This window comes from Quercus robur, chromosome 2, assembly GCF_932294415.1.
Source record: "Quercus robur chromosome 2, dhQueRobu3.1, whole genome shotgun sequence".
Taxonomy (NCBI): Eukaryota; Viridiplantae; Streptophyta; class Magnoliopsida; order Fagales; family Fagaceae; genus Quercus; species Quercus robur.
The window spans coordinates 37,425,483-37,497,571 of NC_065535.1; the positions used below are offsets into that span (position 1 = coordinate 37,425,483).

General features: G+C 35.7%; 3 protein-coding genes across 13 annotated transcripts; 2 read left to right on the forward strand and 1 right to left on the reverse strand.

Annotated features, from left to right (window-relative positions):
• Positions 1-4,864: 4,864 nt before the first annotated feature.
• On the reverse strand, positions 4,865-11,784 carry LOC126713585 (protein PIGMENT DEFECTIVE 338, chloroplastic). Its single transcript, XM_050413358.1, has 8 exons — positions 10,745-11,784; positions 10,379-10,453; positions 10,220-10,291; positions 8,549-8,629; positions 8,316-8,413; positions 7,190-7,315; positions 5,523-5,571; positions 4,865-5,417 (listed from the first exon to the last, which is right to left on the reverse strand). The coding sequence occupies exons 1-8, from the start codon at positions 11,663-11,665 to the stop codon at positions 5,241-5,243; spliced, it is 1,599 nt and encodes a 532-aa protein (XP_050269315.1). The 5' UTR covers positions 11,666-11,784; the 3' UTR covers positions 4,865-5,240.
• A 7,076-nt stretch (positions 11,785-18,860) lies between these two features.
• LOC126713586 (type IV inositol polyphosphate 5-phosphatase 3) lies at positions 18,861-43,398 on the forward strand. Of its 11 annotated transcripts, none has more exons than XM_050413363.1 (13): positions 18,861-19,123; positions 27,587-27,736; positions 28,732-28,766; positions 28,889-29,087; positions 29,359-29,430; positions 30,478-30,553; positions 30,667-30,771; positions 31,088-31,940; positions 34,211-34,395; positions 38,288-38,396; positions 39,882-40,024; positions 41,931-42,165; positions 43,037-43,398. In XM_050413363.1, the coding sequence occupies exons 3-13, from the start codon at positions 28,734-28,736 to the stop codon at positions 43,055-43,057; spliced, it is 2,031 nt and encodes a 676-aa protein (XP_050269320.1). In that variant the 5' UTR covers positions 18,861-19,123; positions 27,587-27,736; positions 28,732-28,733; the 3' UTR covers positions 43,058-43,398. The 11 variants fall into 11 exon arrangements, with proteins under 11 accessions (XP_050269320.1, XP_050269319.1, XP_050269325.1 ...); XM_050413362.1 differs by having other exon boundaries at positions 27,596-27,757; XM_050413368.1 differs by having other exon boundaries at positions 27,596-27,757; positions 28,931-29,087.
• A 20,461-nt stretch (positions 43,399-63,859) lies between these two features.
• LOC126698530 (uncharacterized) lies at positions 63,860-66,075 on the forward strand. The gene is made up of 4 exons (XM_050395830.1): positions 63,860-65,043; positions 65,133-65,377; positions 65,502-65,560; positions 65,749-66,075. The coding sequence occupies exons 1-4, from the start codon at positions 63,860-63,862 to the stop codon at positions 66,073-66,075; spliced, it is 1,815 nt and encodes a 604-aa protein (XP_050251787.1).
• The last annotated feature ends 6,014 nt before the right edge of the window (positions 66,076-72,089 follow it).

Genomic DNA, 72,089 nt, shown 5'->3' on the forward strand with positions numbered 1-72,089 from the left:
TAAACATTGAAGCCCAAATTCATCATTTGGCTCATTTTATTCTCATATCATATTTTAAATGTTGTGTTGGTTAATTAGATATAACTAGTCGCAAACCCACGCTACGTGTGGGAATATACAACTATTTTGTAATGCGGTATAATATATGATTTATTCTCTAAAACATACTGGTGATATTATTTCTAAAATTATTTTTCATCTCTCTATCTCTACATATATCATTCTATTATTTTGAGTTTTTTTTTTTTTTGAAAAAAACTTAGGTGCATTTGATTGATATTATTCCAATATATATATATATAGAGAGAGAGATAAAAGATAGAAAAACTATTCTTTTTTCAAGTGATGTATATTATTCAAACTTTTGTATAGTGTGTTATGGTTTTTTTTTTCTATGACTAAAATTTTTAAGTTCAAAATTAATTATTTGAATTTCTCATTCTCTTAAGAATATTATCATGATAACCAAATCTCATCACAAATTTACAATTGATATTACTCAAATAATTTATAGAGACATTCAAATACATAATCATTTCACTTCTAAAATATCTAAAAATTAACTCAAACCAAAACTATAAGAGGGATAGAGAGTGCATGTGATAAATAACTCAAAAAACACACCACCAAAGAATTAATAATAGAGAGAGAGAATTATCCAAATAACAAAATTATATAAAAGAAGATGAGTAAAAGAATATTCAAAAGAAAATATATAGTTGTAAACACCAAATTATCCAAGTCATGCTATGTAATAGAATATCATTCTATAATTTCATAGGATAACATGTAACAAACAAAGAAAATAAAATTAAAAAGATAAAAGATTAAATATATCCAAATCATATCAATCTAAAGTAGAGTTAAACATAAAAATTTATCAATCTAAAGAATTAAACATCCACCAAAAGAAAGAATATATATATATATATATATAGAGAGAGAGAGAGAGAGAGAGAGAGAGAGAGAGTATTTACCCTTTTTGTGTGAGCAAAAGAATTGAATGGAAGAGAAAAATAATAAATTTTTATAGTAAAAAAAATGGGAGAAGAAGAGTCAAAATAAAAGAAAGATGAAGGGATTGAGAAATTGTAAGGTTAAGGTATACAGTAGTGGGGATATAAAAAGGTAAAAGTAAATAAATATTAGAGAATGTGTAATTATAAAGTAGCAAACTAATAAAGAGAAAAGAAAATTAAAAAGAAGAGAGAAAATATTGAAAATAGATTGATGATGTGACTCAACAGGAGTACAACAACAATAAACATTGCACTTTAGTTTTTAGATATATATAGATGAAATATGAAGTTATGAATATATAAATTATATATATATATATATGTGTGTGTGTATCTAGTGCGTAATCTCGAAACGGTGCACCGAAACACACCAGTACCAGAATATTTCGTTCCAATTGTCAATCCAGAACGCTCTTCGAAACGGAATTCAAAACCTTGCTTAAGAGGCATTTAGTTTGCATAATATTTTATTACAGTGTAATGTTAGATTCTTGTAATTTTAGATCAATGGAATCACATTACAACAATATAACATTACCATGCTTGGTTTATTAGTTACATTTCCATCTTTGTTTGATTGGTTCCTAATATTCCAAAAATAATAAAGAATTTTTTTCGATGAATTTTAAAAAATATCCATTTGAGATAACTAAATAAAATTTTACTTTGGAACTTTAAAAAAAGCCATAAAATAATTGAGCACAATTTTCTTTTGCTTTCCTCTACTTTCTCACCAATCAAACAACACAAAACCAATATTAAAAATAACAATAATAATTATTATTATTATTATTTTTCACACCTTCTCATCAACCAAACAACTACAGTCGATAACCACAAAATAATTAAACAAAATTATATTTTACTTTCCCAAACTTTCTCAACTATCAAACAACTTATCCACCAAAACAATTTCTAAATTTGAACGATTTGTGATCTATGACTTCCCCCATATCTGATGATATCCTCTCCAAATGATATCCTCTCCAACGGCAAGCTTGTTCCACTTCAACTCGACTAGTTTTGGTTCAAGATTCGAAGGATCAGCCTCTAATGGTGGTTCTATTGATTGCCAATGATGAAGAAGAACAACAACTTGAACTCGTATAGTGACAAGAGAGAAAAGTAGATAGAGGGGCTTGCTGCCAAGGAATGGTGGCAATGATGATGACATACGGCGGCTATGGATTCAGAGAGAGAGAAAGGTTAGGGTATGAACTTTGAATTTGATGAGAGATAGGGGCTAGGGTTTGAAAATATATTAGGACAATTTTGTAAATAAAGTTTTTTACCATGGACAATTTTGTCAATTGAATAAATTACTATATACCCACCAATAAGTGATTTAAGATTTTCCCCATTTAATAAGGTAATGTGAAATATTTTGTAATCTTAGATAATCGTAATCCTAAGCACAACAAAATCAACCAAACACTGTAATGTTCACATTACAATAATGTGACCGTAAGTCCATAATTAATTCACATCATAGTGAACCAAACCCCCCCTTAGATTTATCCCATGTGAGAGAGATTATATGCAATATAGTTACATAATCCCCGCCGGGGGGGGGGGGGGGGGATTATATATATTGGTAGTATGTCTCATAGTTGAAACTAATCATACATGCATACGTATGTGGATCACACATGTTAGTTTTTTACTAATTGTTAAAATAGTTTAATCTATGCAAAACTTTATTATTAAAGTTTTAAAATTGGGAAAAAAAAATTAGGGACAATTAATTGTGTAATACTTTAAGTTCTTCAATTAAATTCAATCATGTACTTGTAGCATGCTCTGTATTTTGGCTTCATATCAATAAAGTCTATATAGACACACACAAATGGGAAAGATATTATTATTTGCAATATATTGGTTAATGTAACCATCAATTCTCACTCTCAATTATAAGTGAATTTATGAAAACTGTTATAAACTCTCATTTTCATTTATCTCCTAAGTAAAAATAAAATTAGTTAAAACTTACAAAAAATCTTTAACAACTCATATATCTTTGACATAAAAGACTAAAAGGTTGCTCCACCCCAAAAAAAAAAAAAAAAAAAAAAAAAAAAAAAAAAAAAAAAAAAAAAAAAAAATTTCCTCAAATTAGTTTGGAAGAAAATTTCTTTAACCCATTACATAACACTTCACATGACCTAATTGCACGAAGTGTTCTTTTCTTTTTTTTTGGGTAGAAGAAAAGCATAGGAGGGTGACAACCCTCCAACCCATTATTATGGTGGTGCATAAAATGATCCACGTATATTAAATTGCATAAATCATTAAATAAGAAAACATGAAGATGACAAGAGCGGTGCCATTTGGCATTTTCCCTGTGGAGATGAGGTGCTTAATGATATTATTAAATGTCTGATAGCAGATTAGGATGAGTGTGTAGGATTATAGGGTTGGTAAAGAACTCAATGAAATTTCTCTAAGGAGATACGGATTCCAACCTAGCAGACATCTTACTGGAATCCTGCTAATAGGGTGACATTTTTTGTTGCATGACATAATTTTCTCTCATTGTTCCACGGCTTACAATCCAGTGGTAAACAATACACAAGTTTAGGTCATCCATTTTCAAAACCATGTTTCTATACCCCCGGATGGTAACCAAAGTCATGTATCTATTTTAATTTTTTTCCTCGGAACACTAGAGGAGAGACAAAAACTATACCTAGAAGTGAGAATTGCTGTATCCTGTTCATAAAAGCCATGCCTGCAGTGCCAAGGTAGAGAATTCTGTAAAGATCTTCCTATGAACTTGGTTGCATCTATTTATATTACTCACTTCTATTCATAGAGAAAGAGAGAAGTAAAAGTTTATGGCAGCTGTCCCTCCAGAGGAAAATGTACCTCATGCATTTGATACATCATCACTCTCATAGTACATTTGTCCCATATGCTTGTGGACCCGACACACTGTGAGAGGAATGATACATGTATCCGAAACATGATATAATTATTGTCTCTGGAGGGTAAGACCAACCCCAGCCAAGCTACGTCTTTTAATTTTTTTGGAGCAAACTGTATAGGACTAACTGACAGTTTTAGAGAATGGATGGATGTAATATTTCTGACTACAAAACAGTTACTCTATAACCTTTTTTTTTTTTTTTTTTTTTTTTCCTGTTAGTATCAGTAAGGAGTTCTTTTAGGATCACAATTTTGGTCACAATTTTGACGTGACAAACTGTGAGTGGTTGCTTATCACTTTCACATGGACTTACTGTTTTTTCTCCACCACCCATAGTTAGCCACATCAGGGCTGTGACAAAAGTTGTCCATAGATTTTCTCTATCAGTAATTTGAGAGAAGTTTCAATTGAGGTATAACTCAATGGCAACAATTCCCTTATAAAACAAATAAAACAAAACAAATCACTTTTGGCTTTAATTGAGAATAAAACTGATGTCAGAAATCATATTCATACCCCTAGTACTGCTCTGAGTTGAAGGTGGAGCCTATTGCTACAGAAGAGAGGCTACACTTTGCCAACTATGGGCTTATTGCTTAGAAGATAATGCAAAAGATGACACTAAACTACTGTCTTTGCCATCTCCATTGTGTTGAATGACAAAGAAACCGTTGTTTCGATATGCTAAAAATATATGGCAATGGACTTGACTAAAATTTCTATTGAACAGCAAATAATACCAAATAAAAAATTCAATTCAACATAGACTCAACCCAATTAGTTAGGGTCAAAATGAAATTTTTTTATATGACAAACAGTAAGTAGCAGCCTAATTCCAGTCAAACAATGGCCTTGAAATAAATCATACATTGTTTTGGTACACAACGGAGAACAATGCTTTCTATATACAGAAACAAACTGAATCAGAAGAAAATCAATCTAATCATTTCCATAGGAAAACAAAAACAACACCAAGGACAAGGTTTGCAACTACAACTGAGAATATTTTGACTCATCATATTACACATTTGTATGGAATAATAAAGTGGAAAACTATGTCAACAGCGAGAACAACATATGCTCATGTCTCCATAGATTTTCAATGGCTTGTGATCTAATTGCAATACATGCTGAATAACTTGATTTTTGTGAATTCGAGAGTATAATGGCCTTGTTGAGACTTGAGAGTTATTTACTTTTTTTCATCATGGGGTGTGTGTGGGTTAGGGGAGGATAGCAAGGTCTGAGCCCTCCCTTTTTTCTAATTTGATGGTGTCACAGGGCAACCTTAAGGGTCACGCTGGTTCATATTCTCTTTCAAATTTGAACCACTTCCAATTTGCATACATTCTTACCTCATTCTCAAAGGGTAAAGCATTGGTTGGAGGGAGTTCCGACTTATGAGGGGCTAAACCAGAAGGTAGCTTTTCCTTGTACTTCCTTGCCATTGCATCAGCCTCAGCAAATACTTTCTGCCAAATGGAATGAATTTTTTCTGTTAAGGAAATTGGATGGAAGCAACACACAGACCATATAATAAATCTCAATTCTGAGAAAAATATTAACAATATAAGCACCTCTTTGTTTGAAATAAATAGGCCAGGCTCACTTTCAAGGTCGGCAATACTGCAAGACACACAGGCAAAATTATCACTAGCACCTACTTAGTGCCACTGTTTGGCATTGGCACAAATTTCCTAACCAAAAAAGGTTCTAACATGGAAAAAGTAAAACTAATAAAGGCAGTATTTTGCTCATTAGAATTTGATGATTGTGGAGGCTAAAACTTCAAGGATTAAATGTTCATCAGGTAATGGACCCACATCAAACTCACCATTGAATTAATATAACATCCCAAATAAGTAGTATTATAACCACAACTCAATATCTTTATATCACAATTATTTGCATTAATATAACACCCCAAATAAGTACACCATCATATTGCATTATTAGATGAGTTAAGGTCCTTATGGAAAGATTGAATGTTCACTTGAATGCCTCATGATAAAATATAATTCAATTCTGTTTCAAAATTGCATAAGAGAAACAAATTCATCCCATAGAAAGATTAGAAAACATAGAATGATGATTATAGATCGGTCCTCCGGATCTTATGAAATGACCGCCAAATCTTACAATAACATTTAGTGAATAAACGCAGGCACCCATTTTTTTGCAATTGATCCCAATGAGAATTTGGCCTAGGAATTCTCTTAGCGATTGTGTTTTGGGGATGATAATTCTCTTCCTCTTTTACACCCCCACCCACCCCAAAAAGGTCCTCAATTTGACATACATCTCAATAACAACTCTCTTGTAAGATCATCTTCTAATAGTTACGGAAGTTACAGATTTACTAAATAAAACACAATCGCTAAGTATATATATTTCAATATTTGTAGAGATGGACTTAATGCAATGACAGAGCTACTCATCACTTTACCTATGCAAACTTATGTGGGTACTAAAAGTTAAGACATACTTTTGTCAACTGTTAAATACATGTTGCTATTTACAAACATGAAGATGGAACTATTGCAAATCTTTCAGGAATTCAACCTTCAAATCAACAGCTTCTCCATTATAGCCTACTCTTTTGGAGGCCAGAAAAGATTCAAACATATATGATCCTAGAAAAGAAATATAATCAATTAAGTTTACTCGTATTTAACAACGAAATCCACATGCTCAGGCCCTGTTTTACGTGCTCAAACTTTCATAAATAAATTGTCTGTTATTTCCAACTTATGGAGCACAAACACAGGAATTGGAATGTATTAGAAGTAACTAAGTTTGTGAAAATTGAAAATAAGATTATAAGGGCAGAAAAAGAGGAGACCGCGGGGGGGGGGGGGGGGGGGGGGGGAACCATAATTGATAGTTAGGTAGACAAGGAAAGATTCTCTACTAGTGACATCAATCCATAGAAAATAAGGAATGTCTAACTCTTCATTCTATTTGCATACCAAACAAACCACAAACAACAATTTCAGCCCATCTGCTTGTTCATGTAACTATATTTTTCTTCTTCCAAATTAATTATGGTATTCATGAATGTCTTAAGTCAAGGTTACCAAGATCTAATTCAGACACAAATTATAGCACCAAAAAATTTAATAATGAAAAGTTTGAGATTGCTAGTAAAAAAGTAAATAATTATGTTTTTACTCATAAAGCGCTTTTGGTGCATCAAACATGCATGGATTGCACTCAGAAACCTAGAAATCCAGTCCTCAATCACCTGAGAGATATTTTGCCAGGAAACATTGACTTCACAACCAGAACTTTAACCTTCTCATCAACCACAAGTAAGTCGCTGACAGAAGTAATTCGGGCACGGGTGATGTTTGAGATATGCAGCAACCCACTGTGAGACAAAAAAAATGAGGACAATCATCCACCATTTATAAACTAAATAAAATAAAAATTGCAAATTTAATTTATGAATTACATCCATGAACATGGAAGGAAAAATGATGCAAAGAATAGATCATAGCTAAAGCCCCTTCAACGCATATGGTGCTCATTGCAATTTGCTAAGCCAATGTGGGTTCACTAATGGATCCCTCCAAAGGTCCAACATAATAAAGGAGAATCTTCCATAGGGTATAATTAATCATATATGTTTAAAACATCCTTAAATTAGAAGGAAACTGAAAAGTTAATATTAGGGGACTAAAATAAAATATAGCTACTGACTGTTCCCTATAATTGCATTCATTTGTTAATCAGGAAATAGACAGAAGATGAGTTGTTTGGAGGAGTTTGGTCATGAATTTTATCTACTTTATACTTGTTAAAGTAATATGGTTTAGTTTCAACTAAACCTACCATTATTAATACTTTTTTGGAACCAAAAACCTGTAAATTCTGTCACTCCCAGAAATTCCTACAACACTTTCTTCTTATTTAAGCCATAACATAAGCCTTCATTTTATGTTCCCCTCCATAAAAATCTATAAACTGAAGCACTAGGTCATCCATTTTGACCACCCCTAATCTCCATTATGGTAGCTGTCATTCATAAGACTCACTGTTGAAGCTTTGTGTCAGAAAGAATAGCAACACATATGCATGAAAGTTTGGCCACTAAAGACAGCTCACCAGAAATCTCATAAAATTATTATTATTTTTTTTTTTAACCCTTTTGTCCTGTTCTTTATTGCACCGGAATCAGCAACCTTCACCAACCACATAATATCTTTTTCTTTTTTTTTTCTTTTTTATCTCCTTGTCTGGCTACTCCAATCCCAACTCACTCACACATTCAGAATTTTCTTTTTTCAAAAATAGAAAAATCAAGAAAATACGCATATCCAACTTACTTCCAGGACAAGTTTTCAAAGCAAATTCTAATTGTTCCTCACCTTCTGTTACTTTCGCCAATCCTTATTTGAGCTCCATACGGGAAGATTTTTTTAACAGTCCCTTCTAAAAGTGCTCCCTCTCTAAGGTTTAACATTTCCTGCAAAATTATGTGAAAAGATAGCAGGTCTTTTAAAGAAAAGTAAAAGAGAGAACCAAACAAGAACTACAGAAAATATAATTGCAAGAAACAAATTGAGCAAAAGAAACACCAAATGACATAAGAAAAACTAACCCAAGCTTCCCTCTCACTCAATATTAAGTCATTTTTAGCCTCATCAATTCTAGTAATCTGCACATATACCCGACGTCCAACCTACACCAGCAACAAACAAATTATGTCTAAGAAGCACAAAAGGTTTGCATTGAACCTAAGTGAATGTATATAAACAAACAGAGAATAGAAGGTTAGAAAGTCCCAGACTGCATTATCAGTAAAGTAAAAGTATTAAGTATGTAATGCTTTTGCTCTTCCCAACTGGACCCCAACCCTTGCATTAAGGCCTAGAATAAATATGGTAGCCAGGCAGTTACCCAGATGGCCCATTTTACTTTGCCATATAAGTTTATATATCTTACTTTACATGCAAGTAAGTTTCTATATCTAGTAGTTTGCCCAACTGCACCACTAGCTCTAAATTAGGGCCTAGAATAAATATAGTAGGGCAGTAGTTGACCATATGGCCCAGTTTCACAACTCCATTTGATTTATTCATATTATTAGTAACAGTAGTAATAATAAAAAAGGTCATAGCAAATGCTAGAAGTGGGATCTTGAAAAGGTAGTTGGTAGACAGCCTTAAACCCAATAAGTAAAGATTGCATGATGACTGTGAACAAGAAAAATAACTATGGGCATTAAAGCAATTCAAGTATATACTCTTTTTTATAAATAAATTAAAAAAAAAAACTCGTTGTAGTTTTTTCAAAAATTAAAAAAGTGCCACCAACTTTTGTAACCCTATCCCCACACCCCACCCCCCCCCACCCCCCCCCCCCCCCCCCCCCCCCCCCAGCCCAAAAAAAAAAAAAAGGTGAATGTCAAGGTCACTAGAAGCCAGGGTCTTTCTTTCCTTTTTCTTTTTCCATTTTTTTTTTTGGGGTAAGCTTTTTCAAATGGAGAACCTAAAAAGGAATAACACATGCATTATATGAAGGTTGAGTTGCAGAACCAGATAGATGTTTTATGATTCAATGAAATAAAAAATTTGGATTAAACATGATATATTTATATATTAAGAAACTGAATGTAACTGGAAGAATGTTTCTTCAACTCTGCGTGCATGTTAGTGTGTATTACAAATTTATAATAAAAAGTAGAATCAAAGGCCCCTTAGGATTTCATAACCAAGGTAGACCAATGATTTAAGATCCAATGGAAGCTTTCCACAATTGTAAAAATTTCCATTTCCATATTCAATGATGTCAAATTGCATATATTGATTAATTGTTTAAAACCATCAGTCATGAAAGGTTAAAGCAGTCAAGAAGGAGGCCAACAATGCATATCAAGCACATACAAACACATGTAGGCTCAAAATTTAAACAAAAACAAAAAAACACTAGCTTCATGATCAGAACAAGTACTTTTGATTCAAACAACGTCCACCAAGATAGCTTTTAAGGATCTCCCCCAACTCTTAAAGGATGTAGTCAAGTCAGTCCCCAATTGGGCCATTAATGGTCAGTGAAAATATATAAATATATGAAGATTTCCACAAAATTAATTAATATTTCTATCCATAATCTGCATATTAGCTGAAATCATGTATTCGACACATCTATCCAGCCATTCTTTTAATTTGTTCTAATTATGCATGATAGCCTTTTTTTTTTTTGTTGATAGAACACATGATAGCCTTTTAATTTGTCCCAATCATGCACAAAGGGGGGGAAAACTACTCACATTTTCTTTCAACTCAGTGAAGTTGTTCACTCTATTCAATAACTCAGCTTTGGGAAGAAAAGCTCGCAATCCCTGCAAAGTAAATTTTAAAAAATGATAACAACTGGAAAAATGCATAAGAACACACACACAAATTAGACATACAAGGGACAAACAAACCTCAATTCTTGTAAGAAGGCCTCCAGTATTCCACTCTGTTATTCTAACCTCAATGGGTTCATTGAGTTGTTTTATCTGCTCAACAGAAAGCAAAAGATGTGTTCACATCATCAAATAGAATCATCCACTAAAAAAAAAAAAAAGCTAAGTAGTAGCTTAATATTGGCAGTAATAAAGTTAGGAAAATGAAAATCGTAAAGTAATTGTATAATCTATCTTGATTCATTTTAAAGATCATAAAAAATGTACTCCTATATAATTTTTTTTAAAAGAACATTTTCTCAACATCGCTACACAACATTTTCTATATTCTGCACAAAAGTTTCCAAATCTGCTAAATAGAAAAGAAAAGAGCAAGAAATGAACCTGCCTCACTCGATGCCAGGCAAGCCGCCGGAACAGCCGTCTAGTAGAAAGCAATGGCCTACCACTAAGTGTTCTCCCAAGAACCTCTGCAAACAAAACAGTTCCAATCTCAACAACAGGCCTTCCAAGCACCTGTCTCCCACTCAATGCCTCATCGTTCTTCACAATTCCCATCTTCCCCTTAACCATAACCTCTTTGGCATCCTTATCCATATCACATAACAAGTTTTCCATTTCCTTGTCATACAAGGGAAGCACCTCCTTTGTCAACATTGTACCCAACAAGTCTGCCCCCACATTCACATCAAGCTTATTCTCATTACCCGAAACCACCACCCCCACCACAAAATCACCAGGTTTGGGCTCATAGTACTCAACAGCAACCTTCTTACCTTCCTCATTCCTACCATCCTCGTCATTTTTTTCCTCTAATACTAACACACCTCCCTCATCTACTTCTTTCATTTCTTCCTCAGAATCTCCCCCCTTGAAGAACTTCAAAAAAGGCGCTAAAGCCTCATCTTTATCAGGTTTTTCAGACTCCTTGTCTGATTCTGAGTCAAAATAATTATCTATAGGAAATGGGGAAGGCTTATTTAGCAATTCAAGCTCCTCATCATCTTTAGTAGAATTATTTGGAGGCTTTTGGGGCAACTGGGTACTCGAAAAACCATCAAAAACCTCATTCCTAGAGCAAAAGGCAACATGGGTACCTCCACAAATTGGAAAATTATTCTTAGAAAATATCAGAGACCCAACAGTGGAAAATGTTTGAAATTTGGAGGGTTTTGGAGCTGGGCATCTAGTGGGGTTGCTTGGAAATACTTTGTTGTGGATAGTGAATGTGAAATTGTTAACCGGTAAAGAATAGTTGGGAGAAGAAAGAGACTTACAGGGTTGAAGAAGAAAAAGAAGTGGCATCTTCTTATCTTATCATCAGCTCTGTTTCTAACTTCGAAAGGCCTTGGCTACTTTCTACTTGCTCCTGCAGATTGCAGACTCAACGTTTTCTTTAGTATGTTACTAATTTGTTTTGTCCAACGTTTTCTGGCTCTCGGTTCAGAAATCAGGATATGTGTGAATATCCAAATCAGGCTCTGTACTGTTGGGCTCTTCGGAATGGACCACTTTCTTTTAAACTGGGCTTGCTTAGATGGATTGGGCTGTGTATAGAGCTGTCAACTATGGATATATCAAAGGATAAAAAGCATGAAAAGGTTTGCTTGACAGTTCTTACTCGCCCACTAGGCCACTAACAACAAATATAAGACTTTCCCCATCACCATTAACTCCACGTCTCCACCATTGTGAATAAAATTCGAGAAATTATGCGGTACATCTAGCAGGCTACACAAAGGAGGATATTGTGCATCGGGTATACATAATCACCCACTTATATAGGAAAAACCATCATATGATATCATTTTATGAGACATTTCTTCCCCACCAACATGTATGGATCTTAAATATGTGAGGTAGAGGTCTTATGATACCGTCTCATAAGATACATTTTCCACATATATGAGTGGGTAGGGGTGGACCACATAAGCATGAAACTCATCTTTATGTGAGAGTGTGATTACATATATCTGTTACACCATATATCATCTCGTGGACTGCACTCTCCTTTCACATAAATGTGGATACCATTTAAGAAAAAACAAATAAATCAATAAATGTGGATCCCATGTGCAGGACCCACATGCTAGATTATGTGAAGGTAGGTGTAGAACACTAAGTATACTGAATAATTTCACTATTGAATAACGTAATATTTATTTTTTTATAAAACTATGATAGATTTGAAGAGTTGAACTTATAGCAATCGCCTTATGATAATTGTTCTTTTATTATTACGACAACACACCAATTGATTTTTTGTGGTGGTAATCGTAGCAATTAAAATGTTAGTGGGAGGAGAGAGAAGTGTGTTGGGGATTTCAAACTCAAGGAGTAATAATGAAAGAACAAAATGAATACAACAAACAAACTGAAATTATGATTGACTTGGAGGCACAATTGAATGTTATCCTTAGACAATATTTGTCCTATACAAAAGTTGCTAAAGAATTCTACAAATTTGTCCCTAAAATACAACCAAGTTTATTGGGTTCTACAAATAGCAATGTTGGAAAATACGCATAGATTTCTTGTGTTTCTAAACGATTTGAGAGAGAATAAAAAGTTAGTTACCAAGTGAATATGAACTACTATTTATACCCAAAATAGCTATTACCCTTCAATAGGTACCAATGGAGAGTTATAACGTTTCATAAAAACATCCACAAGGTATAAATCATTTTCAAAAGTTTAGAACAATTATAAAAAAAACTGTTATTTCGTGCTTCAATAGACTAAAAGGAATCGAATAGGAATTGTAAGTTCTTTCAATCAATCGAATAGGAATCAAACTAGGCATATTTTCAAGAACCAATTTCCTCATCACTTCAATCGATTGAACAGATTTTCAACCGATCAAAAAAACCTGAATTTGAATTTTCACTTCGTCATTTTATAGAAATGATATACTCTCCAAAATTATATCATTATTACAACTTATCTTTGTATATACCTATATATGCAACAAAGTGGTGATGACAATGATTATGATGTAGAGGGAGAAGAAAGGCAGTGATTGTATTAGTGTAGAAAGGAATGAAGGTGAGAGCCTAAGAGTAGGTAGTGATGGTAGTGATATGAAGGAAAGAGAGGGAATGAGGGAGGTTATAATGGTGGAGGTAATGGTGATGGTGGCAATGTGGAGGGAGGGATCATAGATTCATAGATGGTAATGACAACATGGAGAAGGATAAAGAAAGAAGGTGCAGTGGTGTAAAAGAGTTAAAGAGGATGCGGGGAAAGAAGGTGGAGTAGGGGGCAAAACCCTGGTCCAAAAAAATAGTTTACATTTTCAAATACATTGTGAAAGTGCAAACAATTTGGCTAAAAGACACTTTATGCCCTCTAAGCTTAAGATCATTTCTAAATTGACCTCTTAATTTTTAAAAATTACAATTTATGTCATTGACTATTACATTGATATCAATTTTTGTTCAAAATATTATTTTTGGGTGAGGTAACGATTTTCTACCATTTTCAAATGGTTTTATATCAACTTTCTGATAAGAGGCAAGATGTATTATTTTTATTTTTATTTAAATTTAGAGATATATTTAATGCAATTTTTGTATCGACAGAGGTGAGAGTTTGAGAGTTCTGTTTTTGAGAAAGAAAGAATGAGTGAAACAAGTAGAGGAAAAAAAGAAATAGAAAAAAGAAAGAAAGAAATATTATTTTAATGAGAGGTGGGAATAAAAAATATTATTTAAGTTTAGCTTTGAGCTACAGTGCACAGCCATAAATGGCTGTGCACTTAACTAAGTAAAATTTTTACCTATACTACCACCAATGTTGTACACTTTTTGTATATGGTGGTGCTAAAAATAAAAATTTAGTTTTTTAACACCACCAATATTAATGCTCTTAGACTGTTATAATTGTGAACCCATTGGCATTGGTTGAGATGTGTGTAGAATATTCTCTCGTGGTGATACATGCTTCAACTAAACCATATATATATATATATATATATATAAAATATCTAGGAGTGTTTGTGGTGTGGTGTGGTGTGGTGCAATACAGTTTTGGACAATTTTTATCATCGTACTTTGTGGTGTGATTTAGCCAAAATCAAAACTGTACCACAACTTATTTTTGCAATCACATGTGTAGTGCGGTATGGTACAGTTTAGAGTTTAGCCAAAACCATAACCGCACCGCACATTGCACCTATTTTGCAATCACATATGCGATGTAGTATATAAGATGCAGTTTAATAACCCTAGTTTTTCTTTATTTTAGGCTGATTTTCCTGATCAACACTTGTTAGGGTTATTAAACTTTTTTTTTTTTTTGAAAATTAGGGTTATTAAACTATTAATAATATATTTAATATTAAAAAAATATAATATATAAAGAAAGTGCAATGCAATGCAGTTTATGCGATTTTTTTATTATAAAACCACAAACTGCATTGCACCATGCGATGCGGTACACTGTTACTTGTAGTGCGGTGCGGTTATGTCATTTTGCGAGCAGTTTTAGTGTGCTTTTTACGGTTTGTGTGGTTTGGTGAATACTCTAGTAATATCTATTGCTTACTAATTTTACTGTTACAAATTATTTACATATTATATGTTATAATTATTTAGATGAATTAATTAGATGATAAGTGTCATATTATATTATCTTTTGTGAGCCCTTTTTGTTTTTATTTTGTGAAGCCGATTGAGCTTGTAGGGGTAAAATTCCCAAATCAAACAATGGGCCTTGGGCCCCATACAAAGTCTAGCCATGTCCGAGGAGAAAATGGGGTGCCAAAAGAAATTCCGACCTAACTCTGATGAATCCAAACTTATTTAAAAAGAGGTCTAAAGAGGAATGTCTCCTCGAACGTGCCAAATATGGACCAAACGTGCACCCTATCCATAATAAGGAATCACTCCAACGAATATTGGTAGTAAGGACGAGCCTCACAAAGCCGGGAGAAGGAAGAGAGTATAGGATGTTCAGGGCTCTTTGGGTCAGAATCACCTACTTGCTGGGTCTGGACCCCAAAAATTGACCCTACAGAGCTTATTAAGTAAATGTGAATTATTGAATTTCTTTATTACATTTTAAACTGAGGAATCACCGTGAGTTTGACACTGTACTTTTTTATTTATTGAAAGGTGAGGAAAAAATCAATTTAACTTATTTTTTAAAAGTTGAGGCAAAAAGTGGAAATATGTAACCCAAAAAAAAAAAAAAATTGCTGCCATGATTCAGGTTTCCTTTCATATGTTGTATAACATCCTGACGTTTATTGCGAAAAAGAAACTGATCCTTTATCATTCATAAAATTTTCAATTGTATTTGGTTATATTTGGAGGGGGAAAAAAAAAGTTAGAACAAGCAAACAAACATATACTTTTTTTAATTTTTTATTATAGTTCTTTTGATAAGTAAACAAACGAATACATATGCCAGGTATCAAAACAATATTATATATGATTATTATTTATATATGGTTGGATTATAATAGCATAAAGCAGAAGCATTCCAGCACACATGATGCAAGAAATTAAGGAATAAATATACATCCAACCGCACAAGAGATCAGTTGACTCTTGCGCATGCATGCCTTACGTACATACTTAACAAAATACTATATTGTTTAGAAATAAAAACAAAAACAAAAACAAAAACATCATTAGATATATATCACCCAGTTGCATGAACAACATATATATATATATATAGTTTTAAATCCAACATGTATTGATTGATCATTAAACAAAGCAAAATATTATTATTGGATGGTCATGGTGCTATTTTATCCACTAAGAAGCTCAGGCCGGTGCATGTGATGAGTTGTCATAAAAACGATATAAAAAAAAAAGCATATATAATTAATTAATTCAAGACATATGAGCCAAACAAAGTATACCTTTCACAGTACGTCATCTGCTACTGATCATAATAATAGTTTACAATTTTTTACAAGGTTATGTGGCAATAACTAGACGTATGATACTAACTTATTAATCCTTATTTATGTCTAGATTCCCCTTCAATTTTAGGGTCCTTATAAAATATAGAGAATTCAAAGGTGTGGAACTGTCTTAGGAGTATTGACTTCATAGTGTATTTATTTATTTATTTTTTAAATAGATAAGATAGAATACCAACATATGGCATTCGCTCAATTATGAATATTTTGTTTTCAGGTCAAGACACCGATCGGTTGTCACTTGCTAGTATAGGAAGAGTTCAAACCCTAAATCTCTAATTTGATGACACAAAAGACTTTATAAATTGAGCTAATAATTAAAACCCACAAATTTCATAGTTTTGTAATGCTTAGTCTTACATTACATCATTTTTTTTAAAGATATGCTAAAATTTTAATTTTAACTTATGGCATTGATTATTTTTTATCATTAGGTCAAAACACCAACTCTGAATTTCAATTCAGATGACAAAAAATTTTACCAGTTCAATTAACTGGAACCCCGATTGTATTGTTTGTATGTGTGCAAATGGTATAGATACATTATGGTACCCCACATTTAGATTTCTATATATATAAGCTTATGGTGCAGCATTGGTCGGTCATACGTCTGAGACAACAACAACCTGCAATTGAGCATATCCTTTGCCTCTGGACGTACCAATTAATCATTTGCAAAATGATCAGAAACCTACCTTATATAACGTTATAAACTATTTTTGTATTAGACAACGAGGTCACATTGTCTCTCATACACACACACATATATATGGCCATTGGTCATAAGTCATAACACGTTGCACTCTTAACATCCGTTGGTGAAGACTGAAGATGTAGAGAAGAATACGTGTGAACAAATGCTGAGTTCTCAAATAAAATTTTACCATCTCTGATCCGTTTGATTCGGTCGAAGCTTGTTCAATGAATTGAGAACCACTATTTTGTTTAATTAGAGGCTCATCGAAGGGCTAAATAAGATTTGGTGTCTGTGTGAACCCAGGCTAAGATTCACTAATTTCGAGTTCTGCCTCTTTATTTAATATTTTATTTTATTTTTTTGTGAACCTATCATCTCTAACATAACATTAGTGCGTGTCTCCTTCATTAATTACCTTCTAAAGTCCAAAACTTTCCCTCATCCAAAATCATTTGAGACATTTTCCATTTGGAACTCTCAAACCGTAATTGAATTTGACTCTTCTCTCAATGGCAACAATTGTCGATACTTTGATTACTTTCAAAAGATTCAACCTCGCATGTTCAAAACAAGAAGCAAATCTACTTATAGGAATCTAATAACCGTATTTCTTTCTAGTGAAAGAGAATGATCTTGCTCTACAACATCATAGATTGTCAAAGACAAAACAAAAACAAAAAACAAAAAATCAATCATCTATGTTTTTTTTCTCAAAATCGCCATGAAGATATATGATTTGGTAAATGCATGTCTGCCATGCACTTAATGGTTTATTTATTCACACAAAAAAGAAAAAAGAAAAAAAAGTGATGCATTTGATTAAGTTCTATGAGGCACCTTTTAGATTAATAGGTCTCGTGAGCTATCCATTAGATTAAGTCCCACGAGACATCCATCTGATTAAGTCCTATGAGGCACCTTTTAGATTAAGAAAAAAAGTATACCTTTTCAATCATATAACTTCAACCGATACCTTGAATGTTATCGTTATTGTTCTAAACAATGATATACCTTTTCAATTTTCTTACTCCCCCATAACCTTAACTTTTCCTTTTACTAACTTTTCATATATATATATATATATATATATTATTCTATATTGAAATAGTATCATAGTCATATATATCTTGCATTCTCTAATATAATATTAGGTAGAATCATGCTAAGAGCATTGGCACAACCCCAAGTTGTAAATTTATAGTATCAAAACCATAAAAATGTGTATTATCTAAAACTCCAATTGTAAAAAAAAAAAATTTACAATTGTACTATAGTATCATCTTATAAATAAGACCATCTTTTAAAGAAGATGGTACTTTAGCAAAATGATATTTTAAAAAAATAATATTTTATTAGGTTTTGGATTTAATTTAGGTATTGGGTTATATTATTTTATTGTGTAGATATATTATTTTAATGTGTTGTATGGTAAAATAAAAAGATGAAATGTTAAATATATTATAAAATAGTATAGTATAATATATAAATACAGTAACTTATAAAATGATAAAATGGGATATTTTTTAGAAATCAAATCTAATACTCTAAAAAAAACCCATTGGCCAAAAAAAAAAAAAGTAAAATAGGAAAAGTCTTATTTGTAGTTCACAACTATATGTTTAGTCCTTATTTCTCGAAATATGTTTGAAAGCGACATAAACTGATTCGGAGACCACGTGTAAGGACGAAGGAGTACTACCACTACCATTGTTGTTTTTTTTTTTTTTTTGATGAACCAACTACCATTGTTGTTGGATCAAAGATTCAAACGAGATGTAGAATAAAAAATTAATTAAAAAAAAAAAAAGGGTAGAAAGGAACATTGATCTTTCTTGGCACTTTATAACACAGCCGAAGCAGTACCTTTCTTTAGTGACACACACTACCCCAATAGCCACATTTTCGCAGAAAAAAGAGAGAGAGAGAGAGAGAGCTAATCTTTGCAAAAGGAAAGAAGACGGCCCTTCTCCTTCTTCTGGGTTCTGTACCAAAATAGATCTTAATTACCTGAACTGAAAAACAAATAGTTGCATTGATTGAGGCAGAGGCAGAGGCAGAGGCAGAGAAGAGAATCCAAGGATAGCTTCTTGGTTAAGCGGTTCACAACCACTAATTAAGCCAAAGCTCAAAGGTATGACTCCTCACTCATCCACTTAATCTTTTTATATTTATCAACGTTGCCATTTTTCCCTTCTCAGTTTCTTCTTCTCTCTCTCTCTCTCTCTCTTATGCTTTTTTTTTTTTTTTTTTTTTTTGTGGTTATCTTTATTTTCTTACTTATATGGTCATTTCTGCTAATGAAAAATGAAAGTATATGAGATATGAAAGTTATATGTATTTGGTTTTATTGATTGGTGTTTGTCGAGTGTTCTTTTTTCTTTTCCATGAGAAGTTGAATTTAGTTGCCAAGTGTTTTTTTAGAATGAAGATCACCTAATTGATTATCTTTCCTTATTTTATAGAAAACTATCACTAGATTTTATTTTATTTTTTGGTTCTTTTTTAATCCTGGGCAAAACCCAAAAAAGATGAAGATCTCTCAATTAATCAACAAATTCTTAATTTGATCTGTAGCCAAGAATGCCCAGAAGTGTATTTTACAAGACTCTCCTCCTTATTTTATTTTTAATCATTTCCATTTTCTACTTGGTGCTTTTTCTTTACAGAACCCTAGCTAGCTACAATGACTTAAGAAGTTAGAAGTTCCTCATTAAAAATTAAAAATACAAAAAATGTCAGAAGTTAGAACTCATAAATCTGTAGCTTTCCACCTTGAGGAATGGATTAGATCAAAATTAATAATACTCCCCTAATCCCCTTTGATATCGCATCATTGAAACCAAGCCAATATTGGCTTATATGATCTTTGGTTTTTTTTTTTTACTGGAAATTAGATGGACGTGCCACGTGTCCAAACAAGCTGGACCATACAATAATTAACTAATAGGTAACGTAGTAGGTAAAAAATAAAAAATGATGGGATGTGGCCATTGATTATCTATTTGTGTTATTTATAATCAACTTTTTCAATAAGATTTAATCATGCATAATAGAGGAGCACATGCTATGCGTACATGAAAGTCAATCTTATAAGTTATAACTAAACGAATAGTATTTAACCAAAAAAAAAAAAAAAAAAAACTAGACCAATAGTTAGTGCGTGACACGTCAAACATTTTGGTTTAATAGGCACTAGTTAAAAAACATTTTAAGTATGAGAAATGCTAACGAGTAACGAATGTGCTTGGGTAATAATTAATAATCCATTTAAAAAAAAATTTTATGGGAAAAAAAAACAATTAATGTTTTGATAATTTTTTTCATTTTTCATAAAAGTGGTGTCAGAACTTTTCTAAAATGGATTGTTAACCATTACCTATCCTTTAGCATACCCTTCAAGTATTTATCTACTTTTTTAGGAAAGCTAGGAAAGTTATTAAGCAAAAGTATTATAATAATGCTTTCAAAGTGTGAGGCAAAAAAAAAAAAAAAAAAAAATTTCCTTTGCCAAATAAGAGTGTCCTTTTCCAACATTTTTTTTTTTTTGGGAAGAAAAATATAGGTTAGTTCTTAGGATAGAAATTTAGAATGAATTCAACTTTATTGATCTATATTTTACTCTCTCCCTCTCTTTCTCCTTTTTTTTTTTTTTCCTAATCCTCTTAAAAAAGCAATGTTGAGGATTATTTTATTTTATTTTGTTAAAGAAGAAGAAATGGGGTCAAATCCACCTCATAAAAATTATAAAAAAAAACCCTGAATAGAGAGTGGTGATGACTCATCCTTTCTCTCTCCATTTTTGGATTTATCCTTACTACTTACTATCTTACACATGCCTTAATTAACATCTTTTTATATAATGTTTAACTTTTAATTAGACTCTCATATTTCGAAAAATAAGCTTTTGAAGTCTGACATTTTTTTTTATTCTAAAAAAAAAAAAAATCTGACATTTTTATACATCATTATTTTAATATATATATATATCTATATATAATTTGATTTTAATATACATTTAAACCCTTAGAAGTTGTTTGGGTCGATAGAGTAGCAAATAAGGCAACTTACTCTTCGGCCCCATGGTCTTTAGAAAATTCCTTTTCAAGTACCTTTGATTTTGGGCAGGCCCCCTTCTTTTGTTTTGTCATCGAGGAAGCTGAGCTAGTTAGGTAGGCTAGGCTTGCTCCTCCTTTTTTTATCTACTTTCTGGTTTTCTAATAATATTTTCACCTTTATTTAAAAAAAAAAAAAAAAATTAAGCACGCATTTCACATGGAAGAAATCACATCTTACAAAGTTTTTACTTACTTCTTTCCTAAAAAAGAACTATATCTTAGAAAGTTTGAGTCCAAAAGGGGCGCACCTTCATGTATATAGACACTTCAAACGACTGAGGGATGTATCAGTATCAACTATCAAGTATCAACCTAGGGTGAAAGACAGGACCCCCTTAAATTCATACCTTGTGCTGCATCATAAAAATCAAATTCTTATGTAATTCGTCCATTTCTGTTGTGTGGTGCGCATATTAGTTTTAATTTAAATGACAAAATTTTGAATAAAAATCACCAAATTATAAATAAAATAAAAAAAAAAAAAAAAAAAAAAAACAAACGTATGAAGAAAGCTCACAGATGGGTCAATTTGAATTCACAACTTTTATAAAAATTAGAAGTTTATTTGTTTTGAGAAATAATTTTTGAACTGTTTCTTAAAAATTACATAAATGTACAACTAAGTTTAATTGTGTTGCTAATTTGTTAGCTGTGTATGCTGTGTTTCTGATTTTTTTTTTATTTGGTTGGAGGATCTGCTAGCTCAGGTTTTGAATGGTGTGCTTTTTGATGTACCATGTAATTTTTTTTTTATTAATAATATATCTCTACTCTTATTAAAAAATATATTATTTTCTTTTTATTTCAAAGGAAATTTTTTTTTACGACATCATTAAATTATAACAGATTTGAGGTGGTATTGAATTTATACGATGTGTCACAAGGTAACTCAACCCTATTCCTGTCGTTGTCATAGGGAACAATGCTTGGGTCCCAAGTGTCAATCAATTACACGTTGCTTAACAGTAATTTTTGCCTCTCAGGCTCGGTGATCGCAATCCCTAGAACTCTAGAAGGTCCCATGTCAAATTGTCAATGACCCCCACGAGGCCATGACTCAACTTTTTCTCTTTTTTTCTCTCTTTAGGGTGAACCACACTAACAATTTTTTTTAGTGTCAGTTTGGTATTTTATAGTTTTTGCCTATTTGGTAACTTACTTATTAAAAAAAAATATAATTTTTTAATAATTTTTGTGTTAAATGTGTGATGAGCTAAAAATTAGCTTTAAAAAAAATTAAAAAGTTAACTTAATAGCAAATTAAAAGAGATAAGACAAAAAGTAAAAAATCAAAAATATTTATTTATTTACCCAAATGGATACTTATTAATAAGGTTTTGTTGGCAGAGGCATAGAAAAATAACAAAAATTAATAAAAATATAAAATTTAAATTAACAGAGATCATAGGTGGACTCAATTAAATAAATTGCATGTATTATAAAATTCTACATATACAAGAATTATTTTTATTTGACAAGACAATGGAATTTTCGTTTTGTGGAATCATTTTATGGTAAAAGACAGAATGGTCACAGGCTCACAGCAAGGATGTGACAAAAGTACCATCGGAAAGGAGGCTAGTCACATAGATTGTGATTATTATTTAATATTTATTGATGAGTACTACTACAGTACTACTACTACACCTGGCACGTTTTCCTAATAATCACCCAAGTTGCATAACATAAAAGGATGCGCAAGGCAGAATGGAGAAATATTTTACCCTTTAATTTCATCCTCTCAAGTGGTCACCACGTAGCTAATTAGTAATTACCAGTTACCACTGCACCCTTGGGTTGATTTGATACCTCTCTAGAGGGAGGGAGGGGAAGTCTTGGGTTTAAAGTTGCAGGGAGGACAGTATATTATTACTTTTTTTTTTAATAAATATTATTTTTAACCATCTAAAAAGAAAGAGAAAAAAAATCACATAGTTAATTAATAATTTTCATACTAAAAAATCATTTTCAAGTCGTAAATCATGTTGTATATATATTAATTAGAGCCAATCCTCCCTTATATAGAATAGGATATGTAGTTCTCTCCGTCTTTTGTTTTTGTTTAATAATCTTTTTTTTTTGGTAAAAGAAAAATAGGTAAGAGGGGTGATTAGGGCGACTTCCTTACTTGAATGACTTCTTTACTCTACTTATTTTCGGACGAGACTCCATACTCTTAGTCTATATAAAGAATTTACTTATTTTTTAGGTCAATTATTTAAGATGAAGATAGGATATAAAGAGTTAGCATCAGTACACAGCTAATTATTTGAGTCTCAAACCCAAGACTTAAGACTTGGCGTATCTTACCAACATAAACTAAGCCAGCCGAATGTTATATGAGACAATATGTATGATGTAGTCACTTCACGTGAGTGTCCTAGCTAGGACTACTCTATATTTAGGGTAATCAGATTATATAAATAAATAAATAATAAAACTACCTTTTTCGAAAAAGAAATAGAAGAAGAAGAAGTAAATAGTCGACCTTCTTCAGTCAAAAAAAGAAGTAAATAGTAATAATCTAATGTTTAAATCAAAAGATCAAATAGAATGCTTTGAGACAAACAGAAAAACATTGGGAACAAAATAATTAAAGATGCTTTCAAATATGGCACTAAATTATGGTATCTTGTTAATTATTATTATTTATTTTTTTTGCAAATTGCAATTGTGTCGTATGCTAGCTGCTGTGGTCCATTTTGTTTTTTGCTTTTGAGTTGAGAGTTGAGAAGCTTTTACGTTGAACAATGAACATGCATGGCACGTGGCAAAAACTGTGCTTTTGTAGCTTACAATGAATTTAGAACCCTACGTCGAACAACATGCCACAATACATGTATGTGTAGCAAAACTGTTGTTTTGTTTAGCACTTAGCTATTTCTATACGCCGAAAATGGCACAACATTTACTTCCTTTTGTCGTATAGTGTGTTGGGGTATAATTATAAGTGTATTGGGTTATATGTGTATTGTCTAATAATTTATCAATGCTCGTGAGTCGTATATATAATACATATCCAACAAATAAGATCGAACAAAAGCTTAATAAAGAAAAGTGCTTAATTTAAAATTTAGATATAAGAATATAACACATTTCTGAAGGCAAATAACATAAGTTTGGCACTTTGGCTTAATTGTTAAGTCTCAAATGATAGTGTTCTAGCCAGTGGCCGGTTTTAATTAGTTCTCATAAGATCCATGAGACTTTGTGTGTGGGATAGAGAATTATATTAACTCAAAGATTAATTTAAGTATTTTAAGAAGGATTTGGCTTCTGTCCATTTTAGTGAAGCAATGGACGTAATATGAACACAACATATATTCAAAATAGGCCATGTGTTGGTCTTGTGGTCTGTCTGCACTGGAATCCTGTACATTAATGTTTAAACCATTTAAAATTAAAAAAAAAAAAAAAAAAAAAAAAAAAAAAAAAAAAACCCTCAATGAATGATGAAATATGAAGCTGTTAATTTATCCTAAAGTCTGGAAGCACCCTCACCACATGATGCTATTGGCAAATCTAATGACTTGACCGGATAGATAGAGTGGGATCGATGTCTTTGTACGTAGTTTGTAGCGATGGTGGCAAATAAATTAGGAATTATTCACGCGGTGGAGAGTGGGGTCAAGGTGGTTGTGTATGATTTATTTATTTATTTTTGGTGACAAATCTTTTAATTTTTCTGGGAAAAATATTTATTTTTCCATTCAGGTAAAAGAAGAAGATGATAAGTATATATATATATATATATATATATTCTTCAGTGGATTAGAGTTAGATTTTAACCAAAATATAGAATGGAATTGAATGGAAATGATTAATTATGTTTCCAATTTTTAATAAACAAAAGAAAAAGGTTAAATTGATGGAAAGAAACCAAATTGCCCATGCATGCTTAGGGATTGCAATTCGATTTGGTCGGTGATTTTCCATTTTTGAAGAAATAATTAGAGATCTTCCAAAGGAGTCTGTCCCCTCTCACCTGAGCTGAGCTGGGTGGACATGAATTGATATCACATATGCATGGGTCATGGCTCGTGGGTCCTGCACATAATATTTGACTCTCATCTCATCTCATGTGGATCTAATAATTTCTCTCAATTTTCTTATATGCTATCATAACATTCCTCATGTGGATTTAATACTTTTCCACAATTAATTTTCTTGAATTTTTATTCTCAAAAAAAAAAAAAAATTTCTTGAATTTTTTAACATCATCATCATAATATTAAAATTCTTGGCTTGTTTGTTACTAGTATTTAGTGCAGGTGCAGTGCACCTAGCAAAGGGGGAAAACATTAGTGTAGGTGCAATGCAATAGGTTATATATATATATATATATGCAATAGGTGCAATGCAATAGGGGGAAAGAAAGAAATTGAAATCCAATTTTAATAATTTGTAATTTACAAAAAAAAAAAAAAAAAAAAAAACTATTCTTATTGTCAAGAAATCAATATGGTTGGAATGCATCGTTTTTTCTTTATCTTCGTGTTATATGCGTATGCCTTGATTAAGTAATTTTATAGTTAAAGTTCTCATAAAACTTTCAAGTAACCTTTTTATTATTAAAATTTGTATACTCATTCATAAGAAAACAAGATGAGAACTACTATCTCATAAGATGAGAAATACTATTGATGATAGGTAACATACTAACATCTGATTGATTATTATATATCTTGAGAAAAAAAAAATGATCTTGAACTGTTTTTAATGCAAAAACAATCTTGGATTTAGTTCCAGGATCAAGTTTCCAAGAGATAGAGACATGTGTTTCTTAATTGGTTTCCTGTCACAAAAAGTTCAAAACAAACCCATCACATGATACTGGACAATTATAGAAAATATTTATCTAAAGTTTTGTAACGCAATAACATTCTCTAATTCTCTCTAGTCTCTCTACTTCGTAGGTGTATTTATTGAAAATGCAACTTATTTAGGGTGTGTTTGTTTTGGGTGAAAATGGTTTCAGGAAATCATTTTCTGTAAAATAGGCTGTTTGGTTGGTTTTGAAAATAGAATTTTCCGAAAATCATTTTCATTTGACCGTAAAAAAGAAGCTTTGACCACGGAAATTCATTTCCGTTCCTATTTTCACTTCAAATGATTTCCGGAATTGAGACATGCAAAGAGAGCTCACAGACGCGCAAAGGGAGAAAGAGAGAGAGAAAGAATGATCTCGCGAACGCGCAAAGGGAGAAAGATCGCGCCGTCGATCGCGATCTCGCCTTTGCGCCGATCGCGATCTCGCGAAGCACCGCGCCAATCGCGATCTTGCGAAGCACCGCGCCGATCGCGATCTCGCGAAGCACTGCGCCGATCTCGCCTTCGCCTCCGCCGTGCGATCTCGCCCCTCGTCGAACCCAGTCGCCTCTCTCTCTTCAATTTGACCGAATTTGATGATTTTTTTTTTCTGGGTTTTGTTTGTGTTTCTGTATTGAGGAATGAATGATATTACATATTTGTTTAGCAACCGAGAAACTGTGAGAAAATGTGACTGGATTTGACCGGATTTGATGATTTTTTTTCTGGGTTTTGTTTGTGTTTCTGTATTGAGGAATGAATGATATTATATATTCGTTTGGCAATCGAGAAAATGTGAGAAAATGTGAGCAACAAGTAGAAAATGTGTTTTCTATGGTATTTTCAAGAACATAACCAAACACCAGAAAATATTTTTCGAAACATTTTTTGAAATGCAACTAAACACATGAAAATATTTTCCTTTCCGGAAAATAGTATTTCCGGAAAATAGAAATTCTTTTACATGAACCAAACACAGCCTTAGGTTCAAATCTCCTGTTTAAGGGGGAATAAATTATCCATGTTGGAGATCGACTCGAATAATACAGCAGAAGTTATCATCATTTATTGAAAATTCAAACTCTCTTTGAATTTTCAAGTTGTCAGGAATATTCAGTAGTCATTGGTCAGCAATACCCATTAATGTTTACCCTTTCTTTTAGCTGTATGATTCTTTTATTTCTTTGTCAAATTACAAATGGGGAAGTTGAGAGCATCTTTGTTTGAAAATTCCATCCTACTTTGCTTTCTTGAAGAATTCTAACACATTTTTTAAGTTCCCACCCAAACCTAACAATCATTTTCTTCAAAATCGACCAAACTATGGCAGCAAAGAATAATAGCCAAAGCATCCACGCCATCTAAAACTGATAGTGATCGCAATCAACAATTGATGAGCTTAGAGATTTTTTCTTTTGAGAAGAAATGAGATATTTATTATTATTTTTTTTTTGGGACAGAAAAATGTTGAAGAGGTTTGTACTATATAAGAAAGACAACAGAAAAAACAAAACTAACGACCTCCACTGTTTCATGAACCATGATTTTTATTTTCCCCATGGTGTTATTGTCAAAATAAAGTAGTTGTGACAATAATATTGTCGGCCTAGCTTCAGCTTCAAGTGTCCAATGTCTAGTGTTGTAAGTTAGTGACTAAACCAACATCATAGATCATGCAGGTGGACTTGGTTTTTAGGTCTAATGCATTGGACCGAACCAGATGGTGACATATGTTTAAAAGTGAACATGTGTCGGTATTTCAACGCTCCAGTGCCATTGGATCCAAGCATGGCTCCATGAAGATGAAGATGAAGATAAAGGTATTTGAATTGGATGCGACAGTATCCTTAAATATGAATATTAGACAAAAATTAAATAAAAATGAGAGAGAGAGAGAGACACCATGGGTCCCTTCCAGCCGACCTGCCACTACCGTACAATGTCCACACTACCCCTTACTTGTTAGTAGTCATTAATAGTAATAATAAATGAGTGCTTTGTAGATGGTGGTTAAGGTTAAATTTTTTATTATAAAAATCTTTCAATTTTTTGGATGTAATGACATAAGTTAGTTAAAAAAAGGATTTATTTATTTTCTTTGATTGCTTCTCAATATAATGGAACTCAATAATTTTCTCCTTAACCATCTTTTAAGTGTAATGCTAACAAAAGCTATAATAATAAGAAGTGCCTACTGTTTTTTGAAATAATAATAATAATAAGTTGTGGAGAATTTTATAATTCATCTAGTTTTTCCTGATGTTTTAAAAGGAAATGTTGAGACAGTGTGTTAAACCTTAAACCTTATTATTTTTAAGAAATGATACTCTATCCAAGATAATCAATTTCTTTATCTTTTAAATATCTCATTGATTGATGGAAAATTATTGAATATTCTCTCATCTCATATGAATTATGAGTTCTACCATTAATTTAATTAATAGAACTTACAGTTATGTAAAGTTATGTAAGAAGAAGGAGTACGCATTTGTGATATTTCGAGAGTATTCAATAATTACCCCACCTTGATGAAATGTTATTGGTTGAGGGTACAACGAGTCTAATATTGGTTTTGGACTTTACCTAATATTAAATAAATTAGTCCAACTATCAAAAGAAAAAAATAAATAAAAAAATTAGCCCAAAGGTCAAAGCAGGGATAATAAACATGTAGTCCATGACCTCCCCCACTGCCGTTATTTTCTGGCAACGTAGGTGCTTACTTCTTCTTATTTATTTCTATTTCTATTGAAAATTGCAAGCTTCACTTTGATAATTTTGTTGTGGCATTTTGTTTCCGCTATATCTTGAACAGATATGAAGCAAGGTTCAAAGCAACACCAACAAGAGGTAACTACTACTCTTTCTTATTCTTGTTGACGTTGTATAAGTATAAGACACGTGCGTATATGTAGCTGTTTTTGGTATTTGGGTTTTGGATGACGAACAAAAAAGAGGTAAAAACATTGCAGAGAAGTAGGGCTGAACTGTATTGTTTGGATTGGTGCGTGCAGCTGTTCTGGCCTAGAGTTGTGATGCGTAAATGGCTTAACATCACCACCCAGGACTCTGATTTCAGTGCTGACGAAGATGAAGAGGAAGAAGAAGAAGAAGAAAATGACGACCAAGGCCAACAACAACAACATGACACTAACAATTCCAACCCTCAGGGTCACTCTCTCTCTCTACTCTCTTTTTCTAGAGCTTTTTTTTTTGAATTTTAGGAACCCATTAAGAGTTTTGGTTAATTGGTTCTGAATATGCTATGAGGACTACTGGAACTGGTTCTTATAATTCTTTTTTTACCTGAATTTATTGGAAATTTGGTTTGTAGATGAGTTTTGAGTGTCAACCATAAGTAATTCTCTGTTCTGGGCTGCATTTTATAGTTTTGTGTAATGCATTTTATGTTTTGGCCTGACTATCAAGTGGGTGTTTGTAGCATTTGGTCAATTGGGAAGACGATTGAAGCCTAGGGGCAACAGAGGGTATGATGGTTGTGTTGATATTAATGGTAACCTTTCAAGTTCACAGTTTCATTTTTTCTAAATTGGCACAGCATGATCAAGATTGACTTCTTTAATAGAATTTTCAGTGGCTTCTTGAAATTGTGGCAAAACTTATTTCGGTGACGGAGGAATAGAAACCATTTGACTCTGCTCTTGACAACTTTTAATTCTTGAATTAAGATCATTCATCCCATTTTAAATTGTGCACAGTTGGATTTGATTAGAATTTCTTATCTTTTGGAATTTTAGAAATTTGATTTTTCAAGTGGAATTGGGTTGAAACAGTCAAAATAGTGGCATTGGAAATTGGGTCTCCAATGCTGGCCAAATGGAATCTAGAGTGATTTGAAATTTAAAGAGAAGATTGCTTGATGTAATTAGTCAACTGTGCTTGCTGTATTGGTTTAGTTTAGTTCTTAAATATGAATAAGATGGTAGCTGTATTAAATTATGTTACTGAAATTAGGTGTATTAGCATTTTTTCTAATCAACAAGTTGGAGAATGCTTCAAACTATGGCAGGCCTTTTCTGGATGAATCTTGAGATTGGCCTCATGGTCCTCTTCTTGCTCATTCTAGTAAATGCAAATATCTGGAGATATTAGATTGAGTTTTTATATTTGGGGAGAGGGTAGAGAATTTGGCCCCCACATGATAATGGAATCATCCTGTAGTATTAGATATAAGCCAGTTAAAAATTACTTTCATCTTCTTTTGGGGTAATGACTCCATTTTATGCAACAACCTGGTTGGTTCAGATGCATATAATTCATAAGTAAATTGTTTAATTTCTGCTATCTTCCAGTATATTTATATATAAATTATTTTTTATTTTTTTATTTTTTTTTGTTTAGGTTAGTGGCTTACTGTAAAAAAAATGTAGTATTATATATCATGTATATTTTCAGTTTTAATATTGTCTTCTCTGCCTTATTTAATTTTTTATATTCTTGTTTGTGTTAATACAAATTTTAATATACTATATATTTTTTTGATAAGTATGTATTATACTACTTTATTATGTTGTACAACATATATTTTTTTGGACCTCAGATGCTTTTCCAAGTTTAAGAAGAAGAAGAAAATCAGAGACTTTTAGGGCACAGTATATAAACTCAAAGGAACTCAGGTATGGTACACTTAATCTAACAGTTAGTTATTGATTTGGGTAAGGGTACAAGTGATGGTCTATCAGTCTGAGTTAGCCAATTATTCTAATTTCTGGTCCTTTTTTTGTCCTAGAATATGTGTTGGGACATGGAATGTTGGAGGGAAACTTCCACCTGACAACCTAGATATTGATGATTGGCTAGATATTGATGAGCCAGCTGATATCTATGTGATTGGGTGAGTGTATGTTTTCTTGAATTTCCCTTGGTTACTGATATTACATTGAAATACAATAAGTTGCCTATGTTATTTGATTTTAGTACATGTATAGTTTGTGTAAAGATAATTGGTGCTTCCGTATTTGCTCTAGATTGTGCTCGCCTGCTTTGTTAACTGTCATAGTTGTTGATATTGCATTTATCTCTAAAAAAATAAAGTGTTCTTCCTCTGTTTTAAATTTTTAATATATTGTAGCAGTCTCTATTCTCTTAATCTGTTGTTTATATTCGGGAGAGTCTTTCATAGAAGCATGACTTATGCTTTATGGTTACAGTCTTCAGGAGATTGTGCCATTAAGTGCTGGGAATATCTTTGGTGCTGAAAGTAGCCGTCCAGTTCCAAAGTGGGAAAACATTATTCGTGAAACACTGAATCGAATTCGACCTATAAAATCCAAAATAAAAAGCTTCAGTGATCCACCTTCTCCATCAAGGTTCAAGCCATCTGATGATATCCCAGGTGTGGAAGAGGAGGTATTGTTTGAAAGTGATAGTGATGTAGGTGAGGAAGTTCATCCATTTGATGAAGATTCCACTGGTTTTGATGGAGTCAAGGATAAACCAATCACCGAGAAAAGCATATGTTTGAATTCTGGAGTTTCAGACTGTACTGGAAGTGCCGGATTGCCATGTGAACAAGAGTTGGAGAGGCAATTTTCTTCTCCAAAGAGGTTGGATAGGTTAAATTGTTTGCGGACAGAAGATTCAGTAGATGTGGAAGCATCAGTAGGCCAAAACACTGGCAAATTAACCAGAATGCTTAGTGGATCTGAAAGGATTGGTTTGAGCTGGCCAGATCCTCCACTAAACTTGCTATCTCAGCATGTGTTAGAGAGACCAAATTCCTTAAGACTGATCAGGTCCTTTAGGGGAACCAAGTCTTTCAGAACATATAGTTCTTTCAAGTCAACCACAAATGAAGTGCCATCACAGTTAGCTTTGCTTGCAGAAATTGACCTTGAGTCTCTTTTTAAGAGGAAACGAAGATCATCATTTGTAAGGATAGTAAGCAAGCAGATGGTTGGGATTTTCCTCACTATATGGGTTCGTAGGAGCTTGCGCAGACATATTCAGAACTTAAAGGTGTCTACTGTTGGTGTTGGTGTTATGGGCTACATTGGAAACAAGGTTTGCTTCTTTTCCTTGCATCTCTTTGCATTTTTTGTGAATTCTTTTTGACTGTTCTGATTGTTTTATTTTCATTGTTAGAGTAATGGATTTTTTTTGGGATTACTAATTAGTTTCACTAAGAAAATACAAAAGGGATATAATCCTAGTACACATGATGCATACAAGAGAAACACCCCAAAAAAAAACTGTTTTTTTTTTTAATAATTTATTTATTATTTGATAGTTAGAAACACCCAAAAACAAAATTAAATCTAAAGTTCAGAAGATCAAGGAAATCCGACATGTGCGAAAAGAGAATAAACAAGTAGTTCCTGTCCAATAGTAGAGAGACATCAAGAACAAATTTTTAGCCTCCTTACTGATCACTCACATAACTCGAAGATACACACATCCCTTCTCTCCAAAATTGCTAGATTATACACAAAAGGAATTGACTTTCAAATGTCATCATTGCATCTTCTTAAGAAAATTTTCTTTCTAACATGCCAATAGTTTAACCACTGCTCTTGGCATAACCCTCCTAACCCTGAATAAACAAAACACTAGATGCCAATAGTTTATCTCACCAATTTCACAGTATGAAGAAATAAATGATTTATTAACTCCCCACTCGATCTACACATACAGCACCAAAAGAAAAGAGTATTCCACACTTGCTCAAACTATCTGTTGTTAAGATCTACCCCAACATGTCAAAGGGTTTTACTTGCATTGCATGTAATGTTATTATTATTATTATTTTTTTATTGTGGGCTTCATACATCAGTTCTGTGTGATTTGTATTCTTCCAAATTGCCATATTTTCAATGTTAGTATCATTATCACATCTTCATGGCCTAAGTTGGAGTATATCAAAAAAAGGGATTGTGGTAATTAATAACAATAGGACAAAATTGATTTTTGGTCCCCAAAGTTTGCAAGTTGAGCACTTTCAGTCCCGAAAGTTTCAAATGCTCTATCGGTCCTTCTGTCTTGTTTTGGTAAATTTCATGTGTACATGGCTAATGGAGCAATGAGGTGACCTATTTTTAATGACATGGCTTTGATTTACAAACACCCCCCCCCCCCCCCCCCCCCCCCAACAACAACAACAACAAAAAAAAAAAAAAAAACCCAGCCAGTTTACCCTACCCAAACCTGTATTTTGAATGACATGGCATCGATTTTTTATATTCACTGAAAAGATGGCAGTGATTATCCAGATTGCATCTTCCTTAGAAGAGCAAATCTTGTATCACATCTTTACTTGCTTCTTTACATACAATTGTTAGGCACTGAATTCCTTCTAATCTCTATGCCTTAGAGTTTTAGGCTTCCCCATTGGGATGCTTTTAAAGGATCTAAAGTGGAACCAACTAATGAAACAATGTATTTTGTACAGACTATGAGAATTGTCCCCACTTTTATCCATTAAGGTCGAAAATTTTCTCCTCCCTTTCTTATTCATGATTTCATAAGCTAACAGAAGCTATTACATTATCGATTGCTGAAGGCCTAATGTCATATTGTGAAGTTTCTGTTTAGATTGGTGCTGTGTAATTAATGAAGGTGAGAAGCTGCATATTAGGATCCATGAGGCTTTGGCAAGTATCTAAAACTTGAATTTTGTGCCTGTCAAGCATGTTTATAATTTAAAACTGTTAGAATTATGGTCAAATGATCAAATTCACCATTTTCTAATTTTTTAAGCTTTTGAAACAATCGGTAATTTATTATGGTATTAGAGCAAGAGGTCTTGAGTTTGATTTTTGTCTCCATTCTACCTCTCATTTAAAATATTAAAAAATCCCACATGTTGGGTCCCATTTATTAAGGGGGAGTTTGGGCCCACCCGTGAGAGGGAATGTTAGAATTAAAATGATTAAAGTTATCATTTTATAACAGCTTATGTTTTTGTGACAATCGGTAATTTATCAAAAACAATGTCTCCTATGTAAGAAATTATGCCATAATTATCAACCTTAAAGATTAGATATTGTCTACATTATGCATGCATTTGAAACTTTTTGGATGATCACATCAGAACTTCTATGTGGCTTGCAATCTTTTGATGTGAATATTTGGAGATGAAAGCATACCTTGCAACTAAATAATGAAATCCTAGGTCCTTGCTTCCCCAGCCTCATGATTTGATATTCAGCATGTAGATAGTAACTGTTAGTGTAATTAATTTTGATGGGTAATATTAATTTTTTTGTTTTCACTTTTGAAATCCATGTTAGCTATGGCAGTCTTATAGATTTCATGACAGTTGTTCAATTTTCCAGGGATCAATCTCTGTCAGCATGTCCGTATATCAGACCCTTTTTTGTTTTATATGTACCCACCTGACATCAGGTGAAAAAGATGGAGATGAACTAAAAAGAAATGCCGATGTGCGTGAAATACATCGAAGAACTCATTTTCATTCGTATTCTGATATTGGGCTTCCCAAAAGCATCCTTGATCACGAGTAAGTATATGCCATACCATTGCAAAACTCTGAACTCTTCTTTCTCTCTCTCTCTCTCTCTCTCTCTCATTTCTTGACAAGGATTTTTTTCTTTTCTTTTTTGGTTTATTTGGTGGTATCCTTTCTCTCATATGATGGTGGAAATAGTTAGGGCATGTTTGGTACACTATAATGGTGATTACAATGTAATAAGAATAAGTATTACAAGGAATCTATCAAAAAAGTATTACAAGAAATACAAGAAGCTGTAATGGACTAATTATTTATATTCATCCGTTTGGTGATAACACAAGGATAGAAAAATTCTTAATTTTATCCTTTAGTTTGGTACAATATGATAAAGGGGTGGAATGACATCATATTTTAGCCAAATTTCTTAATATACCATTTAAGAAAAAAATTATATATTTACACTTTTTGTAAGTTATTGTTATGTATAAATTGAAAAAAAAGAGGGTATATAATTAATATTATTTTTATAGGCTGAAAATTAATATCTCCATAAATAAAAAAAATGATAATATCTCCAATGAACATTAAAGTCTCAAAATAACAGCAAAATAATAATTAATATTATTTTGTGCTTGTACTGTTATCAAAATAATTCACTTTGTAATCACAGCAAAATAATGATGTGGTATAATCATAATGATTTAGTTATCCTTAGACATAACAACTAAATACCCAAAAACTGCTATCATAATGATTCAGTTTGTATAGATGATTATATCTCTTGGGTTGAGGATGTACCTGATGTCGTTGCAGAACAGCTTGAACTTGATGTATTACATTTCAGTTTGAATTAGTTAACAAAATTTATCTTGACTTCAAATAAAAAATGGTTTGGTTTGTACTCACAATTAATGAATTGCTGCGTACATGATTAAGGAAGCTACCAAAAAAGAAAAAAAAAAAAAGAATCTTCTTCACACCAAAGAGAGAGAGTACCTAGTAGGGAAGAGCTTAGCGGCAGGGCATGGGGCTTTTTATTTTTTTATAGCAAAGGCTAAGAGATAGAAATTACACTCCTTTTAATAAGAAATAAATACACTTCATTTTAAAGAATAGCTATTCCTAAGGAATAACTATTACAAGTAACAAAAACACAATCAAACAATTGAATGGTTATTCCTAACTCCTAATGAATAATTGTTACATTACAGAGTCTATTACAATGTACCAAATGTGCTCTTAGTTCTGTAAAGAAGGGATTTCATTTGCTAATGTGGTAGTTAGGTTCTATTTATTCAGCTGCAATTCTTTGTTTGTTCTTCAATGTGAAACATCTCTTCTGTTATATTCTGTCAAATAGTATTGTTTAAAGCTGCCCTTGAGCTTGGGTCAGCTGGTAAAGGGATGGGATGGGATTTTCATAAGTCTTAGGTTCAAATATTATCAACCAAAGTGGAAAAAGAAAATAATTGTCTAGAGCTCTTTAGTTTTAGAGTGACTTTTTCCAATAATTTTATGTTCTAAGTGCATGTTATCCTAATAATTGCCTTGTTCAAGCCCAAGTGGTTATTTAAAGTTGTCATAATCTAAATGCATCAGTTTCCATCATATTTTTGAGGAAAAGTTTCTAAGTCTACTACACATAGTTCAAATATTTCTATTGCTACTCTAGCGTTGTAGCAAATCTGTTGGCACTTACATTTCTCTTCTATTGCTAAGTTTTGGTGGCCTTACTGTCAAGGGTATTGGGTAGTCTTTGGATGGAAGAGTTCATGGATACTAGTTGACCATCCAAGGCATTGAACCTAGTGTTCAAATTCTCAACCTTTGCTCAAAGGTCTTGGATGACTTCATTATATTTTATAGGGTTTTGTGCAAGGAACTAAAAGGAGTTTTGTGTTGTTACGGGAATTCAAGTATGTTCTTGATGGTATCAGAAGTGAAAACTAGGGTTTGTGGATTTAGGGTTCAAGTATGTAAGGATGTGTGAGAATGGATGTGGATTCTTGTGGATGTGAGGACCAGGATAAGGGATTTAGGACATGGTAGGGTTAGGTGAGGCTATGGAAGACTGTATATGATGATTTTGAAGATGATTGTGGAAGGGAAAATATACTAGTGTTGAGATGGTGCAATTAGGGTTAGGGTAAAGATTATGGAAATGGAATGGGGAAAGATCTTGTATGAAAAGATGGATGAATGAATGGAAGTGTGTGACTTCTTTGGGAGAGTCACCTCCTCCAAGTGAGACTACTTCAAGGGAGTCTCTACAGTCAAACAAGACTATTCAAGTCTAAGCACACAGATGATGAGCAATTTTATTCAATGCATAGAAATGAGAGTTTAAGCATGCATTTATACTACCGCAACCCTACTCTCATTGGCCACATGGCTCTATCTTATTGGTTCACTAATCTCCCATGTGCAACTATTAAATTCATCATGTAAATCTATGAATTACACATGTGATATATGTGATTATTGTACAGCACTTGGTCCATCTCATCTAACCACTTGGTGAGTATCCATTGGTCTTAATGACCAACAAAAGTAGGTGCTACCAATATCACCATTTTGCACAAGGCTAGGAGTTTTTCCAATCTGGAAATAGTAAATAGAGCCCACTAAAGAAGTTATTGGCACGATAACTAAATAAAGAGAAGCAACACACATGCCATGCACTGTTTGAACACTAAAGGATAGCCCAACGTGTTAGCTTGTGAGTTAGACCACGTTGATTGGGACAGCCTAATACTTTAGAATTCCAAGTCCAACTATATTGTTTTGTGGATTTTGGTGCGAGCCTGGGTTTAGTTGCTGGCAGTGGTTGGATTACGGGGTCTTGGTGGTGGTGGCTTGGGTTTTGGGTTTTTTGTGTTTGGAAATTTGGGGTTTGCAGGGTTTTTTTTCCTTGGTGGTGAGGATGGTATTGGTTGACAGAGGAGGGTGACAGTTATGGTGGCTTTCTTGGCTTTGCTTGAAGACTGGATTGGGATTCATTCTTTCACTGAAATTTGACGCAAGGAAAAACCGAAAGAAAAAATAAGATAAATCTAGGAATCAAGACCAAGTGAGATAAAAAATCTTAAGAAACAACACTTACAGTTGGTTGGATTCAGCACCAACAAATTGAAAAAATATCAACTGAAATTTTATTCTTCATAAACATTTTTCCCCATAGAATACAATAGAATGCTTATATAGACTACTAGAAGTCTAAACTAAACTCTAATCCAAATTGACTTGAATCAAAGCCTAATTATTAAATTATGAGAATACCCCTTTAATTTAGGATATTAGATAAAATACAAATAACCTAATTATCTAATAAGACCTAAAATAAAATCCAAATGACCAATGATAAAATATATTTGACTTCTGAAATTAAAAAAAAAAAAAAAAAAAGTCTTCGTGTTCCTTCATTTTTTCAGCTCAGTATACTTAAAAAGGATGTCTTCATAGATCTTAAATTTGATGCTAATGATGGTTGAGCTACATTAATCTCTTTATAATGTAAAGTTATTCATTCATTTTGAATGTCGTGTATTTTCTTGAATAATACATTTATATCCAAATTGGCGAGAAGAAAATATTTATGTATTAGTTACACACATGGATGTGGTATAAAGATTTCTACTGCTCAAATTGTACTAGCAGAACGACAGATTGCTGATGTTTGTGTCAAATTTTGATAGCACTTCTGCAATTAAGCTAGGAGTGGGAATAATTGAATATCTGTAGCTCCTCATAGAGATACCATATCCTCATCCCGTCATATATTACAATAATCTGTCTGAAATGTCCTATATAAAAAAATATGTTTGATATTAAATTAATTTTCAGCTAATTTTCAATTTCATTTTTCTGATATACTTCAGGAGTTATGTCTTCCTTATTTGAAAATAATTGGGTTAATGACATTATCTTATTTTTTCTGCAGAAGGATAATTTGGTTGGGTGATCTGAACTACAGAATAAACCTGTCGTATGAGAAAACACGAGAACTTATTTCCAATAAGGATTGGTCCAAGTTGGTTGAGAGTGACCAGGTAAATTATCAAACTTTTTATGATAGTATGTATTACTGAAGTAATTTATATCAGTGTAGCACTATAAATGCCCTGGTCATTTCCTGTTATTTACTATAAAAGACAAAAGTGATGGGCTCACTTCAAATTATCTTCAATAGTAGGCCAAGAATGTATATTGTATTCATCAAGAAAATGTAGTAACTTGTAAAATGTGAAGCAATTGAAGTTGTATTTCTTAAACATTGCAAAATTTCTGGAATATCGCCTTATTCTGGTGACAGATATGTGAAAAGATTTGTTAGCAATTAATTTAACATGTAATTAAATTAATTCATTCTGGTGACAGATAATGTTCGCATGCAATTATTTATTCCTTCTGTCTGTGGTTACTTCTCCATTATCTTTATTCATCTTCTTCACATGCAAAATTAACTAAAGAAAAAAACATTGCAACACAGTAGAATGTAACATGCTCTAATGGTCTTGGAGTCTGTGGCTATATTTTTATAATGGTTTTAATTTTCTGGATATAGTATACGAGAATTGAAGTTTCTAGATAATGCTTTTGCAGTTAGGCCTTTCTAGGTGATATATTATCCCCAAATAGAGATATATGCTAAAAAGAATGGGCAGATCAATGTTTTCTGAATATTGAGTATTTGCATTGCACTTGTTAATCTTTTACTAAAATATATATATAAAAAGAAATAAAAGACAATTGAATTGCAGAACTTAGTTTTAATATTCATAGAAACCAATGCTAACTTAAACCTGAAGCCATCAAGTTGAGCGTGGATCACCAATGATACAACCATATGACTGATTGTCCATCCCTTATATCATTAGATCTCTGTTTTATTGTATATTAATTTTTGGGTTCTAGATGCCATAACATATCATGACACAAAATTCTATTATATGTTTATCCTAAGATGTGCATTATTGACATAAAGTCAATAGACTCAATACTGCTTGGGAAATCAATAATTAAGAGAATTTGAGTGAAAGTCTAGCGGAGCTAGGGAATCATAAATGAAAGGCATTTGGAGCTTAAAGTTGTTAACTTTGAGTTGCATTGAACCTGTAGTTACTCAACAATTTTTTTTTTGTTGAATAATTTTACTCTTTATTGTAGCATTATTATTTATATTTTTAATTTCTTAAAAAAATTGAGAAAAGTTGTGAACCCCTTTCTTGAAACTTTGTCCACAGGAGAGGGAGGGTTGTGAGTGAGGATAATAAATATCATTAAGAGAACGTTTGTCTCCTATGCATAATTATTTTCCTAATGAAATTTCAAGCAAACATGCCTGTTCACATAGTTGTATGTCTTTTGATGTTTTGAGGTGCTAAATTTCAGAATATATATCTTTTCAGTATCATTTATCTGCCATTGCAAACAGAAGGCAACTTTATCCTTTTAAAAGATATAATTATGTAGAAAAGTAAGCCTTATAGAATGCCTATTTGGCTTTTAATTACATTGAGATCTTATTCTGCCAGCTTCTGCGGGAGCTTAAAAAAGGCCGTACATTTGATGGATGGTTGGAGGGTACCTTAAAATTTCCACCTACATATAAATATGAAGTCAATTCAGAGAAGTACTATGGAGAGGATCCAAAGTCTGGGAGGCGTACACCAGCATGGTATGATTTAATTTGCCTAGTCCAAGGGCTTGATCTCCACTCCTGCTACTATTGTGCTTATTTGGTTGTTCACTCATCCTTAGCAAATGATTAATTGATCATGTTAGAGTGAATTATGATTTAGACTGTACTGTTTAAGTAAACCTTATCCTTCAAATTCTTAGTTAAGTTTACTTTTCTCTGGCATTCATGTGTATCTACAGTGGTTTTTTTAGGGTTCTTTTGTTTGCCTTTTCAAACAAATGCATCTCATCCCTTTCGGCTTGCATGTCTTTGTGGCTAGTGGTAGTTATTTTTTGATGTTTTTCTCCGTATGTTCATCATAGTATTGTTGCCTTTGCTGTGTAAGGTGCATCTCACATGTTCAATAAATTTATGAAGCTTTAACAGTTCCTACTACTTTTTCTGAGTGTGTTTGGATGGAGGGGGAGGAGAGGGAAATAAAGGAAAGGATAGGGAGGGTTTAATGAATCTTGTTGAGATGTTTTTAAAGGGGGAAGGGGAAGGGTTTGAGGGGATTTGGGGCTATCTTAACCCTCCAAACCCTCCTTTTTAATCCCTCAAATTGGGGAAATTTGGAGGGGGAGGGAAGGGGATGGGTTTCACTTATATTAATAAAAAATTAATTGTCAATTTTGCCCTTATGATGTCAATTTATATTTATTTCTTTAAAATTAACAAAAGAAGGTCATAATTGTCAATTTATATGACCATTCATCTATTCCTCTTTCCCCTATTTAATTTTAAAACATCCAAATAAGGGGAAGGGATAACCATTCCCCTCCTCTATCCTCTCCTTCCAAGCCCCCCCCAAAAAAAAAAAAATTACCCTCTACTCTCCCCTCCCTTAAAAACTTCCAAACGCACTTTAATTATTTTCATCTACTGTGTATTTACTTTTCTTTTTTAAAAGTAAAACAAGTATCTATCTTGCCGTTATTAGCTTCAGGAGAACTCATATAAATGAATGCCTGGTATTGAGAAGGTCTAACTGGCAGTCCTTACTAGCTCAGTAGCTTTTCCTTGATCTGCCTTTTGGTGATAGATTCTGAAATTGATTCTGAGAGCTGCATTGTCACATATGTAAACTGAGAATTTTTGTATAGGGAGTGAATATTATAGAAGAAATTGTGTGCAAAGTATTTAGCTTTTATGAGACAGCCATGAAATGGAAGTCTACTGTCCTAAGTAGTATTAACTTGTACAAAAACAAAACGTCTGATTTGACGTCGGGTACCTTATACATACCTGCGAGCTACGTTTACATTGCCATATTGAGTAATGGCATCTTTCCTCTCTTAATTTTACCACTACCACCAACCGAACCATCACCATAGGCTGGGCCTTGGTGTGATGGCAAGTGCCTTCCATAAAAAACTTTAGGTCATGGGTTTAAGTCCAAGAATCAATCAACCTCTCCAAAAAAATTGGGGGTAAGGTTGCCTACCAATCACGTCTCCTAGACCATGAAATAATGGGACTTTTTGTGCTTTGGCTACACCAAAGAGAACTAGCACCATTTCATCATCTTCCCATTTATAATGTAATAAATTATTGCTGTTCTGTGATTGCTCCATCAACTATTGTATTTTGTAATTGTTTACTTCTGCTTTGAGAATTTTCCCTTACATGGTTGATAGGCTTAGTTTTGATTCCCATATAGTAAAAACACATTTCATGACTTAGTGAACATGAAAGTCCCCATAGGTCCTTAATTGAGATCTAAAGAGACTGATCAAAACTAGATATATTCTGATATATGTTTGTCAAATCTGAATCCTTTTTAGATGAATGTCCAATCCTCACTTAATTGTCTGTGATAATTAGGTACCAATAGCATTTATTCCCTCATCGTTTGATGATCAATTTCGTGTGTAAGTTACCTTAGCATTCACTCCTTTTCCAGGTGTGATCGTATCCTTTCATATGGCAAGGGAATGAAGCTACTGAGTTACAGGAGAGCTGAGATTAAACTTTCAGACCACCGACCTGTGACTGCCACATACATGGCTGAGGTTGAGGTGTTTTCTCCTAGGAAGCTACAGCGAGCACTCACATTTACAGATGCAGAGATTGAAAATGATGAATCCATTGTGGATATGGGTATGGAAGTTGGAATGGGCCGCTTAAGATTGGAAGAGGTGAGTAATTTCCATACTAGTATATTTCTAAAGGTGCCAATCATTTTCAACATATTTTATTTTCATGTGGTCCCAGAGCTGGGATTCACCAGGGGGAAAGTCTTCCCTCAGCCTATAAAAGCCCCCAACCCTGATGAAGCCAGGATTTGAATCTCTCTGGTAGGACACCAAGAAGTTTTTACTAACAGGCTGGCACCTTCAAGGGTGCCAGTCTTTAACCCACCCAAACTTTATGTTTATCCTCTCTCTGGCTTGAATGTTTAATCTTTTGTTTGATTGGGAAATTTTTTTCTTGCTTATATTTAGCAACTCGTCTGACACCCTGAACTTTCGTCAAGGTGTGAGTTGGACTTCCTTTTTTTTTTCCCTGCTTCAAAATGCCCATGTGCCTAGTGTGTGTGTGTGTATATATATATACACCATGGTGTCTCTAAAACACAACTAGCTGTCTCGGTTATAAGCTTGGATATAGGATATAGTTACATAACTACATTTGTTGTTCAACTTTTACACCAGCCATGAAACCCAATCCAAGAGCTAAAGGTTGCCATTGGATCACATGCTTCCCCTGCTTCCCCACATATTTCATGTAGCTTAATCACAGATAAACTGCAAATTAGTGGCTGGGGGAATTCATATAGCTTATTATCCTGAGTCAATGTTAATAAATTACACTCCCAAACTAGAAACAACAACATAAAATGCTGTTCCTTCTTTATTTCTTTTTCCTCTTTTCTTTTTTTTCATTATTTTCTTTTGTTGGGGGGGGGGGGGGGGGGGGGGGTGAGCCGTCTATCATGTTGGATCTATCCTATTTTTTCTGTATTCATACTCAATACAATTCTCTCTGGTCATGGATATTTTTTTTCAGGACATACCTGAAGAGTGTTAAGGAAGACTAATATTTGACAACATTCCAAGTGGCTATGGGTTAGAGCTCTTGCAACTTGTAAAAATTTCAATATTACTACTACACTTCACATTCATTCTTTTGATTTCATAAACTTGTCATTGCAGTTAGTGTATAGTTGTCTTATGTAAGGGGGTTTTACCAATAGGTCTTGTAGAGAATACTAGTTCTAAAGTTGGGTTTCTACATGTGTTTTAGTGTATGTATTGTGTATTGAATATCATCGTGATTAGTGAAGAGTTCTCTAATTTTTAGAAAGTAGATATTGTAAAATATAACTGATGCATGTTTGCATGAGATAGTGTTGCTATGTTCAGCCTTGAGTCCTCATTCCATTCAAAATTCATATTTTTATTTTTTAATATAATTGTCATAATAGATACTACCAATGTACCCAGACTCTATGTTTGGCAACAGCTCTGCTGAAGATACAATTGTAAGATGTCATCTTTATATTTTCCAATAGCATCTTTGGGTCCATTTCCTTAAAAACTGTTTACATGGATAATGATGTACTATTTCTCTCTTTTATGATAATTCAATAGATACAATGAAAGAGATGAGATTTGAACTCTGAATGTTTTCGTTAGGAACACCAGGACGAGCTATTTTTTTTTTTTTGATAGCAGGATGTGCTATTTGAGCTACAAGGCTCATGACATGATGTACTTCTCTTTTAACTATTAGGGTTTGATTTGAATTTCAAAACCTTAACACTATAAGATTGCTAAGTTGGATGCGGTAGGTAGAAAGCCTTGATGCATTAGAGCCTATAGGGATGATTTTCTAGGTGAATACGATATGCTCCATGACTGAAAATGTCCTACGCTGCATGTCCACCTAATGCTAGTGGCAAGCAATTCGATTTCCATTATTACATATGAGGGATGTTCCCAAAATCTTTCATCCTTTGAAGAATTTGATGGTAAATGGATTGTTTCCTCTATTTCTGTTTGTGCCAAGTGACTTGTAAAGAAGTTGTACACAAATGCTGGGCTTTTATTCATTTTCAATGCTTTCGAGGAGGAATGCAGTTGATTCACAGAGAGAGAGCGAGTATGTGGGTGCGCGCGTGCAATTTGTTCTATAAGGTAATGTTTGTTTGAAGAGTATTAAAAATGGATATTACCAATTTTATTACAAATGGATGTGGCAACCTATGTGTCTTACACCACGTCAACTATTTAACAATTATATTGCCACATAATCTTTTATATGAATTCTTTTTTTTTTTTTTTTTTTGAGAAACCGGTAAGGAAATTTTATTAAGCTAAATCAAACAATAAAACATCATCCAAATCATGTGGAAGGTCTTCCATCCACACATTAGTATCTGCAGATATAACTGCTCGACATGCAAGGACATGAGCTAACTTATTACCCTCGCGTTGGACATGAACAAAATTACAACAAGATAAGGAAGACGATAGCAATCTAATCTCATCAATAATATGCCCATATGGAGTCTTGGACAGCTTTGCGGAATTGACAGCCTTGATTACCTGCAGAGAATCCCCCCTCCACCACAACCCAAAAAACACTAATTTCCTTGGCAAACAAAACTGCCCGACGAGCAGCTAAGGCCTCCACCATCACCACCGAGCCAGGGAACCTGATCTTCTGACTGAGCGCACCAATTATCAATCCTGCCGAGTCCTTGACCACCACCCCTAATCCTGCACAAGCTTGATTCTCAAAAACTGCCCCGTCGAAATTAACTTTGTACACACTTTCAGCTGGTGGAGACCATTTAACCACCTCCCTAGGTACAGGCTGACGCAAAGGATGCTTCTGCACATCTCGAAATTCTTTTATATGAATTCTTATTATTCATTAACCACCTCCCTAGGTACAGGCTGACGCAAAGGATGCTTCTGCACATCTCGGAATTCTTTTATATGAATTCTTATTATTCATTAACCACCTCCCTAGGTACAGGCTGACGCAAAGGATGCTTCTGCACATCTCGGAATTCTTTTATATGAATTCTTATTATTCTGTTTAAAGAAGAGAAGGAAAAAAAAAAAAAAAAAAAAAAAAAAAAAACTATGGTTATTGGCAAGGACCATAGTCTCGCATATCACTATCATCTAGCCCTCATTCCTCCGTAAGAAAAGATGAGCATCTATATTTTTTATCACTTTATATTTTATTAATCATAACTTTTCATATATTTATTTGACTTTCTTTATGAGATAACCAAAGTTTAAAATAGTAAAAAAATTAACCAAATAGCAAACAGTAATTGGTAGGGTATAAAAAAGGCAAAAATGGCCCATTACCATCAATTTTGGAAATAATTTGCCCAGAAACACTGTTTCTGAACTATATAGCAATGTACCACTTTTTCGGGTACTCGAGCTTGGTGAGCTCGAGTACCATGTTTTTTTAATCCACTGTCGCACCATATTCAAGGGGCCCTATAGTGGCGTTTTCCTGCAAATTTTTTTTTATAAGTCCCCATAACAGGTTCAAGGGGCCCTATAATGGCGTTTTTAAGCTCTATAGTGACGTTTTTGGGCCCTATAGCGGCGTTTTCCTGCAAAATTTTTTTACAAGTCCCCATAACAGGTTCAAGGGGCCCTATAGTGGCATTTTTGGGCCCGAAAACGTCACTATAGGGCTTAAAAACGCCACTATAGGGCTCCTTGAATATGGGGCGACAGTGGATTAAAAAAACATGGTACTCGAGCTCACCAAGCTCGAGTACCCGAAAAAGTGGTACATTGCTATATAGTTCCGAAACAGTGTTTCTGGGCAAATTATTTCCAAAATTGATGGTAATGGGCCATTTTTGCCGTATAAAAAATAACCAATTAGCACACTATCCCATCAATATCATCATCGCTCATTTCTCTCTGTCATTCCAAACCTTATCGTAGGGTACATAATAGCATCTACATTTTTGCTATGTTGAAGTCCAAGAATGTGTCCAATTTCGTATGGCCACCGATACCATGTCAACTTGATCACCATTTGGGTTATCGATCCAGTTCTCATCGGCATCAAAGTGCATTTTTCTTTTCCTTTCCATTGAAGAATGCATAATTCGGACTTATGTTGCCATCGGCTAGTCCACAGTTGGAGTCATCATTTTATTGAGGGTGCTAGAGTCGAGCCTCCCTGTAAAAATGAGATGAAAACTCTTCTGGAAAGATTATATTGCACGTTCCAAATGTTCATCGAACTCATCCTTTGTCTTTTACAATAGCATGATCATATTTGCTTAAACCAATGCTGTGGTTTAACTTTAAGTAGCCGAATGCTCTGAGGTAACATTTGATCTCATGTAGCCCTTCCACTGTTTGGCCCTTGTGACTTGTGAGATACCTCAAGATGTTGGAGGGACTTGAAAGAGTGACCTCCAATTGGCTGTATTACAAGAAGGAGAAGTACAATTGATAAAAGGAGAGATTGGTGGCCATGGCTAGCTATAGTTGTGCCTAAGAAACACGCACATATAATCTTCCTTTACGTGAATAAAGAGAAACAACTGTTATATATTTATATGTGAGTAATCTTAGTTCTATGATATTTAAGGTTGAAAATCTTTATAGGAATTTCCGAAATAATGCTAGGGCGTATCAAACATTTGAAAAAAAAAAAAATTCTGCATTTACATCTCATGAATTACTTTTTTCTTTTTGTTATAATTTCTTCACAAACTATCATTTTTGGATCTTATACTACAAGAAATTTGGTCTTTAGCGATGGCATATAGTCGTCGCTAATGCTTTAAATATCATCACTAACTTTCGTTGAACAAAATCATAACAAAAAAGATTTTTAGTGATGATATTAATGTCGTCACGAATACAATACTATTAACAACGACAAAGTCGTCACTAATAGTGACAATTATTGTCATAAATAACTCAAGAACCCAAGGCGAAATGTTGTCGCTACTAGCTCATTATTAGTGATGAATTTTTTTGTCGTCGCTAGTAGATTATTATTAACGATGACATCTTTGTTTTCGTTAATATGTAATTACTAGCGACGACGCTTGCTGTCGTCACAAATAATGATATATTAGTGACAACAAAAATGTCATCACTAAAAATTACATATTAGCAATGATATTGTTTGTTGTCACTGATGATATGATAAAATTTTAGTGACGACATTGTTCTCGCTAATAACATTTTATATTTTTTTTGGATTTAAAAAAAAAAAATTTACATTAGGAATTTTACATGGGTACCTGATGGGAAATCATAAACTACAATCCTATACACATCACAAATTTTCAATCACAAATACTCATATAAGCATTGTAAGAACCAAGTACAAGACTTCTGGGCCTTAGGTCACTTGGGCTCACAATTTATTTGTAGTGGGCTTAAGGATTTCCTACAATGGGTCGTTCTCGGCAGAGAGACTCAAAGTAACACTCAGTTGATACCCTCTCCTTGACTGTTTTCTCTCAATTTTTCTGAACCCCTTCTTCTCCCAACTTTCTTCTATTTATAGCCAAGGTTAGTGGGGAGATTATGATTACAGTCACCGTTAGTGCTACTGAAGGTCCAGTATTATCTGGTTAAAGTGGGTGTTTAGGTGAAAGGGCGGTGCAACATTTATGATCTTGGAACTTGGTTCCATTTTGACCGATTATGTTCGGCAACTCACGTTCCCGTGCATATCATGATTTTCCCGGATATGACTCATACGCTCTACCGGGAAAGCTTAACCGGTCAACTCTGGGAACTCAATACCCAAAACTTGTTTTTACTCTAAGGCAGTTTCAAGAAGGGCATAAGGTAACTGGACCTTTCTGCTGGGCCTGCGCCCAAGGCCGGTATGGGCTTGGGCCCGGGGCCTAGATGGGTCTGGGCCCAAGGCCAGTATGGGCTTTGGAATCTCGGTGCCGTACAATAGCCCCCCTTTGATTCATACTCGGTCGCCGAGAAGAATCAAGGAGCTGCCTGGGCCTTTTGACCTCGGGAATCTTCTAGCCTGGGACTTCTGGCTGTCACTTCTTATTAATATTCATCTCAAAAGACGCGCCGTTTCGCGGCGCCAGGCGCAGTCGTCATTATTGCCTGACGGTTCGTGAACCGAAGCGGCGCGCGAATCGGTTACGCTTGGCATTCGCTGGGTCGCTCGTAGACTGTGCCCATTTATTGCTTGATTAAGCGCTTCTTCTTCCCCCATTTCTTTTTGGCTCTATAAATAGTCCCTCTCTAAACACCATTCCATTTTTCTTTTGCCTCTGATCTTTAGTGCTTACTCTCTGCCGACCACATTTCTGTGCGCTTGCTTGCTCAGCGTTCTTTTCCTCCTTAGAACCCAAAGTAAGTCTTTCTTCCCCTTCCTGTTCCTTCAGCTTTGTTTCTTTGAGTTCACTCTTGTAGTTTTAGGCTATATAGATGGGTTACTCTTACCTTCTAGAATCCCCGGCTGCTTTGGCCACCTTTAGGAGTAAATTTAGTATTCCCAATGACGTGGACGTGGTTTACTGCCATGAGAGTGATATGGAACTCCACCGAGGGCAGGGTACAGCCTTCTTTCCTTTGATGTCCATTTTAGAAGGTGGGGTTAGGTTCCCCGTAGATCCCCTCTTGATAAGCACACTCACTTACTATGGGCTATGCCCCGACCAGCTTTCCCCCAATTTTTACCGGGTAGTTAGTTGTGTCAGTAAGTTGAACCATACCTTTAACTTACAGTTAGACCACCATGATATTAACCAAATGTACAGCCTCTGTGGGAGCAAATCCACCAATTATTACTTAAAGACAAGGGATGCTCGGGTACGGCTGATATCGTGCCTACCCGACTCGAACAGGAACTCCGCCGGGAAGTTCGTCAGGGTGCGCGGCAATTGGTTTGCCGGGGAGATCCCTTGCCCCCTTACACGGCGTGAAGTGGGTTCGTACCATCCCTTTCATATAATTGTTTTCCACCGTCTCTTCCTTTCTTCTTATTGGAGTAAAAAAAAATTTTATTGTTAAAGGCTAATGCGTCACCTGTTCTTTTGCAGACGGCAAAGTGTTTGTTCAGGACCTCAGAGCCGTCCACATCAGGGATTTAAACTTCGTCCTCCGTTCCGAGATCTACGTGCATTGGGACGGGCAACTCCGGGCCTCACACCTGATCCTCGGAGTGGAGCCGGTTTATTCTACTTGGCAGCCTTTCAAGTAGGCGCTGATAGTTGACAGCCCCCTGCTATCGTACATAGACGTCCGGTACGTGAATTTTTTGCCGCCGAAGCTTACAACCGGGGAAGCGAGGGAATTTGGTCGGCGGTTCACTGCCGCGGACGAACTAGTTCCCCAACGAGACGATTCCGCGGAACGGGTATCTCAGCACCTTAGAGATAGAGCTCACGAAGCCATACAGCAAGGGGACCAAGCCCAAGAGCAGCCCCATCCCGAGGATCCACCCGCCGAGCCTCAACAGCAAGTGATAGAAGCGGCTAACTTGCTAGCTGAAGCGATCCAACCCGGTGCAAGAATGGTGGCAAGGAGAGTCATGACCCTTGACCGGTTCGTGCCTGGTGCCCGGCCACCCAACCAGCCCCCGCCTACTCAGGGTCGGGGTCCAGTGTCTCAGCTTCCTCCCCCTCCGCAGTCCGGACGGGCCCGTAAGAAGCGGAAAGTAACCGAGCAACCTTCCACGGGCCCGGGGGATGCCGCAGTCCAGACTCCTCCCCGACCAACAGGTGGAATCGTTATCCGCGAGCCGCCAACCGAAGCTGGCACGGGGGGCGCGTCCTCCTCTCAAGTAGCTCTAGAGTGGGAGCCAAAGTTCCTTCTGAACGGCAAGCCATTGCCCTCAACCGCCTCTGTTCGGATGTGGGATAAGGGCGAGGGCGGCCGTATTGCCCAAACTTTGGCTGAAGCTCTCCAACTTCCCGAGGACGTGCACGCTTTCGATGATGGGTCCGAGGAGTCTGTGGGGCGCCGGTTAGAGTGGCACGCCATTGCGGTAATTCTTTTGTCTATTTACTCCATATAGATTTCCTTTTGTTTCTTTGCTAACCTCCGTGCTTGCTAGACCGCTCAACTGGCTCACATTGTGGCTGCCCGGGCACGGGAGCTTGATGAGGAAAACGAGCGCGAGAAGGGGGCGCGGGAGTCAGCAGTAAAAACGGCTAAGGAAAAGCTGAAGATTGCTGAGGCTGCTGAGAAGAAGGCTGCTGCTGCGGAGAAGTTCCGGGCATTGGCTGAAAAAAGGAATGCAGAGCTCCTGACCAAGCAAAATGAGATGGAACTCAAACTAGCCGAAGCCCTCAGCCTTAACACTTCCAATGCCGAGGAGATAGCCGATCTCAGGGCAGGCTTGGCGGCCGCGGAACAAAAGTGGTATGACGTAGGTTTTGCCGACGCCGAGAATTTCGCAGAGCCGGTGGTGGCTCGGGCTCGGCATATGGGTTTCGAGGCCGGGTGGTTTGCCGCTCTTCAGGCAATGGGAGTTCCTGAAGATTCGCCGCTGAGAGACCCCGGCCAGATTCCATTTCCAAACCCTGTATCTGCCGTCCTCGCCCCGGCTGCTTTTGACGAGGAGGAGACGGCCAGTATGAGGGAGTTGGTTGAGCAAATCGATTCTCACGCCGAGCCCGAGGAAATGGAGGCCACGAGCATACCTACTGTGCAGGAGCTTCTTGGTGAGGGCCAGCCTTTTCCCCTGACTGTCCAGCAGGAAGTGCCACCGCCGACCCAACCTTCCAGCTGATTTTACTTTTACTTATTAGCTTATTTTTATTTTATTTTTATTTGCCTATGTCACCGGGATGTGGTGATTGAACAATTGTTTTTACTTATTGGTTTTATTTGCCCACGTCACCGGGATGTGGTGATCGAACAATTGCTTTAACTTATCGGTTTTATTTGCCCATGTCACCGGGATGTGGTGATTGAACAATTGCTCTTACTTATTTAATTAGTAGTCCGTTTTCCTTTTGTGTTTCAATTGGTTGAATGAATTTATATCTGTTTGTGTTTTGCTTGAATTATACAAGTGCTATGGCCGCTTAATAGAATGGTACCCCCGAAAACCTGTTGTGCGGCGCTGTGGGTAATTTGAGAGCGCTTTTAGACTTAGTATTTGTAAAAGGGTTAGGTTTTTATCAGGTTTTGGTTTAACCGAGAATCGTGTTTTCGTCCTTCAAGTATTTGTTTGCAAAGTTTCCACTTGTCCGAGAATCAAGTTTCTGTCCTTATAGATTTACTAGTAAGGTTCTCACCTGCTCGGCGATATGAGCCGAGGGTCAGGTTTCTGCCCTTAAGACTTATTTGTAAGGTTTTCACCTGCTCGTCGATATTGATCGAGCCAAGGGTCAGGTTTCTGTCCTTAAGACTTATTTGTAAGGTTTTCACCTGCTCGGCGATATTGATCGAGCCGAGGGTCAGGTTTCTGTCCTTAAGACTTATTTGTAAGGTTTTCACCTGCTCGGCGATATTGATCGAGCCGAGGGTCAGGTTTCTGTCTTTAAGATTTATTTGTAAGGTTTTCACCTGCTTGGCGATATTGATCGAGCCGAGGGTCAGGTTTCTGTCCTTAAGATTTATTTGTAAGGTTTTCACCTGCTCGGCGATATTGATCGAGCCGAGGGTCAGGTTTCTGTCCTTAGGATTTATTGGCGATTCTCTTGGTATGCGGTTACAGGGTCAAAAACAGCATAGACAAAAAAGTTCTTCATGCTCTTAATCTTAATAGAATACAAGTTTTGGCTTACATCGACGATTACGCGTAGAATTTCTTCAGGTTGTTGGCGTTCCATGGTCGGGGGAGCGGTCTCTCGTCTAGGTCTTCCAAGTAGTAGGCCCCTGCACCTGCGATGGCTGTGACTCGGTATGGTCCCTCCCAACTTTGAGCAAGCTTCCCTGCAGCCATGTCCCGCATGTTCCCCACTACCCTTCTTAACACTAATTCCCCGGCACTAAATTCCCTGGCCTTTACATTTCGGTTGTACCTTTGGGCCAGCTTCTGCTGATACTCGGCAAGACGTACGGTCGCGACCTCCCTGCATTCTTCTAGCCAATCCAAATGCTCCATCATCAGGTCGGCGTTCTGCACGGGGTCAAACCCGGCGACCCGTGCACTGCATAAGCTCACCTCGGTTGGTATCACTGCTTCTGCTCCGTATGCCAGAGAAAACGGGGTTTCCCCCGTGGATCTCCTGGGGGTCGTGCGGTAGGCCCATAAAACACTGGGTAGTTCTTCTGCCCATCTTCCTTTCGCTCCATCCAACCTTCTCTTGAGCCCGTTCAAAATAGTCTTATTTACTGCTTCAGCTTGGCCGTTGCTCTGGGGGTATGCCGGGGTTGAATACTTGTTCTTGATGCCGAGCTCGCTGCAAAAGGTCCGAAAAGCGTTGCTGTCGAACTGTAGCCCATTGTCTGTTACTAGCGAATTCGGCACCCCAAACCTTGTAACTATGTTTTTCCACACAAATTTTTTCACGTCAGTATCCCGAATATTGGCCAAGGCTTCAGCTTCAGCCCACTTTGTGAAGTAATCTACTGCCACCAGTAAAAATCGGCGGTTCCCCGTTGCTCGGGGGAATGGCCCGAGGATGTCAAGCCCCCATTGTGCAAATGGCCACGGGCTGCTGACAGGATTTAGACGTCCTGCCGGCTGATGGATCATTGGGGCGTGCTTTTGACATTGTTTGCAGCTCCGAACGTATTCGGCGGCGTCCTTCTGCATCTGTGGCCACCAAAACCCCTGCGTCATTGCTCTGTGTGCTAAAGATCGTCCACCAGCATGCCCGCCGCACACTCCTTCATGCAGCTCGGTTAGAAGCTCCTTGACTCTTTCAGGATGCAGGCACAAGAGGTAAGGGCCCGCGAAGGACCTTCTGTACAACTTTCGGTCCGAAGACAACCAGTACCTGGGAGCCATTCGTCGAATCTTGTTGGCCTCGGCCTCATCCTCTGGAACTTTATTTTCGGAAAGAAAGTCTATGATCGGGTTCATCCAACATGGTCCGGCTACCGCCACCTGCACAACCTCTACTCCGGCCTGGTCGAGAGCAGTCTTCACACAGATGCTTGGTTCCCTTATAAGTTCTATCGTGATAAGCCTCGGCGTGTCCTCGGTAGCCGATGAGGCTAACATGGCAAGAGAGTCAGCATGCTTGTTTTGTGACCGGGCTACCTGGGATATCTTTACAGTTCCAAACTGACCGATAATTTGCTTTGCCGTACTTAGATAAGCTTTCATTCAGGGGTCCCGAGCCTCGAAGTCTCCAGTGATCTGATAAACAACCATCCGAGAATCCGAGTAGATCTCCACGTCCTTTGCGCCGAGATGCAATACTGCCCTCAACCCGGCCAGTAGGGCTTCATATTCGGCTTCATTGTTCGAGGCTTTGAACCCCAATCTGAAGGAGTGTTCCAGTCGCATACCTTCAGGGGTGATTATGACAATACCAGCCCCGGCCCCCATAGCATTTGATGCGCCGTCCACAAATAACCTCCACGGGCGAATCTCCGCACTACAGATTACCTTGCCTTCATCCTTGGGTGTAAATTCCGCGATGAAATCAGCGAGAACCTGTCCCTTCACCGAGCTTCTAGGTCGGTATCTTATGTCAAACGATCCCAACCGAGTCCCCCATTTAGCAATCCGTCCTGTGAAGTCGGATCTTTTCAACAGTGACTGCAATGGATACTCGGTGAGGATGAACACTGTGTGTGCCTGGAAGTAGTGTGGTAACTTCCTCGTGGCGTGCACCAGGGCCAAAACCAACTTTTCAAGAGGCAGGTACCTTGTCTTGGCATCGACTAAGGTTTTGCTCACGTAATACACCGACATTTGCACTCCCCGGTCCCTTAGTAACACAGCACTTACGGCATGATCGGTGACTGCAAGGTACATAAACAGATCCTCCCCGGGCTCCGGGGCTGTCAACCTTGGCGCCTTTGCCAAATATTCCTTTAGTTCTCGAAAAGCTTCATCGTAGCTCTCGTCCCATTGAAACCCCTTCCACTTCTTCAGGAGTTGATAGAATGGCCAGCAGCGATCGGCAAACTTGGAGATGAATCGGTTCAGGGCGGCCAACATCCCAGTGAGCACTTGCACCTCTTTAGGATTGCTCGGTGGTTTGAGGCGATTGACGGCCTCTATTTGGTCGGGGTTAGCCTCTATTCCCTGAGTGGAGATCAGATAACCCAGGAACTTGCCAGCCCCCACTCCGAAAGTGCACTTTTCGGCATTCAGGCGTAGCTTGTGTCGTCGTAGTATCTCGAATACTCCCCGAAGGTCTTCAGTATGCAGCGACTCTTTTCTGCTTTTTACTACCATGTTGTCGATATAAACTTCAACCGTGCATCCAATTTTTTCTCGGAACATCCTTGTCATCATACGCTGGTAGGTGGCCCCGGCATTCTTCAATCCAAACGGCATGACCTCGTAGTGATAGTTTGCGTTCGGGGATATAAATGCTGTCTTTTCTCAGTCCTCGGGTGCCAAGGCAATCTGGTGGTAGCCTTGGAAGGCGTCCAGGAAGCTCATTCTCGGGTGCCCGTACGTGGCATCCACTAGCTGATCAATCTTGGGCATCGGGAATGGGTCCTTGGGACACGCTTTGTTCAAATCGGTGAAGTCCACACAAACTCTCCATTTACCGCTCTTCTTCTTCACTACGACAGTGTTTGCTAGCCATCTCGGGAAGAATATTTCTTTTATGACCCCGGCTTCCTTCAGTCGCTCGACCTCCAGGTTTACTGCGTCAACGTGTTCCTTTGATGCTCTTCTCGGCTTCTGCTTCTTCGGGGGAAATGATGGGTCCACGTTGAGTTTGTGAACAATGAACTCGGGGTCTACGCCGGGCACTTCATACGGGTTCCATGCGAAGACATCTATGTTCTGCAACAGGAACAACAACATCTATATCCTTTCTCGGTCATTCATGCTTGTACCTATCTGGAAATATTTGTCACTATCTGGGAGAATTCTTACCTTCAGAACCTCCTCGGCAATGTCCGCCCCAGTTTCTTGGGGTTTCTGTAATTGCTATGCAGTCTCCTTCTCGGCGTGCTCAGCTTGACCGAGCTGTTCCTTTTCCCACCGGACCGCGGCTACGAGGCATTGCTTCGCCACCTGTTGATTCCCCCTTACCTCTATAACTCCATACTCAGTAGGAAATTTTACTTTCACGTGAAGGGTGGACGGAACAACCCCCATGGCGTGAATCCACGGCCTCCCCAGGATTGCGGTGTAAGGTGCGAATGATCGGACTACTATGAATGTAACTATAACTTCCTTGCCCTCCATGTCCACTGGGAGAGAAATTTGCCCCTCGGGAATCACAACTCTCCCGTCAAACGAGACCAATGGCGTGTCATACTTTGCCAAATCCTGGGTTTTTAACCCGAGCCCTTCGAAGAGGTCCGGGTACATGACGTCAGCCCCGCTACCTTGATCAATCATCACCCTCTTCACCAAGAATCCGCCTATCCTGGCCGTCACCACCAAAGCGTCGTCGTGAGGTTGGATCGTTCCTTCCAAATCATCTTCTCCGAACGAGATGTCCAGCCGTCCAACTTTCTTTTGCTTCTTGGATGATTCTCCCTCCGCGCAAGCCACTGTCATTACCCTTTTTGCCGCTGCTGCTCTTTTCGGTGCGGCATGAATGACGTTGATTACCCCCAGGGGTGGTGGGAGGGGGTTCCTTTTCTGTTGGGCGCCCTGCCCGGGCTCCCGGTCAGTGGAATCTGCTACAAACTCTTTCAGGTGCCCTGCCTTCACTAACTGTCCGAGATGATCTTTCAATACCCTACACTGCTCGGTAGTGTGCCCCTTGTCTCTGTGGTAGGTGCAGTATAGGTTTTGGTTCCTCCGAGATGGGTCGCCCCCCATTTTGTTCGGCCATCTGAAGAATGACTCGTTCCTTATCCGTTCCAATATTTTGTGCACGGGCTCTTTAAACAATACATTAACCCCTTCGATCTGCACCTCTAGTCCCTGCATTCTGAAGTCCCTTTTTTGCTTTGGTGGCAAGATGCTTTGCCGAGATCTCCCCGTAAAAGGAGCTTTCCCCCTGCTTTGCAACCGGTCATCCTCCAGGCGTTTGTACTCCTCTATGCGTCTCATCAGTTGCCTCATATCCTCCGGGGGTCTTCTTGTCAGCGACTCCCGTAATTCAGAATCTTCGGGGAGCCCCATCCTGAAGGTGCTAGCCGCAATTTTCTCGTTTCCTCCACCAATCTCGTTGTAGAGTTCCCAGTATCGGCTGGCATAACTCCGAAGGGTTTCCCTGACCCTCATTTTCATGGAAAGCAATGCATCGACCAGTTGTTGCACTCGGCTGCATGTTACGAACCTGCTGCTCGGCGAAGCTGTGTATAGAACCTTTCTGCAACCCATTGAACCATCTTAGTGCGGTAGAGCCGAGACTAGAGGGGAACACTTTACACATCAATGCATCGTTGTGCGCATGCAAAGACATCATGTGGATGTAATGACTGACATGCTCCACGGGGTCTGTCCTCCCCTCATAGGAATTGAATGGTGGACGCGTGAATCTGCTCGGCATGGGTGCCCGTTCAATCTCATCAGAGAATGGAGACCGGGCTGCCATCCGCAAGGCTCTGCTCATGGCGTCCATCGCGGCGTTGTGGTGCCGCCGCTCCTCTGGCGACTCTGACCCGTGGTTATCATATCCATGCGACCGGGAACGGTCCCGTCTACGACGCGTCTCCCGGGAGCGTCGATGTGACTCTTGAGAGCGTGATCGGTCTCGGTATTGTTGCGTAACAGATCGGCTGGAACCTTCCTCGCCACGGTTTCTCCTGGGTTGGGGGTTGTGGTTCCTTTCGTGGCGCCGACCCCTTGCTTCTAGCTCCAAGTCCATTACCAATCTGCGTAACCGCTCCAGCTCCCGGTCTCTATCATCATATTGCCGATGTGCTGAGACGCTTGAAATTGTCCGGTGTGTCTGGGCCGATCCTTCTCCCAATCCGGACCTTTCCTCTCCTCTTGGATGCTCCCTATCCTCCAGCCGTTTCTGCCTTCTCTCCCTCCACGTCGATCCCCGAGAAGATCCTGTGGAATTGCTCGGAACGTGCCCCCCTGAACGCTCCTCAGACATCTCCCTTGCTTGAGTCTCACTCAAACCACAGCTTCGTAGGAGAGCCCCACGGTGGGCGCCAATTGTAAGAACCAAGTACAAGACTTCTGGGCCTTAGGTCACTTGGGCTCACAATTTATTTGTAGTGGGCTTAAGGATTTCCTACAATGGGTCGTTCTCGGCAGAGAGACTCAAAGTAACACTCAGTTGATACCCTCTCCTTGACTGTTTTCTCTCAATTTTTCTGAACCCCTTCTTCTCCCAACTTTCTTCTATTTATAGCCAAGGTTAGTGGGGAGATTATGATTACAGTCACCGTTAGTGCTACTGAAGGTCCAGTATTATCTGGTTAAAGTGGGTGTTTAGGTGAAAGGGCGGTGCAGCATTTATGATCTTGGAACTTGGTTCCATTTTGATCGATTATGTTCGGCAACTCACGTTCCCGTGCATATCATGATTTTCCCGGATATGACTCATACGCTCTATCGGGAAAGCTTAACCGGTCAACTCTGGGAACTCAATACCCAAAACTTGTTTTTACTCTAAGGCAGTTTCAAGAAGGGCATAAGGTAACTGGACCTTTCTGCTGGGCCTGCGCCCAAGGCCGGTATGGGCTTGGGCCGGGGGCCTAGATGGGTCTGGGCCCAAGGCCAGTATGGGCTTTGGAATCTCGGTGCTGTACAAGCATAACAACTGCTCAATCAATAACTACTAATAAGGGAAAATAATACCTAAGTTCAATATCATATACATAATATAAGTTCCAATCTATTCACTCAAATACTAATCAAATGATAACGAATTCCATATGCAACCAAGTTGAAACTTGTTGCAATGAAATATATCTCCCCTCGACATCATTATAACCCAAGGCATGCGACATTTTGACCTAAAATAAAGAGCATAAACTAATTAAATATATACAACACATGAAATTCTAATGTAATATAATGAAAAAGAAGTAGATACCAAATAAAAACTTGATTCATAGGCTCATAGGATTTAAGAACCAAACAATTGTGCAATTATCACTTTTGTTTTAATTCTTTTTATGTGCCTAATGAGTATTAAATCCATGATTTCACCCCCCACCCATTCATGTGGAGAGAGGAAGTGCAATTTGTGATAGTGCCCATTGGCAGTAAACACTGCTAAAAGCTCCCACGGCACCTCTTAGTAGATTTCATGTGCTCTTCTAAATATATGGAGATATAGCATATTGTGCTCCACCATTCGATAGAGTAAGGCCCCTTGTGCAAAAAGGGAAGAAGCGCATCCTTGACTTAAATGGATGAATCAGGAAGTTTCACAGCTTGAGTGGGATATGAAAGCTCGAAATGTGTAAAAACACAAGAGCTTGTTTAGACCCCCAATTCAAATTACAGCTTGGTCGATTTTACACTAACTTAATACTAAGTGCGGAATAGTGTAAACACAAGCAAATAAACATGAGAGCTACTGTAATCCATATTTCAAGCAACACAGCAGTAAAATGAAATGAACAAGAGTAGGGAAGAGAGATGCAAACACAGATAACACCGAGACGTGTTATCGAAGAGGAAACCGAAGAACTCGGCGAAAAACCTCTTCGCCGCCCTCTAAGCAGAAATCGATCCACTAGACAATCAGTTGGGATACATGGGTTAGCAAGAGACCCTCCAAGCCTAATCTACCCGCTATACCTAAGCCCTCCAAGCTCCTACTCCAACAAGGCATCTCGGAACCGTGTCTTGTCTAGCTCTCCGGATCCCGCAACAAGCTCCATGTTGCATCTGCCATCCTTGGCTTCTTCCAATGCTTCCCAGCAGCACCAAAACTCACTGACACTCTCAAAGGGTGTGGTAAATGTTTGGACTATCAACCTCTCAATGGTATAAAAATGGAGAGGTAGGAGATGAGAAAATCCCACAAACAAAGGTGTAGAGAATTGTTGGTATAACAATTTCTAACTCTCAAGTGTTTTAGCTAGGTTTTTCTCTCAGAAGCTCTGCTTCACATTTGTGGGTAATATGGGTATAAATAGTGTGAGTACAGAAAGTGTGTATCAGACAGTACAGACTGGCAGAATAGAATGTCTCGCGGGTGTCTCGCTAGAAGGCCTTACCCGCGAGATACTCGTAAGACACAGCTGTCTCCATCTGTACTGACTTTTCGCATTCCAGTCATGTGCAAGGCACATGCTTCACTTCACGGGAAGCTTAGTTGCGAGACACCCGTGAGAAGTCTTCTGGCTTCACTTGCTTGAGTCTTCACACTCTCTTTCTAACACACAACCCTTACAGTTAAATCCCACAATAAATACAGGGTACATAAGATTGAAAAATAATTACAATCAAATTTGGCACAGAATAAAAGCCAACAAAATACATATTTGTAAATCACAACTTTACAGGATAAGCAACTGGATCTTCTACAAGGATCACATGCTAGCCAATTTTTAATTAAATTTTGCTAAATGGATCGCCATGGTGTAGAGGAAGAGGTGTTATTTGCATATTATAAACAAGAGTCTTAAATTGGGCCAAAAAGGAGGAACTCATGATAAGGACAATCAGGTCGCTGCCATAATAACCTGACATTATATAGAAATACACAAAAAGTATTAAATTGGTAAAAAAGAATAAAACTCATGATAAAAACGATAAGGTTGTTTTCACAACCTAACAATATATAGTAATCACAGACGCATTTGAACAAGAGCTAAGATTGGAATATAGATTCAAGTTTGTAACAGCATACCTTAATGCCCATAGACGAGGATAAGAAGCTGTATTTGAGATTGATCCAAGCACAAATTCTATGGTGTACAAAAACTTCAATGAACTCAAACTCCTAGTGATCATGGGAATCATGATTTGCCCCCAATTGAAAGCTGTCCTCTGAGCTCTCAAGCGGTGTGTAGGAGTGGCCTCAATGCCTCTAAAGCAACTCAAAAATCAGAACCATAGGAAATATGTACAAAAATAATACTATGATCATATTGGGCAGGGGAAACGATAATAGGAATTTAAGAAAACTAAAAGCATACATCTTGGTGTTGCTTTTTCAAAATAAAAGGCTTTGGAATTAGCATCCAAGGTACAACAAGAAGGGCCAGTAATAGTAGTGCAAGCTGGTAATGGAAAACATCAAAATATTATAAGGAACAGCCACATGTGGTTTTCAAAGAAGATGAATTTAAAAGGAAAATAAAATTAGAGGCAACCTACAGTGTCTTTTGGCCAGCAAAAAGCTAGTTTTTGCCTAGATCATCAGTATGACTTAGGAACATGTATATCATTATATGTTATAGGTTAGCATGAGAACCAGTGGGCCACTTCACAAAGATAAGAAGGGATAGGTAGCCAAATAGAATAATGCAGCTGTGTAAGTTAAAATTAATAGCAAACTGAAAGAATTGAAAATAATACGTTATGTACAATAAATAAATATATATATATATATTGTAAGGACACAAAATCTTTAACGGCCCAACAACGATGTTGGGCTCGCACATGGAAAGTCCCTCACAATAATATTTGTAGAGAGTGGGGTTGAAAGGCCAGCGTTGGATCACAGGGCGACATTTCGGGCCGGACTATAGATGAACTAATATGAGAAAGAGCTTTGGGCCGGATATTCAGGCCCTTCAATCTTGTATCCAGGAGGATTTGGCTCCTCGGATCATGTCCGAGGAGAGGTGGTGCTATCCCCGGTTACCCGTCGGTGGGTTTTTATGCGGTGTCCAGCGTATATTATCCAAGCATTCTCTTTCATCAAGTCTTTCGCCAGAAGCCAAATGGAGAGCCCCCCTTTTTGGTCACATAACACTCTCTTTTATACTAGCCTCCGTTCGTTGTCCTTCGTCCACGTGTAGGGTCGATCTTCCCGGGACAGATATCTGTCCCATCAGTCTAATCCCAAAATTGCTGGAGATGATCCATAAAGCCTAAGATCCCGGCTCTGTTAGGGGCAGTGTCATGTCAGGGAAGGGTATTAAAGACAACTTCCCCAGGATATTTTCTGATCTTTCTAATTTACTCGTGTTCCGTTTCTATCCATGAGGTTTTGGACCTGCCGAGGACGAAACCGTCCTCGGCTGTGTCTTCGGGCCACTTTTTATGTTTCCTAGTTTCGAGCTTGGGCCCTGGCCTCCTTCAGTTTAGGACCGGTGGGCTTCCCATAAGCGCGTGGGCCGGACCCATAAACTATGGGACCCCACATATATATATATATATATATATACATATAAGCATAAACCTCATGCAGGAGAGCACAAGGTTTTGCCAAGTGGCACTCTCTTTGAAAAGATAAATAATTTTTTTTTTGAAATAAAATACATTATTCTTAATTTATTACACTTATTAGATGCCACATCAGTTATTTACTAAACTGAATAGATTTTAATTAGTAATAAATAAGACTAATGGATAAGATAGAGGGATGTTAATCATCAAAAACTCTTTGTTTTCCTTATTCCTCCATCCAAAGGTTTTCTTATGTTTATGCCTACTCCTCTTCCCTTATAACTAAATGCCTACTCTTCCTAAACCACTACATGCCTTCTCCTATGCCTATGTTGCTAAATTACCAATTCTATGTTCTATAATTTGCACAAACTGAAATAGCATTCAAATTATTTAAGAACACATGAATCTTCCAAAAAAGCATATGTTTATTCACTTGGGAAAATAAACAACAATAATGCTCATCTTCCACTTGCTTCATGTCATAATGGTAGTGGTTCAATATGGTAAATTGTTTTTTTATTTTTTATTTTTTTTATTTGTTTTTTTGTTTAAATTGATATGAAGAAGCTCTTTTACTTATTCTTTTCGTTTGCTAATTATCATTCTTATGGGCATATGGGGCTTGGGGCTTTATAAAGTGATATAGTCATATAATAGGATGCTCTTTATGTCATTTTTTATTTGCTAATTATGATTTTTATCAAGTTCTGTTAATAGATTAAGATTGTCAAAATTTAGTTTTTTTTTTTTTTTTTTTTTTTTTTTTGGGGTTAATTTTAAGCATAACAAACTTATGGGTTAAAAAAAAATTTATTTGTGTTTCTACATTTTGTTTTTGATAGATATAAAAGTTTCTAAACTCATCAATGTATTGCTCAATGTGTAGAAGGATCTATCATTTCAACTTCAATGAAATGAACTTAACTGTTGTTTTCTTGATCCTTTTTCCTTTTGGTTTTTCAAGTTAGTATAGGTGTTAAGCCGATGCTTCAATTTCATTATACACAATTTGATGCTATTGTGTTTGTTGGTTGATCTTATACATTCAAAAGAGTAACTTTCATAAAGATATATTAAAATCAAGGTTGTCGATTCCATATCATACCGGCCAGTACGGCCGGAATATACCGTATCAGCCGGTACGGTCGGAATATACCGTATCGGCCAGCAATTTGGTACGCTCGACCCTCCTGTTTTGTACCAAAAAAAATACCGGCCGTACCGGCTGTACCCGCCAGTAATTGAATACCGGACCGAAACATGAAAAAGCCCTGTTTTGTTAATTTTGACATTTTTCAAGGGCAACATGGTAATTTTCCTAAATCCTAATTCTAAAACCCTAGCACTACCCAGTACCCGCACAGCCCTCTTTCTTTCTTTCTCTCTCATGCTCTCTCTCAGCTGCTTTGTGTCTCTCACTCTCTCGGCCACTCTGTCTCTCACTCTCTCGGCTGCTCTGTCTCTCACTCTCTTGGTAGCTCCACTGCTCTGTCTCTCACTCTCCGCTGCTCTGTCTCTCACTCTCTCGGCCACTCTGTCTTTAGGTTGCTCCGCTGCTCTGTCTCTCACTCTCTCGACCACTCTCAGGTAAAATTTTGTCTTAATTTTTTTTGTGTGGAATTATATTTCATGTGGAATATGATAAATAGCAACTTGATTACTGTGTTCATGAATTGATAGCAAAATTGATTATTGTGTTGGTACTGTGTTCATGAATTGATATATATTGTTGTTTCATTCTTGATTTTGGTTAGCTTGAAATATTGGGTTAGTAATTTACAACTTAGTATGACTATTAATAAAAAGGTAACTAGAATTATTAACAAATAATTGATGGTATATATGCAGTGTGAATTATGACTGAAAATCAGTCAAGTGTAGCATCTGGCCCGGCTGTAAGATCCGAGGATCCAGCATGGGCTTATGGCCGTGCTGTGCCGGATGCAAGAAATAACACCCAGTGTAGTTTTTGTTGTAAAATGATAAGGGGAGGAGTGTCCACATGAGTTCGTTGAGGTGTCTACACAGGAATAGAATCCTCTTTTATATTCTGTCGAGAGTTCGGATTGCTCCACCTAAGTAGAACGAAAAAGAGGAATTGGAAATTCAAAGGGGGAGCCAACAAAAGCTTCGCTTCCGGTAGCTTGCTAACTCTCCTAGTTAGAAGAAGGCTCTTTGGCGAATTATTTAGATTTGGGTAGAGTCTCACTCAGTAAAGGGAGTTGTAGATTCGTAAGATCATGAGAAAGTCCCCTTTACTTGATATTATATTAGTAAAGCGCTAGCGCGCTACAACTAGCATAGTAGCCCGCATAAAAGGCTCGTTAAGCCCCTACTCCTAAGTTGGAGCAACAAGCAACGGATTGAGCGCATCTTTCCCCTTTCTATTAGTGGGGAGGAATTACTAGGCTCAAGTATCATTTAGCTGGGATTCCGGGTGATGTTGAAGCATGTAAAAAAGTATCTGAAGATGTAAAATGGCAAATGAAACAGTTGATTGAAGATTTAAAGAAAAGTAAATAGAAAAAAAGAAGAATGAATAAAGAAATTGCAAATCCCTATGATGTAGAGGAGGAGGAGGAGGATGATCATCATAATGATGAAGGTAATAATGATAATGAGAGAGGGGGTTCAAAGAGTCATTCATCAGTTAGTAATTATAACACCAAGGGGAAAGAAAAAGTTGGAGAAAAGTCAAACATTAAATCCTTTTTTGCTCCAAGAACAAAACCTAGTTCTCAACCATCCATAAGGTCTTCTTTGGCCTCAAAGCAAATGGTTGAGAAGGCAAGAATGAATTTTGCAAGATGGTGGTACCATGCTAATATACATTTCCATGCCGCTCACTCTGTGTATTATCAGGAAGCTTTAGATAGTGTAGCAGCTATTGGGCCTGGTTTTAAGGGACCTTCTTATCATGACTTGAGGGGGCCTTTATTACAAAAACATGTGGGTAAAATGAATGATTATCTCTTAGATGTGAAAAATGATTGGAAAGTTTATGGGTGTTCAATAATGTCAGATGGGTGGACAAATCAAAAGAGTGCTCCAATCATTAATTTTTTAGTGTATTGTCCTAGAGGTACCATGTTTCTTAAATCCCTTGATGTGTCAGGCCTAACAAAGGATGCAAATACATTGTTTAAGTTGTTTGATAAAGTTGTTCAAGAAGTTGGGCCTGAGCATGTTGTGCAGTTCATTACAGATAATGATTCTTCTTACAAGTCTGCAGGAAAGAAGCTAATGCAGAAATATGGGACATTCTGTTGGTCTCCTTGTGCAGTCCATTGCATTGATTTAATGTTGGAAAATTTTTCTGATAAAAGATATTTTCCTATTATTGATGAAACCATTCAAAAGGCTAAAAAGATTACCAAATTCATATACAACCATGGCAAGATTTTATCTTTGATGAGAAGCGACTTCACTAATAGTAGGGATTTGATTCGTCCAACCATCACAAGGTTTGCAACTGAGTTTTTAAGTCTTCAATGCTTGACTAAGTTCAAGAAAGAACTTAGGCAAATGTTTACTTGTGATCAATGGATCGAATCTCGACATGCTAGAGATGTCATGGGAAAGGAGGTGGCTGCAATTGTTTTGGAAGATAAAGAGTTTTGGTTACAATGTCAACAAATAGTGAAGATTAGTGAGCCTTTGGTTAGAGTACTACGTCTTGTAGATGGGGATGAAAAACATCAATGGGATACTTGTATGAGGCAATGGATAAAGCAAAGGAGAATATAAAAGCAAGGTTGAAGAATAAAATTTCTGCATATATACCATTTACTAGTGTCATTGATGCTAGATGGGATAAACAACTCCATAGTCCATTGCATGCAGCAGGTTGTTATCTCAACCCTGGAATCTTCTTTAGGCCTTCATTTAAGAAGCAAAAAGATGTTACAAAAGGCCTACTTAGTATCATTACAAGGCTGGTTTCTGATCCTGATGAGCAAGACATTCTTAGTTCTCAAATTGAATCATACAAAAAGTCTTTAGGTGACTTTGGAATGCCTATGGCAATCCGGCAACGTGAAAAACTAAGTCCAGGTATGCTATATGTATCTATACATACATATATATATATATATATATTTATATATATATATATATTTCATTTGAAAGTTTGTTATTTGCTTTGTACTAAATTAATAATTTCTTTTATTTTTGGAAGTTGCTTGGTGGGAGCAATTTGGAAATGACACTCCAGAATTACAAAAGTTTGCAATTCGAGTGCTAAGTTAGTGTTGTAGTGCAACTAGTTGTGAAAGAGCTTGGAGCACATTTGAGTTTGTCCATTCCAAGAGGAGAAATAGGCTTGAGCATAAACGTTTGAATGACTTGGTGTATGTTCGGTATAATCTATTGTTACGAGAAAGGTATGTTTTTAAATATATTCAATTTTTATTTTGAATGATTAGAAAATGTCACCAATGTATGTTATTGATTTTGGTAGGAACATTAGAAGGACAAAGGATTACTTGGATCCTATAAGCCTTGATAATATTGATTTAATGGAGGATTGGGTAGCTGAGGAATCTGAATTTCTGTTACTAACTCAGGAAGATGTGAATTGGGATAGCATTGAAGAACCATTAGCAACAGTGACTTTGGAAGATGATAATGATGATGATGATGATGTTGTTGTTCTTGATGAGGAAGATGGTGAAAATGATGTTGTGTTGACAAATGCTAATACTCATGTATATTATGGTCCTGATATAAATCCTTTTGAAGGATGGGAGTAGATCCTATGTAATTTGTGTTAATTATTTGTTTTCTTTGTGTGTAATGAACAATTTTATATTGTGTTTTTTTTTTTTTTTAGTTGATGTTAAAGTTTAAAACTATGAATTATTTGTTCTTAATTGAAGTAAGGTTTTATGGTAAACATGAATTTTTGAGGTATTGTTTTATGGTAAATAGAGATTTTGTGTGTGTATGTGTGTGTGTGTGTGTATATATATTAAATATATAAAATAGCGGTAATCCCGAAACGGTACACCGATATTGACCGGTATCCGAAATATATCGTACCGGTGGCCAAACCGGTACGGTATTGACATCCTTGATTAAAATTGAGGTTGTTATGTGCTTCATTTTCATTTTAGGTTTAAAAAGTTTTAGCCATCATGAATACTTTGATGATTGCAAAAAGATACATGTTTGAGGAGAAACCACACAAACATATATCTACTTCAAATAAATTAAGTATGCCAACATTTACTTCATTGAGCTAAAGTTACTAAATGGCCAAAAACAATTTTAAAAAACATTTCTTAAAAATATGAAAATGCATGTAGTCTAATCTTTTTACATTGTAACTAATACTTTTAATTTGTAGTTTTGAAGTTTTTGTGCTCAAGATTGATTTTGGCAGGAAGAACCATCAAGGGCAGCTTGGTAGTGTCATATCTTGAGATATGTAAGTTGTTTTATTAGAGAGAATTTATTCAACAAGCGCTTATGTTATTGAAAGTTTGCAACATATTCTAATAGATTAAAAATATAATTAGTGTAATCAGTTAAATTAGTATCTATTGATTTGTCATTCCATGAATGTGAGAATGTATTAAGCCATATTCAAAAATGTTTTTATTAATTTTTATTTTTTACTATTGATTTGAATTATGATATTAGCTTACTCATATTTAGTTTCTTCGGCAACAATTGATACACATGCAATCAAGAGTATAACAAAAATTATGCTCTTCCTATTGAATTCCAAACAATAGGCTGATGTTTTATATTAGCCAATCAACTTAAATATTTAATATACCTTTATTACTTTAAGGTTATGTTTGGATTGGGCTGAAAACCCACGTCTGTGTCTGCGTTTTTCCTTTTTCCTTTTTTTTTTTTTTTCGCGCGTTTGTGAGACTTGCGGCTACTGTTCAATGAACAGTAGCTGCAAAGTTTGACTTTTCTCACTTTTACAGCCAATTAGTGCACATCGTGTACTATTCACGGACCCACAAATTTCACTTTTCAGCAACTTTTTCATTAAAAATGGGTCCTACTGTACTATTTACACATTTAAAAATTATTTTGCTACAATGTTTTTCAGTTTTCAGTTTCAGTTTTTAGTATTCAGCTATATCCAAATGAACCCTAAATGCTTTAGATAGAGTCAATGATAACTTTTCTATTTACTTTTTTCTGCATAAGAACAAAGTTCAATGTAAATTTGCAAGAGTTAGATTCAATGGATTGAGTAATATAATTATTTGTCTCTACACATTTGACCAGTTAAGCATAAATATCAACCTACTTAACCATTGTCCTTCAAGAACTAAATTCAATGTAGAATTGTAAGAGTTAGATTCAATGGATTAGGTAATATAATTATTTACCTCTACACATTTGTCCAATCAAATATAAATAGCAACCTCCTTAAGAGTTGTCCTTCAAAATAAACTTTGAAGGAGCTATTTTTAAAGAATAAAGCAAAAAATAGTAGTTTTGATTTATGATGATAATAAGTTGCTCATTGCAGCATTGAGTTGCAAAGGGAGAGAAATTTGGACTTAGATGCTTCAATCTAAGGAGGAAGATAATTCTTGGTTGGGAGCAATGGTAGATGGAGCTAGTAGAGATTTTTCCATGGTAGAGGTAGCAATATTAATAATAAGTATTATGCATGGTCATAAAGATAATTTCATATAAAAAAAATATTTTTTTATAAAATATTTTTAAAATAAATTTATACGGTACCCTTGCATTACACGGGACATCAACTATATATAAATATATATATATATATATATATTTATTTATATTTATATATATAAAAGCAAATCAATATTAGCAAATCAATCAATATATATATATATATATATATAAAAGCAAAGACCTCATGCAGGAGTGTATGAGGTCTTGCCAAGTGACGCTCTAACTTTGCATTTAGCCCTTTTTTACCTCTTTCATTAAGTTATTCTATATTAATATGTGCTGTGATGGTCCCAAGCATTTTCACTTTTCTATTAAAAAGTGAAAATACACAATTTGATCGATTCACCAATATTTCATACTTTTTTTCTTTCTTTTTTGATGAAGTTTCATACTTTTCTCACAACCCATAATTTTGAGAAAAGTTTGTGTTCTAGAAATTTTCTTAGCACAATCCTTCAGACGGTCCCATTATTTTTTCAAAGAAGACCTTTCTTTTGATGAAATTGTTTAATACAATCCTTCTATGTACAACTCTCTCTTCTTCCCTTTCCCTTCCCTTACTTTTTCCTCCCTTCTTTCCTTTTCATCTCCCTTACAACCAAACAGGATATTAGTTTCCAAATTCATCTAATAAAAAAAAAGTGTTTTGAGGATATTAATAAAAAGTGTTTGAATTTGGTAAGAATGGGGTGTAAAATTCATGTTTTACATTATCCAATAAGAGATGTTACATCAGTTTCTTACTTAAAACTCAATATATCATACCACAATTAATTACATCTTAATAAACTCCCAATTTGGTTGAATTTTCAGATGAGCATTATAATTGATTGAGTGTGGTTATTCTTATTATTTAATACGTGATAGGATGATGTGGCATGTTGGAATTGGAAAGTGTAAAACTTAGGTTTTAAACCACGTCTTTATAGAATTTAATCTATAATAAAAATATGTAAAAAACATGTTTAATTACTGTTTTAGTCTTTAACACTTGTACTATGTATCAAAATGGTTTTTAACATCTTAATCGTGTCAATTTTGTTTCTAAACTTTTGGTATTATGTCAAACTAATCCTTATTATTAAGCCGTACATGAAAAGAATTGATATATCTAACATTAATATCAAAACAATATTTTTATGCCATCTAAGCTATCCTTTGAATTATCATGTGTCCTTAATTAGAAAATAAAATAAAATATTTGAAAATATATTAATTGCATCTCCTTAAGTAAATGAGATGTCATTTTTTTAGCAGAAATTGAAAATTTCTTTTCTTTTCTTTTCCTTTGCTTTCTCGGCAACCAAATGGGGTCTAAATCTTGACTTTTAGTTAAAGTGCTCATGAACATCATATAAAAAACATACTATTTACCCAATTTTAAAATGAAAATTAAAAAAAAAAAAAAAAAAGAAGCCAAATGTCAATTTTTTACATTATCATTTTTTTAAGAAGTTAAAGTTATTACCAATTATATTATAAAAATCTTGTAAACATGGTAATGAATATAATTAGTGTCATGTCAACAAGGTAAGAAATCAATTTCCTAATTATTTTTCTATTTTGTGTTTAAAAATTGATACATTCATTTAATAAAAGTAGCATGTAACTCTGTGCATATGGACATGTACATTTAAATACAATCAAAATTATATATATGATTTAGAATCTAATTAGATCTAGACTCTTCGATTTTTGTATGAAATAATTTACTTGCTACAAAAATTAAAATATTAGATGGGATACATGGCATAAAATTGAACTCCAATTAAAATTCAATTTAGAATCTAATTGAATTTAGACTCTTTGATTTTTGCACCTAATAATTCACTTGACACACAAATTTAAAAATTAGATGAGACACACGGCACAAAATTAAACTCCAACTTAGAATTTAATTAAATTTTCTCTCAATTTTGGCTATATGTGTGTGTGTGTGTAGCAACCTACCATCAGTCTATTTAAAATTACTTGTTGTTCATGAAATCATAATCCCATATTATTTAAAATTACATGTTGTTCATGAAATCACAATCCCATATATGGCCCTTTTTTAGGAGTAACTATCTTATAAAAAAAAAAAGTTAGTATATTGCAATGTATTTGGAATGGTGAGTCTATTGGTATTTGGAATCAATTTTTTTTTTTTTAACCTTAAATTGGACACCTAACACAAAATTAAACAACAATTGGAATCTAATTGGATTTTCTATCAATTTTGGTTTTAATTATATATATAGACTGGTTATTGGCCCATGCATTGCACGATTTTTTTTGGTAAATATTATGACTGGAGAACATTTTTTTGGGAAAAAAAATTTCTTTTATTTTTATGTAGTGATTTAAAAAAATATAATGAAGGGTTTTATGATAAATTTTGTTAACTTTATGAAATACATTTATATAAAATAAAACTCATAAATGCATAAGATATACGTAAAGGTATAATTCATGACTTCGCATGAAAGTTATTGTATTTTTTTAATTTCTATTAGCTAGATCACATTTCTTAAATAAATTGAACAACCATTTCATCACCCCATTATACACGTAATGATTGGAATCTTGTAAGTTAGTACATGATTGCTTGATAAACAATATTGAGTAAAAATTATTTTAATTCTATTTTAAAAAAAATTGTGAAATTTTCATTTTCTTGTCCATTTTTTTAATCTAATAGATTTAATCAATTGAGTAAACAACTTATTAAGTATTGCAAAAGATACAAATATGAACATCAACATGAGCATGATCATGAAGGGAGATTTCTATTCATTTTCTTGAAGAAAAAATTTACTTACAGAAAATTCCAAACTTTATTAGGTAAAGAAGAATCAAATTTATAGATAGCAAAATCAATAAACCAAAAAAATTTAGGAGCCTAAGAGGAGCCATTACTCATTTGAAACAATCCAAAATACTCAAGGACTAAAAAAAAATCCACTCCACACTTCCATTGCAACTGCTTTAGCTCAAGGAGAACAATATATATCTCTATATCTTTTTATTTTATTTTATTTAGAAATAATTATAACATACTGCTAACCCACAACTTGAACCTTTTTTCCCTAACTCCCGCAATTTGAACATTTTCTCCCTTAAACCCCAGACACTTTGTGTATGGGGAGGTTCCAATTTAGCTACATGGCCCTCGACATATATATATATATATATCTCATTTAATAAATATAAAACTTCTTTTAAAAAAAAATTAATATGTTTATCATAATTAAGGGAAATCCTAATGGATACTTCAGTAGAGCATATGTGAAAAAGGCATATACATACCACAAATGGTAAAGGAGAAAGAAAAAGTTGCTAATCCCTTTTAATATGATTAATTGCCTTGCCTTAATCAGTCACCCAAACAACATACCGCTTATTCATACCACAACCACAAATGACAATGCAGCATTAGCCATTTGTAATTGCTAATCTGAAAGTACAAATTTCTTTAATAGCTCTACCTTCATTTCTTTTGGCTAATATGTCTTTACTGAATCAAAATCAGACCACAAAAATCATATAAAAATCACCAAATTAGAGTTTAAAATTATAATTAAAATTTTAAAAGAAATCTAGGCACATTTGCACAAAAATTCCATGTAACTAAGTCACATTTAGGAATATTGGACCCTTTTTCCTTTGTATAAATAGGGGGGTCTCAATGGGATGAGGGGGCTAACAATTTTCTCTCCAAAACATTTATTATAGGAACACAAAAGTTTTCCATTGTAGACTTTTCACAATTAAAGAATATGACTTGCCAACTAATTAAACTAGAGTTTTTAGTACCTACAACAATTTCACAACATCAAGAACAAACCCTAGTGTATACAATGTCAAATTCCATAGTCTCCTGTTACATCAAATGAGTGTTTAATTTTTCTCGCAAAGTATTGAATAGTAAAGCTTCTGGGCCATAGTCTCAATTACAACTCTCAATCATGTTGGACTTGGATGACACCTATTAACAACGTATCATTATGAGATGCAGAAAAGATTTGGAGTGTACACAACGTTTAGTGTGGATGGGAAGAAATTTCATCCTATTCCAATTGCTTAGGTTAGTAAGGGACCTATTCTAATT

Excerpts from the sequence above, each read along its gene's own strand:
- LOC126713585 (XM_050413358.1), bottom strand. The coding sequence starts at position 11,665 with ATGCCACTTCTTTTTCTTCTTCAACCCTGTAAGTCTCTTTCTTCTCCC. Across the intron at positions 8,630-10,219 it reads TCACTGAGTTGAAAGAAAAT|GTTGGACGTCGGGTATATGT; the intron begins GTGAGTAGTTTT and ends TTGCTGGTGTAG. Across the intron at positions 5,572-7,189 it reads CCTGGCAAAATATCTCTCAG|TATTGCCGACCTTGAAAGTG; the intron begins GTGATTGAGGAC and ends TGTGTCTTGCAG.
- LOC126713586 (XM_050413359.1), top strand. The coding sequence starts at position 28,594 with ATGACCTCCCCCACTGCCGTTATTTTCTGGCAAC. Across the intron at positions 31,941-34,210 it reads TGGGCTACATTGGAAACAAG|GGATCAATCTCTGTCAGCAT; the intron begins GTTTGCTTCTTT and ends TCAATTTTCCAG. Across the intron at positions 42,166-43,036 it reads GCCGCTTAAGATTGGAAGAG|GACATACCTGAAGAGTGTTA; the intron begins GTGAGTAATTTC and ends ATTTTTTTTCAG.
- LOC126698530 (XM_050395830.1), top strand. The coding sequence starts at position 63,860 with ATGAATAAAGAAATTGCAAATCCCTATGATGTAGAGGAGGAGGAGGAG. Across the intron at positions 65,044-65,132 it reads CAATGGGATACTTGTATGAG|ATGGGATAAACAACTCCATA; the intron begins GCAATGGATAAA and ends CATTGATGCTAG. Across the intron at positions 65,378-65,501 it reads ACGTGAAAAACTAAGTCCAG|TTGCTTGGTGGGAGCAATTT; the intron begins GTATGCTATATG and ends TATTTTTGGAAG.